Here is a 72,089-nt window from a genome sequence, read left to right as displayed (position 1 = left end):
ATGTGCAAATGTATGTTGAGAGTAGGCATAATTTGGTGGACATTGTCACGGTCCTCTCAGCCTGTTGGCAATGGTAACTGGGTCTCGCCTAGCCTGTCTACACAGAAGTCATATTTCTCTATTTGTTAGATCTGCCCGACCTGGGACGCTGGTTAACAAGCCCGGTTGGATTCCACGCTTCATTTACCAAGAAATAACAGAATGTCATACAATCTTGTACCATTCCAGAAGCTTGTCATCTTTCAACATTTGCAAATTTGCAACACACATTTTGAAATATACAGTATGAGTACGTTTATGATTTACCCGCCATTCACGCGCAAACACTGCAAATCTTAGCGCTACTTATCAGTGAGATGAACATTATCTTCGTAAAAGAAACATCAAACCTGAACTGACAGTAGCGTTTCCTGTAGTCGCCAGTTTGATGTATAATGTTTATGGACTTGACAGATGTATGAAGTTCGCTGTTGGCTTCCTCATCCTCGTGTAGGATTTTTAATAGCAAGCAGTACCAGTTAATAGTATTGCCCTTCTTTTTTAATTATGTATATGAGAACGTGCAAATCATAATGTAAGGTTAAATAAAAAAAACTTCCTGTTTTCAACAACCCTACTGACTATTAACTTTTTCATGGAATTTTCGAAGAAGCCTTATTAAAGTCAACCGTCATTCTCCTGTATAGAATTTGTTAAATTCTTTACCAGCCTTCCCTAAAGTTTTCAAAAGTGTTAAAACATCTTTCTTTCCTGGCTTTAGAATGCTTACCAAATTAACATTGATATTATATGAACTTTTAAGATGAATGAAATTTTATCATGATTTTTATCCTTGTGTGTGTTTTTTTTCACTCTTTACTGCGAATATACTGATCGCAATTCAAGCATGCTTATCTGAACTACATGGCGTTGCGATATTGACTCCCGGCAACATAGCCACGTTAAGTTCATCACCTCAATGTTACACCTGTACAATGGTAGAAGCGGCTTACTGGCCTAAATTTGTGTCTATGTTATCAGACTGGGTATTATCCTCAGACAAGCCAATGGCTATTACACTCGGAAAATACTGATTGTTCTGACATCTTAGGAAACGGTTGGTTACAAGAGACCTCTAATCCTGACCACAACACCCGTTAACATTTTAATATATAAAACTAATTTATTCAAATAAAAATGTCAAAGGTGTTATCGGTGTCACCCCTCCTGTTTACATCCCGAAAACCAAAGGCACGGACTTGGAAAATGACGGACGTCAACAAGAATCCCTTATATCACAAGACAGAATGTTTTACCAACTTTATTGTGACCTCTTCCCAAATACAGTGTATATACTGAATTAAAATAACTACAGTCACGTGATTACACAACAGAAATATTTTTTCTTGTATTAGACTACATACTATGGAAGCGTATTAATACAACTTTAAATTTTTTTCATTTTATGTTTTACACAAACAAATCTAAAAATGTTTACACGTTAATCCATAAATTTGACACCTTGATCTATCAATTTTATACGCTAATCTTTTAAATTTTACAACTAAATCTGAAAAATGGCTTTTATCTGTAAAATGTATATATTAATGCTTGACTTGTTTTCCGAGCGGTTGACAGGCAGTTGGCCGAGATTATTTGATAGGGTAGTGTAAAATTCACAGATTAAAGTGTAAAATTCACAGATTAAAGTGTAAAATTCACAGATTAAAGTGTAAAATTCACTGATTAATGTGCAAAATTTACATATTAATTGGTAAATTTTACACATTACAGTGAAAACTTTGGAGATTAATGTGTAAAATTCACAGATTAAAGTATACGATTTACAGATTAATGTGTAAAATTGGTTTTGCATATGGTGGTTGTTTGTTATCTGTCTACGACGATTATAATTCGTCATAGTGTTTATGATTAATGATAGTTAATTCTTGAGCGGAACTTTTGAGAGAAACGGATTAATAAGCTTCAGCCTCGTTTACAAACCTTCCGCCAGTCTATGTTTCGTTATGGATATCAATGATTTTATTTAAGTATTGTTTAAACATATTTGTCATGACGTTTATGTACAGTGAAAAAAGACGCAACGAAAACAACTTTTCAGTATAATTATTACGGAGTCGATTTTTTTTTTCTCAGAAAGTGTATGTACATTTTAATTGACCCAGTATAACTATATTCCTCCATATTATCACAGTATTCAAAATGAGGACTTGATTTCAGCCGCGCAATCCAAGACACGGTTACAGCCTTGTTATAATTACTGTCTCGACATGGCTTTATTTGGCGCCGAATCTAGCGAAAAGAAAGATAAATATTGACTGTTTTCAATTCTGTGTTAACTGTCTGACCTACTTCAGTATCGAGGCTGAATCCTTGTGTATTTCTATGGATCTAAAAGAAACTGATGATTAAATGACGAACTACCGCATCAATACAACGAGTTATGCAATACCGAAATGTTTAATCGCTATGACATGGAGGTGTCTTTTACTGAAAGTCAGGTAGATTCGACTAAATTTGAAAGACTTCCTGTCCTTGTTGTAATTAGTTATAATAATAATCTTGTCCGGAGATCGTCTCTATAATTTTTCAACCGATTGCTATTAAATTATGTAGGATTTGTAACCATTAAATGAAGTTGTGTTTTCCTGCACAACAATTTGATTAAACCGTTTCTAAACGAGTTACCGCCCCTTGCTATATCGTGTTGAATAGTTCGGTGTATAAAGGTGCTTAAACATCTGTTTTTATTAATTGTCAATGAAACTGAAAATAAGTTAAGAATATTTTTTTTAAATCTTCAAAATATTTTTTATTCATGTTTTCGATGGATATAAGACTTTTTAATCATAAAGATTAGCTTTTCTGATATAAAACGAGAAATTACAAAAACAACCCAAACAAAACAAAAACACGTTGAGAACAACAAAATTCTAGGGGAATAACGAAAATATCATGTCCAGGAATGATGAATGTTTATAAAGTAGAAAGTTGTATTTCAACGTGTAATAGATATGTAAACTTGCCACGAGAGAGGAATTCCATTAGTTAGTGATGTACATATATAATAGTTTGTGCTCTAGGCGGCAAACTTTTCATGACTACTTACATTTAATTGTAGTACGTAATCGGGGTACAAAGTAGAGTCATCTTAAGAGTGCAAATATTTAATTTTTTTTTTTTTTAAAAAAACGTCCCCACATTGAAAAGAAACTGACCAATGTCCGTTATGACATCAAGTCTGTGATCCTATCAGACACCGTGAATGGCTTCCACTACTCTATATCAGATGTCTTTTTGTAGGTAGCCATGACTATGTTTCGTTTGTGTAGGAGTTTAAATTCATTAATTACTCACACATTATGTATCTTCTTTGAATGTGATAACTCTGCGTTGCTTTGACAAATATTGAATTTGTTGATATTGATTAAATTTTTTATTTTCAATTTCTTTTCATAACCCCCCCCCCCCCCAAAAAAAAAAAAAAAAAAAAAAACAAAACAAACAAAAAAACAAAACAAACAAAAACAAACAACAAATAAACAACCTGACAAACAATTTGTGCGAAAGTATATAGGAATCACCTTGTCTGTCTTCTGTCCATCTGTCCAACACATTCCTTCTACATCGTTTGATTAAGGATTTCGTTAAAACTCGTTACATGATAGTACCGGCAAAACTATCATTTTTCAAAAGATAAAACAGCATCTATCGATTTATGTTCTTGCATGTTGTGATATTCAGCATGATATACAACACAATTTTACACACGTGTGACGCTTCTACACACCTGACACGTGGGTATAAAGCGTTACTTAATACATATGTGAAAAGAAACGTAAAAAATTAACAAATATTTTCAAATAAATAAATATAGACCCAATTTGTCAAACAGAAAAGGAAACAGGAAAGAGATATTTTTCCGTTGAAGAATTACTAAATAGAATCTATATAGATCACAATCGGAGATCATACAGTAGACATACCTGCATATATTTTTCATTTCAAATTTATAATTCCAAAGATTTAAAACATTTAGCTGTCGTTAGTGATGCTATGGGCCAAACAACGCCGGTGAATGGGATTTCCAGGGTAGAAATGAACCAAATGTGACCAAAGAAATTAAATGTAAAATTTGTTCGATATATTTGATACTTACATATACCATCTCGGTTGTCAGTTGCCATGGTTTTGCATGTTTTAGACAAATCCTGCGAGGATGGTGTTGAACTAGTTCCGTTATTTTTGTTCTTTCCACCTGTTTCTGCTGCTGCCTGACCCGGAAGTACAACCTCGTCTTTCGCACATGCTGATGTTTTATCCTTTTCAGTGAAATGAACAATTAAGCCGACGCCGATTGCTATGGCAACAGCCACCGACACGAAAATGACACCTGTAGTAATCTTCACAAAACAGCCTCTACGCGATTTGTACGAGGACGTCGCGCTGGCTGTTTCAGAAAATGTGAAGGATTCGTATTTTCCCATTATGATGGAGTGAATCCCTTGTACAACGAAAAATGTCTAGAAATACTGATAAACGATTTCTAGCTCCGTTTCGTCACATGTTGAACAGAGGTCAAAGGTTATGAGTTATTCTACGTATCAGAGATTTTGGTTGATTAAAATTACGAACTTAGAATATTTGTTTAGGTTTTCCTGGAACGTTTTTAACGATACCTAGGAGAGTATACTTCGGACAAACTGACCGCTGTCCACTACGCGATGTGACGGCTACTGGGGATCGGTACTCCGTCGACTCAAAGTGTGGTTACACTCTCAGAAGATGTATCCCATAAACCGCGGTGTTGTCGAACGGAAGTCATCAATAGCGTCTAAAATTATGTCAAACATTGGACATTTTATATACATAGGTAAAGATAACGTCACTCTATGGGACCTGGTCTGCCCTGTAGGCAATTTGTACGAGTAGATAAGATTGTTGACCATTGCTGCATTGCAATCACACTGTGGGACATTGTCTCATACCGAAAAAATAAACGTGTAAGAGTATTTCAAACTGCTTAGGGGGTGGGGTAGGGAACTGATTGATAAGCTGTGAGTGAGCCTTGTATTGAAGAGGTTAAGCAAGGGTGTCCTTTTTCAGCTCTACTATTCTCCGACTACTCTGTGTACCTGAAAACTGGTTTCATGATGTAGCACTTTGAAGTAAACAAGGAAATTGACTTTTGCAAAATGGGGCAGTGATTCAATATTTGCAGAAGAAAGGTCTATCACCTTAGGATACCAACACTGATATGGTAGCAACACTAGGAGATTATGCCCTTCATATGCGACAGTGAAAAGGCGGAGTGCGAATTAAGCGTGCAGACAGAGCCTTGGGGATGACGACCGTCCTTGAACCTGGCACTGTTGCAACCTCAGTAATGGTCAATAAAGTCCGTGATACTGTTATGACTGACAGGTGAGTTACAGAGAGATATATAGCCAGTACAGTTGGGATTTCACAGGAAAGAGTACATTCCCTTCTTATAGAAGATCTTGCAATGAAAAAATTCTCAGCCTGTTGGGTACCAAGACTTCTGACAGTTGATCAGAAGCACACCAGGCGGACTTTGTCGCGTGCTAATCTGAACCTTTTAAAGACAGATCCTACTAACTTTCTGCAGAGGTTTGTGACTATGGATGAAACATGGGTCTACCATTTCACCCCAGAGGCCAAACAGTCTAAACCATAGAAGCACCCTGGTTCACCCCAGCGAAATAAGACAAAGACTGTTCCATCAACTGGAAAGGTCATGACCTCAGAATTCCAGGATACTGATTTGGTATTCTGATGGTAGATTATTTGCAAAATGGCTGTCATTAACGATTGTGGCATTGAATAGATTGAGCATCGGTCTCTTTCGCTTGATCTCGCTCTATCGGACTTTCATGTATTTCCAACATTCAAAAAGGTCATTTCCGGTATCCATTTTTTTGAGTTAGTAAGTCGAAATTTCGAGTTGTTATCTCGAAATTTCGGGTGCGACTTACTAACTCAAAATTTCGGATTACTAACTCGAAATTTCGAGTTGCTATCTCGAAATTTCGGGTTAATTTCTCAAAATTGTCGGTTTAGTTATTTATACGAGTGGAATGGATTGTTGGCTCATTCTTCGTTATTATCACAGTCCAGGATAAGCCCTCAAAGCGAAAAATTTGCAGACAGACATTTCCAGGTTTATAAAGGTACTGGCCCCACTTGTATAAAACATCTCAACTTGAGATTTCCTCAAGTTGAGATTTTCCTCAGCTGATATCTCCTTGAAAATATCTTGTATGAAAATTCCTCAAGGAATTTCAGGACATCCTAGCCGATGACTTCCTCCTGTTCCTTGAGAAAATTTTATACAAGCCGTTTTTGAGGAGATATCAGCTGAGGAAAATTTCGACTTGAGGAAATCTCAAGTTGAGATGTTTTATACAAGTGAGGCCTGGTGTGATATGTTGTACAATCACATCCTGTGCTCCAAAATTTAGCGCCCTTGTAATCACTGACGAGTCCTAGAAAGAAGAAGTAGTGATACGATGCATTTTAAGAAAGGCACTTAACTTGTATTTTTTGTCATCGTTTCGAATTCGAATTTTTCGAATTAAACATATTTTATTGTAAATTATTTACCAAAGGATCGGGCACAAGTTATTTCAATTTATAGTTGGCTTTTCCTCAATACTTTACAAAACAAAAACATCACAATATCAAGTCATCAATAATTTACATAAATATTGGCTAAATATATTCATCGTTTGTTGATGAAATAGAACAAAATGTATTATAAACAATGCACAAAACACGTTACACAACAGCGCGATAACACGTGGGTATTGTTAGATTTCTACTAGAATCTATTTAGAGAGGAAAGTTTTAGTTTCATTGACAGTGACTGTAACAGCCGTATGAGACAATGGATCAAATTTATCGTTACAGCCGCGTGGGAAACGTTTTGGTAGTATAAGTAACTACTATATTGGCAAGTTGTTTGGTAGTTACCGTAACATCCGTATGGTACACGTTGTCTGTTAGTTACCGTAACTACCGTATGGTACACGTTGTTTGGTAGTTACCGTAACTAGCGTATGGTACACGTTGTTTGGTAGTTACCGTAACTACCGTATGGTACACGCTGTTTGGTAGTTACCGTAACTACCGTATGGTACACGTTGTTTGTTAGTTACCGTAACTACCGTATGGTACACGTTGTTTGTTAGTTACCGTAACTACCGTATGGTACACGCTGTTTGGTAGTTACCGTAACTAGCGTATGGTACACGTTGTTTGGTAGTTACCGTAATTACCGTATGGTACACGTTGTTTGGTAGTTACCGTAATTACCGTATGGTACACGTTGTTTGTTAGTTACCGTAACTACCGTATGGTACACGTTGTTTGTTAGTTACCGTAACTACCGTATGGTACACGTTGTTTGTTAGTTACCGTAACTACCGTATGGTACACGCTGTTTGGTAGTTACCGTAACTTGCGTATGGTACTCGTTGTTTGGTAGTTACCGTAATTACCGTATGGTACACGTTGTTTGGTAGTTACCGTAATTACCGTATGGTACACGTTGTTTGTTAGTTACCGTAACTACCGTATGGTACACGGTGTTTGTTAGTTACCGTAACTACCGTATGGTACACGCTGTTTGGTAGTTACCGTAACTACCGTATGGTACACGTTGTTTGTTAGTTACCGTAACTACCGTATGGTACACGTTGTTTGTTAGTTACCGTGACTACCGTATGGTACACGCTGTTTGGTAGTTACCGTAACTAGCGTATGGTACTCGTTGTTTGGTGGTTACCGTAACTAGCGTATGGTACACGTTGTTTGGTAGTTACCGTAATTACCGTATGGTACACGTTGTTTGGTAGTTACCGTAACTACCGTATGGTACACGGTGTTTGTTAGTTACCATAACTACCGTATGGTACACGTTGTTTGGTAGTTACCGTAACTACCGTATGGTACACGTTGTTTGTTAGTTACCGGAACTTCCGTATTGTACACGTTGTTTGTTAGTTACCGTAACTACCGTATGGTACACGTTGTTTGGTAGTTACCGTAACTACCGTATGATACACGTTGTTTGGTAGTTACCGTAACTTCCGTATGGTACACGTTGTTTTTTAGTTACCGTAACTACCGTATGGTACACGTTGTTTGTTAGTTACCGTAACTACCGTATGGTACACGTTGTTTGGTAGTTACCGTAACTACCGTATGATACACGTTGTTTGGTAGTTACCGTAACTTCCGTATGGTACACGTTGTTTTTTAGTTACCGTAACTACCGTATGGTACACGTTGTTTGTTAGTTACCGTAACTACCGTATGGTACACGTTGTTTGGTAGTTACCGTAACTACCGTATGATACACGTTGTTTGGTAGTTACCGTAACTTCCGTATGGTACACGTTGTTTGTTAGTTACCGTAACTTCCGTATGGTACACGTTGTTTGTTAGTTACCGTAACTACCGTATGGTACACGTTGTTTGGTAGTTACCGTAACTACCGTATGGTACACGGTGTTTGTTAGTTACCGTAACTACCGTATGGTACACGTTGTTTGGTAGTTACCGTAACTACCGTATGGTACACGTTGTTTGGTAGTTACCGTATGGTACGCGTTGTTTGTTACTTACCGTAACTACCGTCATATATGTTAAACACACCACCTTTTCTATATTTAGACACGCTGACTCCGAATGTACGTTCGTCATTACTCGCGTGTTTATTTTGACCAAGGCATGAACTGAACTGAACCATACCCCTTTCTGACGGACAATATCTTCATCGAGTTTGGTGGCGACATAAACTCACAATACAGAGTTTTGACATATGTAAGTTCATGAAAATTAATAGAGACGTTTCAGGGTCGTCAGAGTGATCTTATTAAGAAATGTTTTATTCCTCTGTGCGTTTAGAAACTGCACGTTTCTGATGCTTATTTGTTTGTCTGTTGGTTCCATTATTGTGTACCTTGCTCTCGATTAAAAACGTGACATAATTTACATGGTGAGTGTCCTCCATGAAGTAGAAGGCGCTTACTCTTCCGGAACACATGGTCTTATTCTTCTTGTAATTCTTTTGTTCGTATTCTGGCTCTGTTTTGTTTAATTGGGTTTGGATTATGATTTTGTTGGCGTTTGATATTAAAATTAGGCATATATCTCTTTACTGTAACAGGCACTGTGAAATTGTGTTAAATCCCTGAATTCAACTTGTTTACATATACTTGTTAGGCTACCATTTGTTGCATAAGTCTTATAATAGTCGCTGTTGTACACTTTAAAAAGATAAATAGGTGAATTGTTTAGTAAAGGACGTCTACTAGTGAAGTAGCTAATCTCCTGTTCTTTTTATTATCACAAAATTTATCCAAAAACAGACACATAAAAATGGAGTTCATATTTGTTCATACTAAAATATTTACGTAATAAAACGTAATTGTCGACATGAATATTTACAATTGATACTATCTCTGTATGTGTTCCGAGAGTGTCTTGGAGTTCGATGCGTCGTATTTCGGTCAAAATTGAGATACCTGCAAAACAAATGGGTTTACTAAGTACAAAATATAATATAAGTACCTATCAACAGATATGGTTGTTAGAAGATGGCCTCCCTGTGGTTGGGAGGTTACGATATGTGATGGAAGACAACTGTCCTCGATAAGACACAAGTGAAAAGTTGTGATCATTGGCTCGAAGCATTCATTTATGCTTTGTAAAATAATTAAGTACTTAAAAGCGATATTTGAATTTGATCACCACATATTTGTTTTCTTCTTCTCTCACACATCTAAGAAATAAATAGGTAAACAACAAATTATCCCTACACATCGCTCGGAAAGCGGTGAGTTCAACTGAACTGCCATATTATACCGGAAGCAGTAGATGGCGTCACTTGCGCGTCATTGACGACGCCATGAAAACGAAATAGTTTAGGAGCAAATTATGAAAGTGATGTTATCATTTACTACGTGTCATAGCAAATACATGGGTCAGGATCATGAATTTAGGGATGTAAGCAAAAATCCCGTATTTACAACTTGTAAAGGTAATAACTAGACGGTTCACTCTTGGGCAAAACTAACAATCATGCTCCAAGTTAAATTCCTAAAATAAAAAAAAAATGGGACAGATTGATTATGTATAAGTTTATTCTTCCAACTGTACCACAACATATTCACATTTTTATGCGAAAAGACAAATACACGTACACCTCTTCCTACTGCTGTACAGAGCAGTTCTGAGTTTTAAACCAAATTTTCACCGCTGCCAGTTTCTGAAGGCATGCAGGTTGGGAATCTCAAAGCGAGGATGTGAATGAGATTGTCCTAACGTCAGTAAATTCTGCCTCATAAATCAGCTAATATTGTCTAATACTTTCAGAAGACCCTGAGCTCTAGTGACCTTTATATTAGATGCCTGGACGTTAGAGACACTGATAACGAGGTTGCCGGGCATTGTCAACTTGACCTGGTTGTTCTTCAATGACCACTGTGATACTACATCCTGGTACCAGACAACGAATATTTATCTCCAACAAATTACAATGCATCTAGAAACATATCAAATGATAGACGAAATAATAATGATATACGGAAACCTGTTCGTCACGTTCTCGTTAATTCAAACTGTGGCTCAAATCAGAATATACGTTCTGTTGAAATTGCTGATCATCACGAAATTTATTGAATTATGGAGCTAACATCATCAACATTTTGCTTCTAAGTTTTAGAATTTATGTTCTCGTCATAGCTGACGAGTTCTCGAAGGAGGAAACAGCTGTATGATACAGTTAAGTTCATTCGTAAGCTGCATTGCATCCATGAATTTCTGTTTTAGAATTGAAAGGTGTTGTTCACTTGTGTGCTCTGTACCATCTTATAGAGCTCGTCAGTGATGGACCAGAAATGCTGAAATCAAGCAGGTCACTGAAGAAATTAAAAAACGAATGTAGTAAATGACGATATTGCGATCGTTTTTAAAGTGTCATCATACTGAAATATCATAACGTAGACTGATAGTATGACACTCGGTCACATTTTACTGGAAACGGTCCGAAATCAAACGATTTCTGACCTACTTTACAACCTTATATGAGAAAGAAGCCGTTTGTGATACTACAGCCGTTTTATGTGAAGATGACAAGGTCGTTTCACACCAGGATTGAGTTTGTAATATTTCTATTATTTTGTTATTGTGGTTTAGTCATATCCTACAGTAAAGTTAAGTCTGTGATAAGTCATACACCTTGCCTAAATTATTGATTTGTTGTTTAACTGCTATTTTAGTCGTGTTTTGGTTCATTTAACATAATTCTTAAATTGTTCAATTACAAGCTTTACAAAAGTTGTGTTGTATGTTTGAAATATTCGACATTAAATAAATATTGTTGTATTGTATCGTGTCGTATCGTTGTGTTTTACCATGATTTGTTGTACCGTAATTGTGTTTTATTGTATTGTGTAGTGATGTGTCGTGTCGTGTCATATCGTGACGTGTTGTGTCGTGTCGTATTGTATCAGGTCGTGTCGTGTTATTCAATGTTGTGATGTCGTATTGTATTGTCTGGTGTTGTGTTGTATCGCATCGCATCGTATTGTATAGTGTCGTGTCGTGTCATGTAGTTTTGTATTGTATCGTGTTGTGTTGAACTGTATCGTGTTGTGTCGTGTTGTGTTGTATTTATCGTGTTGTGTTGTATTGTATATATCGTGTTGTGTTGTGGTGTATTTATAATGTTGTATTATATAGATTGTGTTGTGTCGTGTTGTATTTATCGCGTTGTGTTGTATTGTATTATATTTATCGTGTTGTGTCGTGTTGTATTGTATTGATCGTGTTGTGTTGTGTTGTATTGGGATGAACGACAGACATTAAGCACAACGTACCACTTGAACTACTCTCCTCGCTTGGTGGATGTTCTTTTTGTCTTGCCCACAGCTTGCTTAGTGTGAAACAGTAATTAAAGGCAATTTTATAAACATGAATAAACAAAAATGTTTATCATTCCACAGTTGTTTGTTTGTAGTGACTAATTAGATTGATATTTCTCAGCAGCAATTTTTTCTTCTGAATTCCTGTTTTTTTTTTTTTTTTGGCAATAATTGAGGTGGTGTTTCACTAACCTTGCGTTAGCTCTAACCACACTTAGAACAATGAGGCCAGACTCAGAGAGAGTGGAGAGGAGGTACAGTATGTGTGATTCTCTTACAGTAAGCAGAGACGTATATATCGTGTAATATATGTCTTTGCAGTAAGTAAATTACATCTTGGTTACTTAAGGACAAGGACAATGTCTGGAGTCTCGAGCAAAGTGCATTATTTTTTTTGCAGAGATTTCATGATAATATATTTGATTTAGAAATTCTGTGGTCTCCTCGCTTGTAATGGCGTTCCTTTATATCCCTCTTAATATGGTTGTTTATCGTATTTGTTCATACATGTAAATCAATCTAAAGTGTTATCATTTACATAAGTCTCTGATATAACACGCTAAATGAGTGCACGTTGAAGTACCCCGAACTTTGTCAACACTGTAATTGTCTGTGACCTCAGTCACACCAACTACCAAGTTATTTAGGGAAACCAGATAATGTTGCTAGGTATAAAATGTTTACCGGTAATTTATATTACGAAATAGTACACCAATCAGTTGCAGAAGTAGTGAACTGCACCTATCACGTGACTACCGAGAGCACGTGGGTCACCAAGCAACGTAATAACCATGATGTTTGTTCTGGTGTTCTCGATAATTCGGATGATCATGTTTCTATGTAACAAAAAGAGTGGAAGCAGAGACTGGCCTTTCTTTTTTAAAATGAACTTTAAATCTTCACCTTTTTTAGTTTCAAATTAATTCCCTTATATGAAATATTATACAGTTATTGACTGGGGTTTAGTGCAATAAATGATCTGTTGAAGCCGAAGGCAAACTGTTGCCCAAGGACCGAGGGCAAAAGTTTGCTGGGGGTCCAACAGATCATCTGTTGCCTGAAACCCCATTTAATAACTGTTTCGTTATAACCTTCACAAAGATGACGTAAAAGTACTACAACACAAACCATATTTCAAATCTGTAACAATTTATTCAACTATGTTAATAAAAACAAAACATCGTTATCACTCGGGCGTACCCGTATGTTTCCGTAAAGCGGTCAACAGTCGATTTTAACAGTGAACAAAACAGTTAAACTTTTTGACATTTCTCTCTATATATGAATATATAGGAACTGAATCTACAGCGCATAACAAATTATTTTACAAAACGATTACTGTTTGGTTGTTATTTTGTTACGTTCAGTAATTCAATAATTGATGGCTCGGTGATAAATGAAGACAATGTTAGGGCCAGACAAACAAGGTATTCTCTCTACACGCGCTAGAATTAACACATATCTTTTACCTACTTATGGCTGATAATGAAATTATTTAGTATTTATCCAGACAACAGTTCTGTCAACTACGAGTAAATTTACATCTTATCGCACGGTATATAGCGGCGAGTTATCTTATAAGACACACCTTCCAATGCTTCGCGGGACATCATCAGTGCTCTATGTCATTGATATCATCAAATCAACAGTTCTTTAGAGGGGGACGGGGGAAGGGGCTGGAGGTATGAAGCATATATCATCAAATGAAATCTCGTATATTAACAAATCAACAGTTATTTGGCTGGAGGATCAAATTGGTTCGTGGGTCAAATTCTGTTTTTTTCAGTTGAAAGTCCTCTCGACGGCCAGTGTTGTATGAAGAGATATGTCAAGAGGAACGGTAAGCCGAGACTGGAGTATAAAGCATAGAGAGAAAGTGAAGAATAAAGCATAAAGAGAAAGCCCGGAATATAAAACATAGAGAGAAAGAACGGAATATAAAACATAGAGAGAAAGAACGGAATATAAAACATAGAGAGAAAGAACGGAATATAACACATAGAGAGAAAGAACGGAATATAAAACAGAGAGAGAAAGAACGGAATATAAAACAGAGAGAGAAAGAACGGAATATAAAACATAAAGAGAAAGAACGGAATATAAAACATAGAGAGAAAGAACGGAATATAACACATAGAGAGAAAGAACGGAATATAAAACATAGAGAGAAAGAACGGAATATAAAGCATAGAGAGAAAGAACGGAATATAAAACATAGAGAGAAAGAACGGAATATAAAGCATAGAGAGAAAGAACGGAATATAAAGCATAGAGAGAAAGAACGGAATATAAAACATAGAGAGAAAGAACGAAATATAAAGCATAGAGAGAGAGAACGGAATATAAAACATAGAGAGAAAGAACGGAATATAAAACATAGATAAAAAGAACGGAATATAAAACATAGAGAGAAAGAACGGGATATAAAACATAGAGAGAAAGAACGGAATATAAAACATAGAGAGAAAGAACGGAATACAAAACATAGATAGAAAGAACGGAATATAAAACATAGAGAGAAAGAACGGATTATAAAGCATAGAGAGAAAGAACGGAATATAAAACATAGAGAGAAAGAACGGAATATAAAACATAGATAGAAAGAACGGAATATAAAACATAGATAGAAAGAACGGAATATAAAACATAGAGAGAAAGAACGGAATATAAAACATAGATAGAAAGAACGGAATATAAAACATAGATAGAAAGAACGGAATATAAAGCATAGATAGAAAGAACGGAGTATAAAACATAGAGAAAGAACGGAGTATAAAACAGAGAGAGAAAGAACGGAATATAAAACATAGATAGAAAGAACGGAATATAAAACATAGAGAGAAAAAACGGAATATAAAACAGAGAGAGAAAGAACGGAATATAAAACATAGATAGAAAGAACGGAATATAAAACATAAAGAGAAAGAACGGAATATAAAACATAAAGAGAAAGAACGGAATATAAAGCATAGAGAGCGGACAGGATAGAAAGGAAAATGTTTAGACCCGATGTGTTAAAATGGAGACAGGAAATCTGCACTAAACCTGTATGTTTAAATCTCATCGTGTTCTACACTTGATCAGATTCTGGCCCATATCTACCCTATAGTACCATAACATCATGTTCTACACCTGATCAGATTCTGGTTCACACTTACCCTATAGTATCATAACATCATGTTCTACACCTGATCAGATTCTAGTCATATCTACCCTATAGTGCCATAACATCGTGTTCTACACTTGATTAGATTCTGGTTCACACTTACTCTATAGTACCAGAACATCATGTCCTACACCTGATCAGATTCTGGTTCACACTTACCCTATAGAATCATAACATTATGTCCTACACCTGATCAGATTCTGGTTCACACTTACCCTATAGTATCATAACATCATGTTCTACACCTGATCAGATTCTGGTTCATACTTACCCTATAGTATCATAACATCATGTTCTACACCTGATCAGATTCTGGTTCACACTTACCCTATAGTATCATAAAATCGTGTTCTACACCTGATCAGATTCTGGTTCACACTTACCCTATAGTATCATAACATCATGTTCTACACCTGATCAGATTCTGGTTCATACTTACCCTATAGTATCATAACATCATGTTCTACACCTGATCAGATTCTGGTTCACACTTACCCTATAGTATCATAAAATCGTGTTCTACACCTGATCAGATTCTGGTTCACACTTACCCCATAGTATCATAACATCATGTTCTACACCTGATCAGATTCTGATCCATATCTACCCTATTGTATCATAAAATCGTGTTCTACACTTGATCAGATTCTGGTTCACACTTACCCTATAGTATCATAAAATCGTGTTCTACACCTGATCAGATTCTGATCCATATCTACCCTATTGTATCATAAAATCGTGTTCTACACTTGATCAGATTCTAGTCATATCTACCCTATAGTATCATAACATCATGTTCTACACCTGATCAGATTCTGATCCATATCTACCCTATTGTATCATAAAATCGTGTTCTACACCTGATCAGATTCTGGATCACACTTACCCCATAGTATCATAACATCATGTTCTACACTTGATCAAATTCTGGTTACAATGGTTATTCCTCGTCTATACTCACATTCTGTTACACTTCACTCGTCGTATTATATATGGATCTATTCATATATATTGGGTCTGGTTAAGAATAATTTGCATATTGCCTTTAACTATTAAAATGTTAAATTGACAGGTAATATTCTATGTAATGAAAACGGGGATGTAGCTCAGTGGTAGAGCGTTCGCTTTGCATGTGAAAGGCCCGGGGTTCGATCCCCCGCATCTCCAAAGACTTCATTTTAATCCTGTTTTGCTTTAATATGTTTGTTTTATTTCTTTGTGTTATCATCATATACAAAATAGTTTCGGACAGGTGCGACCTGATCCTTCAATCTACACGTGCCAAATATTCCGCAGTCCAGTCTTGGTCCCGATCTATATTGGGCGTTTTTCTTGCAGGTTCAACCGATCCAACGGTTTCAACTGCTTGCGTGAGAGCGCCCTAAACTCACCAAGTTTTTTCTCAGTTGAACCGCTGCCCGGTACATGTTGATATCTTTCAGTAAGACATCTCTAATAAACCAACAACACGGTAAAGAAGATCAGCAAGATAGATTTAACTTTTTAATTTCTAGTCATCAATCCATACATCCACTCATACAGATTAACACAAAATACACGTCAGTGATCAATGTAGAATCCAGGAGAGTTCCAAGCATTCTGATCTACCAGAGTTACTTCCCTTGGCCTCATCTTCTCAGTATAAAGATAACCAGATTTACTTCCCTTGGCCTCATTTTCTCAATATAATGACTACCAGATTTACTTCCCTTGGCCTCATTTTCTCAGTATAATGATAACCAGATTTACTTCCCTTGGCCTCATTTTCTCAGTATAATGATTACCAGATTTACTTCCCTTGGCCTCATTTTCTCAGTATAATGATTACCAGAGTTACTTCCCTTGGCCTCATTTTCTCAGTATAATGATTACCAGATTTACTTCCCTTGGCCTCATTTTCTCAGTATAATGATAACCAGATTTACTTCCCTTGGCCTCATTTTCTCAGTATAATGATTACCAGATTTACTTCCCTTGGCCTCATTTTCTCAGTATAATGATTACCAGAGTTACTTCCCTTGGCCTCACTATCTCAGTATAATGATTACCAGAGTTACTTCCCTTGGCCTCATTTTCTCAGTATAATGATAACCAGAGTTACTTCCCTTGGCCTCATTTTCTCAGTATAATGATTACCAGATTTACTTCCCTCGGCCTCATTTTCTCAGTATAATGATAAATATAAGTGGATAAACAATTCATAAGGTAAGGGAGATAACTCTGTTGAAGGGAATAAAAACCATATCTGATTCAGTATATACTATTTCATAACATGATTAATGATAATTATAACATCAAGAAATTCTTTTACTTCAAAATTCCCGGAGTAAAGATATTTGAAATAAATTGAAAATGAATTTTTTCATTTCTATTTTCTGTTTCACAAAATACCAACAATTGTAATATCATTGTCACGCAATAAGCGCCCCCTTCTCCTTAACCCCAAGAAATGGTCCACATATATAGTCACATGATAAATATTAAGGAAGGAATTAATATAAGCTCTATACTTGTTGTCCCATCCCATAGGTAAGATATGTATGCATAATTATGTTGAATATTTAATTAAAATATTGTTAAATCTGAATACTGATGCATGTTGAAATAAACTCGACAAATAACGACACTTTTATTATGCATTGAAACAACGCATCACTATTTCAAATAAGATAACTCACTGATCATTTTACTTCTCAGAAATTGGAGCACAAGCACAAATAAATAATAAAATATTATTTTAAGGGAGATAACTCTCAACATTTCACTGGTCAGGAATCAAAATGTTGACAGAAATTAATTTCAAACTTTTGAATCTTATTTTTAAAGGGAGGCAACTCTCTGAACATTTCACTGGTCAGGGTTCTGATCTGCATTTAGCCAAGTACACTCATTACTTTTACAAGCCTATATTCAGTGACATACCCATAAGCCAATCTTTAATATTACAATTTCAGTAAAAATAATTGTCCTGTATTAAGCCCCCCCCTCACTCTGACAGTGGTTCTACGTTATATGCCCCTATTCAGGGTTGATAAATTAATCACTTCACACAGATTTTCTCACCATAGGTTACAAAAAACCTTCCACAGCTATGATGCTCACCTTTGAAATTATGTTTTTAACTCCCAAAAATCTATTTTGACTCTTGATTTGGAAGAGATATGTCTATTTCACTAAAGCTTTGAACTTTTTGTGATCTGACCTCTGATTTAACATTTTCTGTGGGGACAGTGCATAGATTGAAAATCACATTAATATCTTGTTTTTGAGGGCTGCCTGGATTCTCCATTGACAATCAATGTGTTGTAACAGTTAACAAATACCTCCCTGTCAGAAGTATGTATGGCCTTTCTAACAACGGGCAAATATTCTAAACATCCAATAAAATCAACCATTACACTTGTACAACTTAGGACAATTTTTATTGGTTGGTAGATAACCAATGAAACAAAGTGTAACATCAGGATAATTTCTATTAAATAATGACCATTGAAATGTTACATACAACTTTAAAGAATAACTTTTTTTTCTAAATGACCAATGAAATGAAGTGTTACATAAGAAGAATATTTTTCAATCTTTTCTAAATGACCAATGAGACACTGTGTCACATCAGGATAATTTTCATTTTTCTAAATGACCAATGAGACACTGTGTCACATCAGGATAATTTTCATTTTTCTAAATGACCAATGAGATGAAGTGTTACATAAATAAAACTTTTCACTCATGAGTTGGTGCACCTGTAATCATCAATGCTTTATATATATTTAGCAACATGTTTACATAATGATTCACAGTGACCAATGAAAACACTGGTTACATATACAACTCAAAGATTTTTCAGCATTATTAACTATAACTGGCCAATGAAACAAACACATTTCTTACAAGTCTAAATTACTAACAAATCTATCTGTTAAAGGTTTTTAAATTCTAATTGACCAATCAAAAATCATCTCAAAAAATTCTAGTTGACCAACTACATAGATTTGATCTACATAAAATCTTATTAGAATGAAATGTTTCTAGATTGACTAAAACTACCTCACTAGGGTACACACACCTGATACTTGACAAGGGACCAGTACTGTAGTCTTTATAACGATGTGTCCTTGTTAAATGATTGAATGGGTGGTGTAGTAGAAATTGTATACATATACATTACTATGGTGACCTCGGTTTGATTTCTTGATCGGACATGTGTGAGGGTCACATGCCTGACCTTAAGGTTCCTCTGGTTAGATCTGTGACTGGTTTGTGTATCTTCATCATGGCTAGCACAAGTGATTTATGTAAATTTGAATACTTCTTTCTAGTGCAATAAATACAGTACAGGATTTTGTTTTTTTTTAAACGGTTTAAATTTTTTGCAAAAAGTCTAAAACAAGTATTTTTTTTAGAAACCTTCATTGATGAAGGTTTTAATATCAGATTTTCTTGATTTTATTCCAGCCTCACAACTGATCATCTTTCTGTAAAAATATGATTTAACAAATTAAAATCGCCCCCAAAATTTGGAGTTGAGAAATCAAACATTCTCTAGAGGTTGTTATTTTTGTAGGGTCTACACTTTTCTTATCCGATGATAAAACAAAATCGTGAAAAATTGACACTTTGAAAATGACATTAACACACCAAGCCATTGTCTTCTACCGAATGGATGTGAAAAGCACATCTTCATGCTTTTTGTAAAACTGCAAAAATATGAACCATGAAAAAAAAACATTTTGCAGTAAGTATGATAAGAATTGCTATCATAAATTAACACTTTCATTAAATTATCGAACTAGGCCATAACCATTACTAATGTAAATCAATGTATTATTCCTACAGATCAGAAATATCATAGAACCATTCCCATAGTGTAAGTGTACAGCTATCTGTGTATGCTTTAATCAATAATAAGAGTCAAAAATGGTTGATTAGAGTCTGTAAAGTTTGGTGAAGTTGCATGCTTTCATTCATTCATTTGTATAAAATTATTGAAACTTTACATCCGCATTTTTAAAAAATTAGCCGATATTGGAAAATCATCAAATTAACCGATTTCTTTGGCTATTGCACCTCCCCGCCCATATTTGGGCATGCCATTCTTCCCTTTTTGAGTTTCCTCAGTCAACTCTTTTGGGGGTAGCATGGATTGAGTCAGTAGGTCACTTATCTTTACTAAATTTACCTTAAGAAAATATTTTGTTCATTAAATAGGAGAAAGTAAATGCATTCATAGTCTTATGAATGCAATATTTTATGATAATCTCTAAATCAGATCCTAAAGTGGAGATGTACAAATTATGATAAAAAATGAAAAAAAGTTTTGTTTACAAATCACCAAAAACCTTTTTCGTTTTATATCAACAATACAAAAAGACTTCCTACAATGACATAAAGAGTAAACTGTTTATTTTTTATGTCATTGCATTATTTTGTCTCTTGTAAAAAGTTCCTTGTAATTCAAACTGACATTTCTTAGTAGTCTCAAAATTGAGTTACCTCCCTTCAATCCGTGATTAAATTAACATAAGGGCTTTCAAAGCAAATTTGACATCGAAAACTATATTGTCTGTATGAACAAATCTAATGCAATGAAATGACAAACATTTCATTTAACATGGACATACTTTCTTAAATATTTACCTCTGATTAAATCCAAACACTAGTTACCCAGACAACTGACACTTGAAGTTCATTCAAGGAACTTGTATCTGTACAGTCATTGTCTCAATTAATGTCATCAGATGACTTAACGAAAAACAGAAAAAAATAGTTTATTTACATGGCAAGTTCCGAACAATAATTATAATTTTAATTATAAATCAGTCATAAAAACATGATTATCAAATCAATCAGGTTAATTTTCAGCTCATTATGCATATTAATTATTGTTATTTTTAGAAATTATTATAGGATATGGGCTGATTAACTTAACATATATGAAAACATTTTGGTATGAACACGACTCTATATAACAGGCTAGAATCATATCGATAAGTCTCTAATAGAAAACATATAGAAATACTCTGTTCCTTCAGGACTTGACTGAAGGAAGTAAAAACTACATCAGCAATATTTTACATTACAACAGTAAATTATATCACAGAAAAAATGTTCTAAATCAGAAAAAACTTATTATAAATAATTTCAACTTACGAAGCTTCAATATTAAGTGCCAGCATGTTGAAAAGAAGATAAATGATAAACCAACATTACATTTCAATTACAATCATCAATACCCCAGTTCCTAAATACAGTTTAGCAAGAGTTACTTGCCCTTGGTTATCAGCATCCAAATTTTTTGTGCGTGAGCATCACTACAGACACCACTGATAGTGTTGACTGGCAAAATAACACTACAAGAGGCATAACAACCTGGGACTACACCAGTGCCATCTTGCAAAACAACAAGAAAGAAAATTCTATCATTTACCAGTGTGGAGAACGGGGCCATAAATTTGAGATTGGTTACTAAGGGAAACACAGAAAAAATAATACTTAGTGAATATTTCAATCCCAAGGTAAATTGAGGATATGGTAAAAAAAAAAAAAAACAACAAAAAACAATAACATCATAATTCGAACAATTCGTCATTAACTTGTTCCTGTTTTTCAAGCGATGTTTGAACTTGTCGAGTTTTGTTTCGTGACTTTATCAGAAGTACTGGAGAAGATTCACAATCCATACTGTTCGTTTTCCGTTTTTCAACTTCAGAGTTATGTTTTCCTGCGTCAAGTTGTCGAACTGTTACTGCTGAACCCGAATGTCGTCTAGCACCATTTTTAGTTTTCCGTGGAAGAAAAGTCAGCGGGTTGTCCGACTCTCCTTTGTTTAATAGTCTGTAAATATATAAAGATTTTTTGTAAATGATAAACAAGACAAATTATTAAATTGAAATCTTTACTTAGAAAACAAAAAGAGGAAATTTTCACCTGATGAAGACATGAAATCCTGCAATTCATATTATTTAAGCAAATACTTTTGTATACGTTTATTCATGTATATTTTTTTCTTCTATCTCAGATTTTGAATCAGTTTTTATCTTATTTATGCATTTACTGGTACACTGATCTTTATTCAGCCAGAATAAAATCCTCGAAAGAAATGTAAAACAAAACAAACAAAAAATTCTGTTGGAGTGTGAAATATGTAGTGAATCATAAGACCACCAAGAAGTATGTTAGATCACAAAAACAAAAACATGCTCTGTTACAAAAGACATGCAGTTCTTCAGTAGACAATCAATGCGGCCAACCAGTGTTGAAAACAATAACAGATCTTCAATGTCAGAGGTGAAAGGTCAACCAGTAGTAAAAATAACTGGTCCCAGATCTTCAATGTGAGAGGTGAAAGGTCAAACTTTTTGAAGGTCACAAAATAAAAATTTTCAATACCACATTATCGTCTCACTATATACAAACTGTAGTATGTATATAGTGTTTTTATACCTTTTACATAAATTTCTAAATATAGTTAACTTCAACAATGCTAACTTTAAATCTGTCTTTTAGGTGAAACTTCATTATTCTACTGTATCTATGGTTATCAGAGTTTAAAATACATGTAGTAGGGGAGATAACCTATGTTTCACCATATTTAAACTTGCCAAGTTCAGTGTAATTTTGGAAGTCTAAACCTTGGTTATTGCTGTAAGTTCATATATACTTATGACATGTTCATGATATAGCTTAAAACCTTGCCTTACCACATAAATTACTTATTATACTGTCTACACTACATTAGTATATCACCAAAATGGCTCTGGATATTGTCTCTATTGTCTTGCCGGCAGGTGTTTTTTTATTAAAAAAATTCTTATTGGTTTAGATCTGATTGATTATGGAAAAATTACTTTAACTTAGTTAAACGTGAACAAAATGAAGAACAATCCAGAGAACAGCTCCCATACACATGTACAATATAATGTGTACCACATTCAACATTTTTTTTCAAATTGCATTCATGTGCATATGAATGCAAACAGGATAAAAGGTCAATTCAGTGAGGAATGTTAAGTGCATGCTTCATTTATCTATGAATGCCAACTAAAAGCAGTTCAATACTTATATACATGTATATCATTTTCAATATTCATCTAGTTTAAGAGGGAGGCAACCTCCATCCTTTCATTTCACCACTACCCTGTACTTGTAACATTCCTAGGCTGTTGGCAGTTCATGAGCCTGTAATACACAACTAGATATGGCAATGTCAATACAATGTTTATATGATGTGCTTTTATCAGTTAAACATGTCTATAACTGTTTAACACTATACCAAGGTAAAACTAAAGCTAATAAGCAGGAAGGGAATTGAAAGCCAGCTTATACTTTACCTTTGACAAAATCTCACTATCACCCTCACCAATTCATTTTACAGAGATATGACATTAGCTAGTTTTTTTTTTTTTGTTAATCTCATTTTCAACCGTTCAATTTTTTGCAACTTTATTCCAACTTTGAATAAAGTAAAAAAAAATAGAAGCCTTGAAAATAACAGCTTTCAGACAGAAGCAGTGCATAACAACTTAATACTAAATTAATGTTTAATCAAATACTTTGTTGTGTTAGTTATCCCTTCATACCAACCCTCCTTATCTTAGTTCTGAACTTGATTTTTCACTGAAAATTTAAAAGATGAAATTTAATTGCAATGGTGACCACAGATAATACACGGAACAGGTGGAGCAGATTTACCCTAAGTTTACTGGTCATACTTCCTGATTTCATATTATATACCTCATAGTTTAAATCTGGTCTGAATTTAAATCTCTGTGTATCACATTTTACTGTGAACAACACAACATTCCACCATTAAATCCATATAATATCTCATTATTTTTCATGTTTAAATAAAATTTCAAACTTACATGTATACTTAGATCACAGTAAGAGAAAAAAGATAAAAAATATAATGTATGATTGCATTATTATTTACTTCAAGTCAGTGTAAACTATCATGAGTAACCCTGCTATATATTGGTTGAAGGAAGCCAGAGGTCCCAGGTTTGTTCTCTAGTGAAGACACTGATAGAGTCTTTGATACAATGGTATTACAATGGTAATTCAAGGATGAGTATTCTTTCCCAGAGAGAGGGTAAATAACCCTGATAACCTGGAGGGGGAGTATGTAACCCTGGTAACCTGGAGGGAGTGTATGTAACCCTGGTAACCTGGAGGGAGGGTACATAACCCTGGTGATTTGGAGGGAGAGTATGTAACCCTGGTGACTTGGAGGGAGAGTATGTAACCCTGGTAACCTGGAGGGAGAGTATTTACCCTGGTGACTTGGAGGGAGAGTATGTAACCCTGGTGACCTGGAGGGAGAGTATGTAACCTTGGTTACTTGGAGAGGGAGAGTATTAACCCTGGTGACTTGGAGGGAGAGTATGTAACCCTGGTGACTTGGAGGGAGAGTATGTAACCCTGGTAACCTGGAGGGAGAGTATTTACCCTGGTGACTTTACATAACCCTGGTGACCTGGAGGGAGAAAATGTAACCCTAGTGACCTGGAGGGAGAGTATTTACCCTGGTGACTTGGAGGGAGAGTATGTAACCCTGGTAACCTGGAGGGGGAGTATGTAACCCTGGTAACCTGGAGGGAGTGTATGTAACCCTGGTAACCTGGAGGGAGGGTATGTAACCCTGGTATCCTGGAGGGAGAGTATTTACCCTGGTGACTTGGAGGGAGAGTATGTAACCCTGGTGACCTGGAGGGAGAGTATGTAACCTTGGTGACTTGGAGGGGGAGAGTATTAACCCTGGTGACTTGGAGGGAGAGTATGTAACCCTGGTGACTTGGAGGGAGAGTATGTAACCCTGGTGACTTGGAGGAAGAGTGTGTAACCCTGGTAACCTGGAAGGAAGGTATGTAACCCTGGTAACCTGGAGGGAGATTACATAACCCTGGTGACCTGGAGGGAGATTACATAACCCTGGTGACCTGGAGGGAGAAAATGTAACCCTAGTGACCTGGAGGGAGAGTATTTACCCTGGTGACTTGGAGGGAGAGTATGTAACCCTGGTAACCTGGAGGGAGAGTATTAATCCTGGTGACATGGAGGGAGAGTATGTAACCCTGGTAACCTGGAAGGAAGGTATGTAACCCTGGCAACCTGGAGGGAGATTACATAACCCTGGTGACCTGGAGGGAGATTACATAACCCTGGTGATCTGGAGGGAGAAAATGTAACCCTTTTGACCTGGAGGGAGAGTATTTACCCTGGTAACCTGGAGGGAGAGTATTAACTCTGGTGACCTGGAGGGAGAGTATGTAACCCTGGTAACCTGGAAGGAAGGTATGTAACCCTGGTAACCTGGAGGGAGATTACATAACCCTGGTGACCTGATTACATAACCCTGGTGACCTGGAGGGAGAGTATTAACCCTGGTGACCTAGAGGGAGAGTATGTAACCCTGGTGACTTGGAGGGAGAGTATGTAACCCTGGTGACTTGGAGGGAGAGTATGTAACCCTTGTGATCTGGAGGGAGAGTATGTAACCCTGGTGACTTGGAGGGAGAGTATGTAACCCTGGTGACTTGGAGGGAGAGTATGTAACCCTGGTGACCTGGAGGGGGAGAGTATTAACCCTGGTGACTTGGAGGGAGAGTATGTAACCCTGGTGACTTGGAGGGAGAGTATGTAACCCCGGTGACCTGAAGGGAGAGTATGTAACCCTGGTGACCTGGAGGGAGAGTATGTAACCCTTGTGATCTGGAGGGAGAGTATGTAACCCTGGTGACTTGGAGGGAGAGTATGTAACCCTGACTTGGAGGGAGAGTATGTAACCCTGGTGACTTGGAGGGAGAGTATGTAACCCTGGTGACTTGGAGGGAGAGTATGTAACCCTGGTGACTTGGAGGGAGAGTATGTAACCCTAACAGCCTGGAGAGAGAATAATTACCATGTAACCTGGAGTAAGATTAAGTAACCCTGGTAACCTTGAAGGAGCATATGCAACCCTGGTAACCAACGCTAGTAACCAAGGGGTTCTAGGTTCCCTAGTGAAATTAATCATTTAAATAATGTGCTCTGTTACAAAAGTAAATGTCGTGCAACATGCAATTTATGTTTTTGGATTAAAAAAGTCAAACAGTTTTTAATACAAAATGAATTTGGTTAATCAAAGAGATAATGGCAGTTTGTCATTTTGAGCAATGTTTAGACTAAAACAGAACATGGTGGGGTCAATATTTTTCAGAGCCTCTTTGGTCCCTTCAAGGTTATCCTTGAAAACCAAAGGAAGTTCTTGAGCAGGCAGTGAAGCGTTGGTAATCTGATTGAACAGAAGCAAAAAGTCTGAGAAACTCATTTCACATTTCAATAATAACCGATTCTTTACTAAACATTGAAAGAACATTAAAAATTTTCATAAATTTTATAAATATAGATTTCAAATCATCAATTATGATATTCACATTAATGTCTTTTAAATGAAAATCAAAAACAATCATTGGTTAGCAAACTGAGTTATATACATAATATATGCAATTGTCCAAATATCAGTACTTCTACTTAAAACATATGAATTTCAGAATTTTAATACTCACACCAGTGCAATTACATGGTGTGACTCAAAACTTTGAAGATTAACATGGTCACTACAGAATTACATTTTCTGTGTTTGTAATTTTAGTTACCAGTATTACATGGTGTCCCTAGAAAATACATGGTGTCCCCTAAAAGCCAAGATTACATGGTGTCCCCTACAGTTTATAAGTATCTATAAGAACTATTGACATGGTGTCCCCTACAAATTACATGGTGTCCCCTCCAAATTACATGGTGTCCCCTACAGATTATATGGTGTCCCCTACAAATTATATGGTGTCAACTACAAATTACATTGCGTCCCCTACAGATTACATGGTGTCCCCTCCAAATTACATGGTGTCCCCTACAGATTACATGGTGTCCCCTACAGATTACATGGTGTCCCCTACAGATTACATGGTGTCCCCTACAGATTACATGGAGTCCCCTAGAGATTACATGGTGTCCCCTACAGATTACATGGTGTCCCCTCCAAATTACATGGTGTCCCCTACAAATTACATGGTGTCCCCTACAGATTACATGGTGTCCCCTACAAATCATATGGTGTCACCTATAAATTACATTGCTTCCCCTACAGATTACATGGTGTCCCCTACAAATTACATGGTGTTCCCTATGTATTACATGGTGTCCCCTACAGATTACATGGTGTCCCCTACAGATTACATGGTGTCCCCTACAAATTACATGGTGTCCCCTACAGATTACATGGTGTCCCCTACAGATTACATGGCGTCCCCTACAGATTACATGGTGTCCCCTACAAATTACATGCTGTCCCCTACAGATTACATGGTGTTCCCTATGTATTACATGCTGTCCCCTACAGATTACATGGTGTCCCCTACAGATTACATGGTGTCCCCTACAGATTACATGGTGTCCCCTACAGATTACATGGTGTCCCCTACAGATTACATGGTGTCCCCTACAGATTACATGGTGTCCCCTACAGATTACATGGTGTCCCCTCCAAATTACATGGTGTCCCCTACAAATCATATGGTGTCCCCTACAAATTACATGGCGTCCCCTACAGATTACATGGTGTCCCCTACAAATTACATGGTGTTCCCTATGTATTACATGGTGTCCCCTACAGATTACATGGTGTCCCCTACAGATTATATGGTGTCCCCTACAAATTATATGGTGTCAACTACAAATTACATTGCGTCCCCTACAGATTACATGGTGTCCCCTACAGATTACATGGTGTCCCCTACAGATTACATGGTGTTCCCTATGTATTACATGGTGTCCCCTACAGATTACATGGTGTCCCCTACAGATTACATGGTGTCCCCTACAGATTACATGGTGTCCCCTACAAATTACATGGTGTCCCCTACAGATTACATGGTGTCCCCTACAAATTACATGGTGTCCCCTACAGATTACATGGTGTCCCCTACAGATTACATGGTGTCCCCTACAGATTACATGGTGTCCCCTACAGATTACATGGTGTCCCCTACAGATTACATGGTGTCCCCTACAAATTACATGGTGTCCCCTACAGATTACATGGTGTCCCCTACAGATTACATGGTGTCCCCTACAGATTACATGGTGTCCCCTACAGATTACATGGTGTCCCCTACAGTATACCCCATTACATGGTGTCCCCTATTACATGGTGTCCCCTACAGATTACATGGTGTCCCCTACAGATTACATGGTGTCCCCTACAGATTATATGGTGTCCCCTACAGATTACATGGTGTCCCCTACAGATTACATGGTGTCCCCTCCAAATTACATGGTGTCCCCTACAGATTACATGGTGTCCCCTACAGATTACATGGTGTCCCCTACAGATTACATGGTGTCCCCTACAGATTACATGGTGTCCCCTACAGATTACATGGTGTCCCCTACAGATTACATGGTGTCCCCTACAGATTACATGGTGTCCCCTACAGATTACATGGTGTCCCCTATTACATACAGATTACATGGTGTCCCCTACAGATTACATGGTGTCCCCTACAGATTACATGGTGTCCCCTACAGATTACATGGTGTCCCCTACAGATTACATGGTGTCCCCTACAGATTACATGGTGTCCCCTACAGATTACATGGTGTCCCCTACAGATTATATGGTGTCCCCTACAGATTACATGGTGTCCCCCACAGATTACATGGTGTCCCCTACAGATTACATGGTGTCCCCTACAGATTACATGGTGTCCTCCACAGATTACATGGTGTCCCCTACAGATTACATGGTGTCCCCTACAGATTATATGGTGTCCCCTACAGATTACATGGTGTCCCCTACAGATTATATGGTGTCCCCTACAGATTATATGGTGTCCCCTACAGATTACATGGTGTCCCCTACAGAGTGTGTGTAGTAACAGTAATGATGGTATTTCATGTAAAAGCCTAGAGTCTTACACCAAATCTGCAGATGACCTCCCAACACAGTATTGGTCAGTGCAGTATCAGGCTGAGATAATAAGCCATTGTTTTAAAAGAGTAATGAAAAACTCAAAAGTCCTACTGATATTGTGTAACATTTAACTCAATTAAAGAATAAAAAAACATGAAATCCACAAAACATTAAAAAATAAGCAACAAAACAAGCTACAGTTATAACATGTATTTACCCGTCAATAAGCCCATTTATTGTAATAAGCTCACCAATTATGACATTCATAGCTGTACAATCGAACATATAATACAAAAATTCTCCACTGTTCAGTAATAAGCCCACCCATATTGATATTTAATAGCTGTACAGTTGAACATGTTACAAAAGTTATTCCGCTGTCCTGAAATAAGCCCATCTCCTGACTTTGAATTCATGGGCTTACTGAAGGATAATTACGGTAATAAATAACCTGCAAACTAAAACAATGAATAATGAAAAGTGATCATGAGGAGGTTACAAACCAATGTGTTACTATGCCAGACCCTGCGCCTGTCCATGACTGCTGATGGGTAAGCATGCAGACAAAGTTATTATATTAAATGTCATGCATTCAAATTATCATTAATAAAACATAAGAAGATTTCCAACATAAAGGGGGATAATCCAACAAATCAGTGGAGATTGATAGTGAATGGAAGCTGGTTAAATCTAACAATGACTTGGGGAATATTTTCCTAAAAATTTGGAGAGAATTCTGAGCTTAGTATCAGGTGCAGTCTACATAAAAGCACTATTCACTACTTCCATTTAAGACACTACATTTGTATCAGGCCTGCCATACATATGTACAAGTTGGTGCCAGAGTTATCTCCCTTACACTTTAAACCCATGAGTATTACTCATATTGGTGTTCTCCTACTAGTCTTTGAATTTATAGACATTTCCTCTGTCCTTTCAATATGTGATGTGCATAGTTGGTGTAGGAATTCCTAGCAAAGATGATTTCTCATTACATAGAAAACAGTTTATCAAACTTATATCAATCTTCATTTATATCTGTTTTACATAATGGAATAACCTACCTTGTAAATTATACTTTTAGCTGTGTGAGAGTTAAGGCTATATGCTATACCTTACACAATTCAATTAGAGTTATCTCCCTTAAACATAATGCAATAGCATATTTAGGTTACTTTAGCAAGGCCTTACTTCATATGAATCAAATGAGACATCAACCACTGCATGTCTGGCTAGGTCCCAAAGAGTTCAACAACAACAACATAGTTGTAAAGTCAGTTCACCACAAGGTCAAGTGTACAATGCAGGAAATATCAACAGCTGATATCATCACTATAGACTGACAATCTGTACATGTTATATCCTATCAAGTACAGTAAACATATATACTGCTATTTAGAACTACATATACAAAACTTTGAGTTAACAAGATGTTAAACAGGAAACATTCAATTTCTGAAAAATTTTCATCATGACACAAACATAAAAACAAAAAACAAGATATTAAACATTTAAATTAATCTTAAATGCCATATTTTTCCCTCCATTTCATGGAATTTGAGAAATTCATTGAAGATGCTGAATATCAAATTTCTATATTTATCATCCTATTGGAAGAGTTAATGTAATCAATCACAGGCAATATCTAATACCATATTTATCTAGTAATAATTATTATAAGCCAACAGTATTTCAACATCACCTCTATATAAACTGTATGGCTGAAGGGAAATGATCATGGGAAAAGTTGAATTCCGCTGAAACTCCTATACATTGGGATGGGCTTATTATTAAGATTTATCTCAGATAAATATATTTTAAGTTCTGTAAACATCCAAGAATTCAAAGCAGTATTAAGTCCAAGCTATGTATCACATCTAATTTCTTCATAAAAGGGTATACCAATAGCAGTGTTTTTTCTCTCTAGATTTTATATAACTGTCTGAAAAATTTGGAAAATATTCTTGAATTCTGCTTCATTTCTGGAAAATAACAATTATTTAGGCTTGTGGAATTATAAACCTGATTTGATTTATAACACACATCAACTTCAATCTGCAGAGGTCACTATTTCACACTAATTGTCACAAAATGCTTTCAATTTTGTAAGAAAGTGCCCTTTATTTTCATTACCTGTTAAAAACTATTATATTCTTCCAAATTTTATACTGGAAAAGTCATATAGTGTCAAGCATAAATTCTTTGTACATTTGTATGTTCATTTATCACACCTCTCAATGGACATATTTATCAAAATTACGGACACCAATCAATTAATGAACATATTTATCAAAATTACGGACATCAATCAATTAATGAACATATTTATCAAAATTACTGACATCAATCCATTAAATAAAGAAGCTTACCTTGCATTATTTTCCATTTTTTCCATGTTTGACTTTAGTTGTGCTATATTAGAGTCGTATTTATTAAGAAAGTCCAGTGGTGACGTTTTCGGTTCGACAGAAACACCATTGTTGGTAGAATCACCATGTTCTCCACTCTCTGTACTTTTTCGACTAGAATTGGAAATTTGACTTCCTGACCTTGATCTACTTCTAGGGTCAACATCAACCACTTCCAGGTCATCCGGCAGTGTGGCTATATCCTCCCTAGCAACAGGTACCAATAAATGTTCTCTCAGAAACAAGCTGTCATTAGTCCACAGTTTGTTCTCACGCTTCAGCTGTTCCACCTGTCAAATATTCAAATCAGAAGCTAAGTGAAATATATTTAGAATGAGAAAATTGATAAAGTTATAAGCCACTGCTAACTACTGCAATCAGTGGATGTCAGGTACCATGGTTTCAATCTGATCTATCTGGTCCCTAACATTTCAATATCAACAGTGAAAATGAAAACTGGATTACAGATCTGGATTAGTGGTGACAGGATTACAGATCTGGATTAGTGGTGACTGGAATATATATCTGAATTAGTGGTGACTGAATTACAGATCTGGATTGGTGGTGACTGGAATATATATCTGAATTAGTGGTGACTGGAATCTAGATCTAGATTAGTGGTGACTGGATTAGTGGTGACTGGATTATCAATCTGGATTAGTGGTGACTGGAATGTAGATCTAGATTAGTGGTGACTGGATTACAGATCTGGATTAGTGGTGACTGAAATACAGATCTGGATTAGTGGTTACTGGAATATATATCTGAATTAGTGGTGACTCGAATGTAGATCTAGATTTGGATGATTAGATTCCTGATTTTGATAATGGTGACTGAATCATAAATACATGATATACAGAGCTTGATTATCTATGGGTTGATTGCTTTTAGGTTAAAACATTCAAGGTAAAATAACTTTCCCTCCATGTTATCTCCTGTACATATCTGCCTCTCTAAGATGTATGACAATGTCAGCTGTGCTTCGTACAGCTATTCACAACACAGATTGACATTGGTGACCTAAATAAACATGCATGTAGGTCTACAATGCATGTACATTTTTTTTCAGTTGCCTTATCAGGTTAAAAATCAAGAAATATTATTTTTCAGAGCTCCTATATCTCAAATACAGAATCAACAAAATAATGTCAAAAAGATCATTTATTTTATTAGATTATTTATTTTATAAATTGCTATTATTAGCCTATCATTATTAGTCATGTTACTATAAGATCATTTTATAAATTAGTCAGAGTTATTATGTTTTCTCAATGACTCCTGCCTATATATCATTTCTAACATTTTGTTGAGTCCCAGCTATGATATATGTATAGCAGGCTTTCAAAATGGGAAAGTCTAACAGTTCAATCAGATGTTGGTAAAGTCAAGTATAAGCATGTGCCACACGTTATGCAGTATTTAAAAAACGTGAATTAATAATAATTTAGTTCAACTTTTAATTTGGCTAAAAATCAACAACCTCAATGTTTAAAATCAAAATCAAACTAAGAAATAAAGCTTGAACACTTTCATTAAAGAATAAACTTTTCTTTAAAGTAACATTATTGTAATAGTCGAACTTCCTTTTCTGAATCATAGACTTAAAATAGAAGACTGCAGTGATAAAGCAATTTAATGATTGATATATATATATATGTATCTTAAGATTTATTTTTTCATTTTTTTTTTCATAAAAAAAAATAAATGTCCTATTTCTAAACATCACTTCCAACAAATCAGCAGTAAAAAATATTACGGGTTACACTACCTACTTTTCAAGATCAACTTCTTACATGTATTTTTTTTTATTATTATTATTATTTTTTTTTTCTGTACATTACACCACATCAAACAATTTGAGCCACAGTATTGACTTTCAATTGATACTAACTGCAATGTTACATTGGAGTTGATCTAATTCACAATTCTATCAATATATCCACTAACCTACCTCCCCATACATCTTATATGTAACCCACATTAAATGCCAATATACATATACATTCATATTTATTTAGTTGTATATTTAACATACATCTAGCTATGACTTTACATATCATACCCAACACTACAACTATGCCTTATCTGATTATAATCTTAAACACTATCAGTTTATATAACCTCAGCTACATATATCAATTTATTTGTTTATATCAATGTAAACAACTTATACAAAAACTACACCTGTAGAGATGTAATAACAGAAAGTACTACACGGTGAAAACATCTGACTACAGGCTATTTACAGTAATCAGTATGTGTAACTTAACCCATGCAATATACTGGGAAGTATTTATTCCACCTCTGGCATCAAATGTACAGTTCTACTGTTAATGTCAAATATATATATATATATAAGGTTACATTGCACTGAATAATTGTTAACTGTCATTTTTATCCAAATACATTTAACCGTTCGGTCCATCTTAACTGACAAGTTATGACAGATGCATGCTTAGTCTTATATCGTCTTATCAAAACACCCGGAAACAGACTGCGCCCGCAGGCACAGATTTTACCTAAGATTTTTGAAAGCAAAGAAGTAATATCTAGCATTGTCAACAAATAAACTCACCGTTATTCCATATTTAAGGGCTATACCCATCATGGTATCCGTTTCCGATATCTTGTGTTTAATGTATGTCGTACTTTTTGGAGCCAGTTTTGTTGTAGTTCCGTACTTCGTCTGCTTCTGTACATATTTGCCCAGGAACTGCTTCTCGTTCCCACCACCTTCGGCCATTTTGGCCAAATACACAGAAATCACGTGATTTGTTTCTGATACAGTGTCAAATAAACGCTTGATTGTCAAAAATAATGTTCATTCGTGTTATTATCTTTGTCGTATCGCACAAATTTTATTCATACAGGCCTTTTAATTTTAGTATAAAACATCACATAACGCCTTCGCGTTACAACATATCACATTTCTACTCATTTCGGGATAACCGGAAGTAGTGAAAAGTCATCATCAACAGTGCGTTTGGAAGCAAGGAACTTAGCACACACTTGTCAAGTGATATATGGTTTCATTCGATTGTGTATTCAGCGAAAATCCAACATGAGTTATCAACTTTACCGAAACACCACACTGGGGCATACACTACAGGAGAGTTTAGACGAACTCATACAGGTATATCCCTCGAAGTCACTTCGCTTTGCCGTTTTAAAATGAAAGAAACCAAAATTTTGTTTTGATGACTGGAGACATTGTCTGGAAAGTATGCTCATGCCATAGGCATAGTCCTGGACTGATGTAGACCAAAATTGTTGTCATAAATTTATCATTTCAGAGACAGAATTGTTTGGTCTAGGAATCGTCGATTTCGATCTTGCCTCAGAAAAATGATAATCATTCACTCTTGCAAAAATATAATCATCAATTTTGATACAACAGATCTGGATCAGTATGATGATGAAGAGTCGATGACGTAAATAAACAGATTGGTGTATTCGAAAAAAATACTGTAAAATCGCCCATTCACATTTTCAATTCAATATTTCGATATGCACTTTTATAAATCTAACTATAGTCGACATATATTCCACTCGGCTAGAGAGAATTAACCGTTAGTTTGATCGGATGAATATAAAATAGTAAGCCCGAGACCTTTGGGTGGAATCCTAGAAGTGTCCCGATAATAAATGATGACTATGGTTACAAATATTTTGATGTCTTTCTTTATATCTGTTTACATCAAATCATAGTGAAGCTTGTCTAATTGATTACCTGTATTGTGCAATCCATTTGGAGGTTGTGTCTGTGTGTATCTGTTTGTGTGTGTGCGTTTGTCGGGGGTGGGGGGGTGTTATACATACATAACTCATCTACAATGTCAACAAGCCCTGTGATCAAAGGAAAACAGTCTCTAAAGGAAGGCAATTTGATTGACAGTTTATTGTGGACCTTACGTCTACCTGTATTCGTCATCGGACGATGAAGTCATAGGACTAAAACTGAAAGTTTTAAAGAAATAAAAATGAAGATAAACAGTGGATAAATATGACCTGATTGACCCCTTATGTACATATGCTGTTACCTTAATAATCAGAGAATGTCACTTAAATTGTAAAGGAGCTGAAAAATGACAGCCAGACTGGGGTTGGAACTCAGGATCCTCTGAAATCTAACTGACTCTCAATCCAATAGAGCTAGCTGGTCATCAATGGTTGATCCAGTCCAGTCCCACTACAGAATTAAGTTCTTCTATTCACTGCCTTATTTTAGTGTGTTACACTTTATGTAGATTTCATAATTACTAATTGAAATAACTAAATATATATTTATTTACTTTGAATCTAGTTATTAAACATCCAAAACATGGAACATATGCAGGCTTCTGTCATTTCTAGTCATTATTGCAATTGTCATTGAGATTATTCTTACAATTTCTGAAACAAACAAAATTTCAATTTTCAAGTTTTTTCCTGTGCATGATCTTCATTGAAATTGAAAAGGATGTTTTTTTTTTTATAAGATTTAAGAACTGATAAATTGTAAATCATGAATAAATTTAACATACCTTGTTCAGCCATGTTGATGTTGGTAATTGTAAAATTTTCCTTGATACAGTCATCACTTATTGTCTGGTCAAACAGAACATTGCTGAAAGTCTGTAGTGCAATCATTATGAGACCTTTTTCTTAAGATAGAGTGCAAGTAACAAATGACAAATCTGAATTGTTTTTTTTTTTCAAATTTTGGCTTGAATTCTATGACTTGTAATCAGGTTTTAATCTACTTTCACATTTAAATCCCTTTAATTACAGTTGATGACACTGTCTGTTGACTTATTCTCCAATACCTGTAAGCTACAAAGTTTGAATTTTACATCCAGTGATCACAAACAGAAACACAAGAAAGGTCAAAGGTGCTGTGTCCTTCTGAAAACTGACACAATATCATATCATAAGGCATCATTAAGGATATAGCTCATTAATACTAGTTACAGTTTTAATTCTGAGGCTTGAAAAGGAATCAAATATTGGAGTTGTCTCCTCCTGTCACAGTTAATCCTGTACAATATTTTCTTTATTTTACAGTACGGGCAGATATCACCCCAGCTAGCCTTGAAGGTCCTGATCCAGTTTGACAAGGCGATCAACACTGCTCTAGCCAACCGTGTGAAGAACAGGATCACGGTGAAGGTGTGTGTTGGGTGTGTTGTGTAATAATGACAAATTCACCTGAAGGATAATTTATCTATGAGATATGTCATGATCAGTATCAGTAAGTTGTCCAGTCATTGATATATAAGGAAGTATTCTGAGGTCATTATGTTCCACATGAGTGGGTTGGTTTTACAACAATTCTTGTTGTAGTTTAGTATAACTGATATTTTCACTTTTTAAAAATTTTGCCATGATGTTGGAGTTTTTATATTACACATCAACAGGACAATTAAGAGTACTGTATCTCAATTTTGCACTGACTCTTTGTCTTTGTTTTTTATGCCCCCACCATTTATGGCTGGGGGCATATAGCGTTGCCCATGTCCGTCCGTCCCGTCCCGTCGTGTCCCAAATCAGTATATATCACCTAACAACTTCATTCGGACCTTTCACTATTATTTCACATGGGGGGTCGGGGGCATTCATGTCTTACAGACATTTTTTAGTTATATCAAAAACAAAACTAAAGCAATTTTGAAAATGGTTTCACCATTTTGCATTATCACTTGTTATAGAAGAATATATCAAAACCTTATTTGAGAAAATGTAGCAGAAATTGTGTTATATGAGTTGAAAATGAAAACTATTTTTTCACATTCAAACTGTTTTTAAAAATGGCTTTATTGTAATGTCATTATTTTTATATACAGCCATGTTGTTGTTGAATGGTCTCAAGTATAGGTATATGTTTGAGTTGAAAGTTGATTCTGAACATGTGGATTTGTATGAAAAAAATACATGGAACAATGTGAATGATAAGGTAAACTTGTCACAGTACTATGTCATGTTTTATAGTAAAAAGAACTGTTTGTGGAAAGTTATAGCCTGTAGCAAAGTTAGTTTAACTTACGGCCATACTCAGGTCAGTTCACTTGTTTATTTACAAGGGTCATAACTTAGTCATGCATGAGTGATCAGGGTACAGCGTTACTTCCTATTATGATTTTTTTTCTATCACACGTTTTAAGATTTGATTTAATAGTTGTGAAATTTTAAGTATTATTTTAGTATTAAATAATAAAATTCAAAATAGAAGCAATTTTTTTTTATAAAACTGTAAATAATAACAATGGAATAGTTTATACTCATACTGTAAAATTCACTATTTGTGTACAGCTGTAAAGTCATTTGATTTGGTACGGGATTTATACTCATTCATTCCATGGGTACTCATCATCCACAAATTGATTTGTCTACAAAGTGTTCACATTAGTATCATATTTATTCACAAAATCAAGTGTCCAGGAAACCCATCCACTCCCCCCCCCCCCATTTTTTTTTTTTTTTTAAAGCCCATGAAATTTGAACCCCACAAATAAATATGATTTTACAGAATACAAAGCCCTAAATATGGATGTCACTTAATTATATAAACCCAGTTTCACAATATTTTTCTGATAATATAAGTTCTGCAAGCAATAGAATCTTAGATTTGTGTCCATTTCAGGAGTTAATTATTTCTTAGACACGGGCATACCCATCAATAACATGAAAACTAAAAATATCTAGCTCGATAGTGTAATTCCATTATGTTATTATTTAAGTATCACATTACTACATGATGTACTCTATTTTTGATAAATCTCCAATTTGCCACCAAACTTTTTCACTTGATATTTTTAAGTTTATATTGAAATAAACTGGAGGCTCCAGCCCAAATCTGGAGACCTAACAGATTATGATATATCTATTTCATTTACTTAAAGTCATATATTATGGAATGGAATTTGATATGATATATAGATTGTCAGGTACAAACTTCTGTTGTTGTATTATCTGTAATAATATATTGTGTCAGCATAGTGTTAACAAAAATGATTTTTTTACAGGGAAAATTGAACACATACAGATTCTGTGACAATGTGTGGACCTTTGTACTGAATAACGTGGACTTCCGAGAAGTTCACGAATTCGCCAAAGTTGACAAAGTCAAAATTGTTGCCTGTGATGGAAAGAGTAAGTTTTTGGAAATTTTTAATTCTACCACCATCGAAGAACATTAAATTAAACAATAATGAAAAACAAAAACAAAAAAAAAGGAAGTCAGAACTTTTGTTTTCACTGACTTAATGGTCTATGATTGACTACAGTCTCCATAATAATAATTCTTTCACGTAAGAAAATTTTATTTGAAATTTTTCTAATACGTGCTGATAGGGATTTATGGATGTTATCCATGAAAATTACATTATTGTTATCTTGTCAGGATTTTATGGAAAATTGCCAGGAAAAATGGCAAAACCTGTCATTATCACAAACATTAAAATTTTTTTTTTATGTATGTATGACTAACACTTTGTAAACTTTCGTAATGTTGACTTTATTGAATACAAAATAGGTGTATTCAAAACCAACAAAGGGAGCTAACTCTTAAGTGACTTATCAACTTGGAACATGGTATATAGCCAAAGAGTTTTATTGAATATTATCCTATTTTCAGGTGCTGCTGGAGAACACTGAATGACTGCTGTGGAAATCTGTACAAGTGGATGGAAAGCTAGTGTAATAGTTGTGACTGAATCAAGTGTGTTAAATGGAAACAGAGCTATGAGTATGCAGAAGGGAGGCTACTCTTGGTGTGAGTGAAGGGAGATTATTTTAATGGTAAGAGTATGAATGATTATTATGACATCTAGGAGAAATGTGAGGACATGTGAATGGAGATCTGTGGGGATAAGTGAAGGGAGGCCACTCAAAGTGCAAGTAAAAAAACTACTCTTGATAGAGAGAAATCAAGATCAATTGGTGCAAGATGTTGTGATGAAGTCAAATTAGCGGAGTGAAAGCAGAAATGATTATTTTCAATTGTTTTCTAAACTTTCGAAGGCAAAATGAAAACTGCACTCGGATGTGTCGTGTTCATTATAGGCTGTAACAATAGATAGTACAATACACTGAAGGAATTGCTTTTGTTTGGTTTAACCCTTTAGGAACAAGATAGGATTCAAATTTTCAAAATCACAAGTTTATATTGTTGTAAGATCCATATCTGGGTTTTACATATCTGGGTTTTATATATCTGTGTTTTATATATACTTGGCTCACAATCAAGTATCCACATAATTTGTGTTTGAGACCAGCCTGTTGAAATAGTTTTCAATTCATTCAACATTACTTGAGATTGACCCTACATCATTGTGACCTGGTTGTTGAATTTTTTTAAGATGTGGTTCGTGAAAAAAATCAAGATATTGTAGTTTAACAATAGCTGTCATGTTATCAAAATATAATCCTGGTAAATGCTAATTTTTTATGTTGCTCGCAATTGGTTAGAGAGAACTTCTCTATAGCATATCTCATTGAGCGTAACACTTTTAAACCAGAGATCCAGGGTTCAAATCATAGCAGAAGCATTGTAGTGAATTCTGATCTCTGTTACCAGAAGCAAATCCTTAGAATTGATCTATTTGAGTCTGTATTTACTAAGGCCTTGTTAGGAAATGATGATGTTCTTGATCTCGTTTTAATCATGTTTGAAGTTTTCATCGGCCTCTGATTAACTCAGAACTTTTATCATTGATGTACTTTATCATTGCTGGACTTCAAACAGGGGAAAAAATGCTTTCTCTTAGAATAGCAATCGTTTCCTGGATTCCAGATATGGTTTTTAAGTTACAAGTTTTTTCTAAATGTTTCATAGCTTTAAAGGAAAAGAAAAAATGACAGTATGTTAAAAAATAATGATACAACGTACATCCCAGAAATGGCCACGAAATTGGAACAAATTTCTGAAAGAATTTACATGTGTTTGCCATAATTTGCAAATATTGTCAATTCAAGAAATTTTCTTGTAATGTCTTTTTTTTCAAATCTTCCAATGAATGAATGTCCAATCTTAATCCATTTGATTCGGTATAAGATATGGCACCAGATGGATGGATGAAAGCTTCTGTCAGTTTTATGTGTCAAGACCGTTACAGAAGATATCACTGATCATGTGTTTTAAGTGACTTCAGTAAAACAAAGGATGTTTAGGTGATTGTTGATGTTATTGTATGTATTCAGGGGTAAAGTTGTTCTCACTAAAAATCATGATGTCGTTAATTACAGTTCTGTAACATATATTAATGGGCTCATTTTTCACGGTTTTTATAAAAAAATTACTATTTCAAGAACACTTGATTCTTTGAATAGATGTGGTTCAATAAATCTATTTATACTAATTTAACAGTTCCTGGACTTCTGGATTATAAGTAGCAACAAATTCTACACATATAAATCCCCTCTGATAATAATTGATTTTACTATATTTATACAATGTTTTATGTTAAGTTTATCTTGGGTTTGTCAATTCATAAAGCACTTGTAAGTATGGACATTAGAACTCCATGATATACTGTATATATCTGGTACCTGATAATAAGCCAATGTCTGGTAATAAGCCCATGTCTGGTAAAATGTCAATGTCTGGTAATAAGCCCATGTCTGGTAATAAGCCTGTATCTTGTAATAAGTTCATGTCTTGTATAAAGGCAGTGTCTAGTAATCAGATCAATATTGTCTTGTAATAAGCCCATGTCTGGTAATAAGCCCATTCATTATAATAGGAAACTTGTTTTAATTAGATACTTGTGGTATTTAATGAGGAAAAAGGAAGTAAAAAAGTCTGAAATGTGAATCTTTGATGCTATGTGAAACGTTTTGTGACATTTATGTAGTACTGTATAACTGTAAAGTTTTGCTTTGTGGTATTAAAGATCTTTTTGGTGAAATTTGATCTAACATTTAGGTCAGTTTTCTGACCTATCACATTGATGTTGTATCAATAAAGTAATTTAATGTAATTACTATTTTTGTTATCAATTTACCATAATGTTGCAGTCATGGATTCTATATCTTTTGCATGGAGTGAAAGCAATGTATGTCTGTGTGATCACATATTTTAAAAAAAAAAATGTGTTATTAAGCAACAATAAGTGTTCTTGTAAAATTTTCAAATTACATTGAATCTGGAAAACATTGACATGGCATAAATTACCAACCCACAGTTGGTGTATTTGTATTGTAGTAACACAGGGACTTGGCATAAATTACCAACCCACAGTTCATGTATTTGTATTGTAGTGACACAGGGACTTGGCATAAATTACCAACCCACAGTTCATGTATTTGTATTGTAGTGACACAGGGACTTGGCATAAATTACCAACCCACAGTTCGTGTATTTGTATTGTAGTGACACAGGGACTTGGCATAAATTACCAACCCACAGTTCATGTATTTGTATTGTAGTGACACAGGGACTTGGCATAAATTACCAACCCACAGTTCATGTATTTGTATTGTAGTAACACAGGGACTTGGCATAAATTACCAACCCACAGTTCATGTATTTGTATTGTGACACAGGGACTTGGCATAAATTACAAACCCACAGTTCATGTATTTGTATTGTAGTGACACAGGGACTTGGCATAAATTACCAACCCACAGTTCATGTATTTGTATTGTAGTGACACAGGGACTTGGCATAAATTACCAACCCACAGTTCATGTATTTGTATTGTAGTGACACAGGGACTTGGCATAAATTACCAACCCACAGTTCATGTATTTGTATTGTAGTGACACAGGGACTTGGCATAAATTACCAACCCACAGTTCTATTGTAGTGACACAGGGACTTGTAAATTACCAACCCACAGTTTGTATTTGTATTGTCACAGGGACTTGGCTTTACCAACCCACAGTTCATTATTGGTATTGTCATCCCAGGGACTGACAAACGTTTGTGTATTTGTATTGTAGTGACAGTGTTCTGACAACCAGCATCCCCCTCTGAAGGGATGTAGCCCTATGTTGCAGAATAATTTCTATTAATCTATCTATTATATCTGGTCCATGTATATATGAATTTCAGTGACACAGGGACTTTGCATGACTTCCCAACCCAGGGTCAATAGACATGTATTACAGTGCCTGAAAAGATAGGAAAATGTAACTAGTGCAATAAAGCTCATATTGCTTTCATTCTATTACCAGGTTTGAGTTGGGATGGATTTGTAAGATCAGTTCAAACAATCCTGGTGCAAATTTTTTCTTTAACATTGTGTATACAGGTATTTTTTTTTTTCTGGAATAATTTATGTGCTCAGGAGAACACCTCTTATAACATTCACATCAAGTATGCAATACACAGTAAATAGAATGTTAAACTCAAATTGAATCTAGGCCAAAACATTAACGAAGTAAGGAGAACAAGACCAGGTGTTCTGAAAGAGTAAGAACATTTTCCTTCGTCAGCGACACCAGCCATGGAAGTCTTGATCATTCCAGTCAAAATAAGTAATGTCACGTTGCAGATTCAGAACGAGGTAAACAACAACTGAACTATTAAGCAAACTAACGAGCATCAAGCACATCATACTTCTTATCCTGAAGAAAATAGCATATTTCCTAACGAGATTATGACGTCAGTAAAACTTACACGTGATCTTCGTCAAGTTCACACTACACCAGTAAAATTGCTGATGACGTCAAATGACCTTCCGTGAATGATAAAATAGGTTTTCAGTCAATGTATTTGCAAGGTTTCTCGGTCGATAAACATCCAAGGTCATTTTGGACCGGGGGTCTTCTTGTAGTAGCTGGTCTTAACCTCACTGAACAACATATGTTAGGCCCACCGCATGCCATCCAGAGCAATAAGGTTAAGTGATTTACCGAAAGACACAGTCACGACAGTCCAGACAGGTCCATTTCTCATCCCACTGCGGAAGGGGGTGTCGAAACATACACATTCATCTTCACCTGAGGTGAGCATCAAGGCCTAGCTATGGCGGCCCCTAACACATCATTAACACATATATAACTTTCAACACATTTCTTTAATTTACTTAAGTTTCCGTGTATCAAATATTAAAGTATATAAATATTGTGTGGATATTGAACGTTTAGCTGTAAAATTTTATCTTAATGTATATTATAAAGTAATACTTCCGATATAAAGCCGTTTATGTTATATAACACAATGAGTCTCGGCGATTGGTTTTCTATATAAAATTAATATTGTAAATGTCTTTTGAAGTTATGATAACAATTAATCACGATGAAAATTTAAATGTGAGCTGTGTTTCTGCCATTCTTTCGTTGTAGACTTTGTCAAATTTTTCACTATCTGCCACTGTGAACCAGTTCTTCCAGTCCCCGACTTCTCCTGTTAACACGAAATACAGTATTATGTGTAAAGATTGTCTAGCTGGTACAATTCCAGCACCACATCGCCTTTACTGTGGAAAATAGATATACGGGCATACAATCACGGACCGATAGAATGACTCAAAAACAAAAACATAAAGTCAGCTGGCTTTCCGTATAACAGAGACAGACCGGGAAAAGAACCACGCCCACTTGTATCATCACCAGCACTTATATGACAATAGGACCAGACGAAAATCACCGCTCTTTGTACACTACAAAGACTGGGAATATGCATTTCTAAAACACAAATATTTCGTTATATCCTTTATTTACAAATATTTCGTTATTTCCTTTATTTACAAATATTTCGTTATATCCTTTATTTACAAATATTTCGTTATTTCCTTTATTTACAAATATTTCGTTATATCCTTTATTTACAAATATTTTGCTATATCCTTTATTTACGGCTGGTTTTTGTTATAGATTTATGATGGTGACCATGTGATGTTTTCCTTACAAAATTTGTGACATGAGATACACAAGTATTCACCTTTTCTATATAATATCTGAGATCCATCTCTACAAATATTTCGTTACATACTTTATTTACAAATATTTCGTTATATCCTTTATTTACAAATATTTCGCTATATCCTTTATTTACAAATATTTCGTTATATCCTTTATTTACAAATATTTCGTTACATCCTTTATTTACAAATATTTCGTTACATCCTTTATTTACAAATATTTCGTTACATCCTTTATTTACAAATATTTCGTTACATCCTTTATTTAAGGCTGGTTTTTGTTATAGATTTATGATGGTGACCATGTGATGTTTTCCTTACACAAGTATTCACCTTTTCTATATAATATCTGAGATCCATCTCTGGCGAAGGTTCTGAACCGTGGGTCGGGGTTCCTCCGCTTGTCTTCTACAGTCTGTGTAAACGAACATTTATCTGCAATCTTATCCAAAACATCCCTGTCAACTTTCTTTCCGAGAAAAATAGCAACTTTCTCAACTTCCCGACGAAGATTCTGAACAAAAGAAACAAGAAAAAAAAACCCGAAATGTCAAATAAAGTCTTAATTCACGCGCATATGACGAAACTAGGGTAACATATGAAATAAATATTGATTTACACACAGACCCCCGAAAATGTACAACGATAATAAAACGAGATGTTCCAGGCCGTAACCTTGTAGTTGGGGGACAATAATTCCCCAAGATTGGCCGTAACCTTGTAACTTGTGGACTCTCTATACTGGTGGACTATCAGTCCCCGAGGTTGGTCGTAACCTTGTACCTGGTAGACTATCAGTCCCCGAGGTTGGTCGTAACCTTGTACCTGGTAGACTATCAGTCCCCGAGGTTGGTCGTAACCTTGTACCTGGTAGACTATTAGTCCCCGAGGTTGAACGTAACCTTGTACCTGGTAGACTATCAGTCCCCGAGGTTGGTCGTAACCTTGTAACTTGTGGACTCTCTATACTGGTGGACTATCAGTCCCCGAGGTTGGTCGTAACCTTGTATCTTGTGGACTCTCTATACTGGTAGACTATCAGTTCCCGAGGTTGGTCGTAACCTTGTACCTGGTAGACTATCAGTCCCCGAGGTTGGTCGTAACCTTGTATCTGGTAGACTATCAGTTCCCAAGGTTGGTCGTAACCTTGTAAGTCCCCGAGGTTGGTCGTAACCTTGTATCTTGTGGACTCTCTATACTGGTGCACTATCAGTCCCTGAGGTTGGTCGTAACCTTGTACCTGGTAGACTATCAGTCCCCGAGGTTGGTCGTAACCTTGTACCTGGTAGACTATCAGTCCCCGAGGTTGGTCGTAACCTTGTACCTGGTAGACTATCAGTCCCCGAGGTTGGTCGTAACCTTGTACCTGGTAGACTATCAGTCCCCGAGGTTGACCGTAACCTTGTACCTGGTAGACTATCAGTCCCCGAGGTTGACCGTAACCTTGTACCTGGTAGACTATCAGTCCCCGAGGTTGACTTCGAGTTCTTCCTGCCTATGTGTAAACTGATGAATTAATCAATGGAAAGTCATGTCTAGTAAGAAATTCACTACATAACGAACACCTTGTATAAATAATTGAGATAAAGAGAACGACATGGGAATCTAAAATTTTAATGTTTATACTTTAATGTTATACTTTTAATGTTGATAAAAATAATTCATACTTACTGATTTCATATCTTCAAAATTTATCCATAAAAATGGTACTTCCGGTTTTGTCTTTGGAAATTGTTCCCAGGTTAAAACGCTACGGAACCAGGAATCGTAGGGCACTGTGTGATGAGAATCTACACGGATATCAGGGGGCAACAAATGCAATGGAAAGGTTATATTAAAAGATACAGAAAATAAATTAACTGATGTATCACTCTGGAAAATTTTACTGTCAGTGTGTCACTGATGGAACAATGGAAAAAGAACATGGCTTTAGCGAAACCCTTAACAATAGATACATTATCACGTGGACTTCTATAAGAATATATTTCATTATTGAAGTATTTGAAAATGTTATCATTTTCTGTAATTTCCTTTTTAAATATAGCGTTGAAAAGTAATGTAAGGTGTATTTCATTATACCTTACGTAATTATTTTGTTATGATCAAGACGAAAAAACAATTTATGATAAATTTGCCTCTATATCTAAATAGGTTCTGCCCTACCGTTCCCATTAAGGAACCTGTTCACGTAGGAATAACTGAACTCGCCATCGAACGCCGTTCCGGCTAGCTTCTTGACGAAACAGAAATGAGAAACTACAACATCCTTAGGGTTCCTGCTCATGTATATGACCTTGACCCGACCTTGATTTAGTTGCCATGGTAACCGGTCTATCGGTATATGTGTGATAAGTATCCTTGGTGACGGGGCGTTGTTTATGACGTCAATACTTTCTACATCCAGCCAGTATTGTTTGCGACAGTAAGATGTGTGGTCGTGTAATAACATGTATACAACTTCGTAAATCCAGTGTGTACCTGTAACCATAGCAACCGGATAATTAAACTGTCAAGAAAAAAATTTCAGATATGTGTACCATAATAAATATAAGCTTTATTTATTTTACGACAATTTCGAAACAATTTATTTCAACTAATCACCCGTGTTGGCCCGGATGCACGCGATTATTGTGGAAGGAAACCGGAGTACCCGGGAAAACCCGCAAATGGTTTGGCAGATGACCCCTAAGCTTTGCAAGTTCTTACCGGGAATCGAACCCCGGACACTGAGCTATGGGAAAGGCGAGTGCGATACTATTGCACCACCCGACCATCCATTGTACACCCACTCAATCAAAAATTAAAAGGTCTATAGCAAAAAAAATAAATGGAACAAGATCTGTCGTTTCTCTCCCATTCCATCAGACTATTGGTCTAAGTTAAAGTTATATACACCATGTGATCTGTTCTGGGTGCCGTGACCAGGACATCCGGGCCCCCGTAATGTAGGATTCTTCATTTGTTACGGTTATCATCATTGATAAGTTATATCTAAAATGTGAAAGTTTTAGGTAACTGTTAAATCTTAATGATTTGAAAAATAAAACATAGTATTAAGTGACTGTGACCGACTTTATCAGTTTATTGACAAGTGTGTTCAACTAATATATATATATACTTCGTTATATTGAATTCCGTTTTTCACTCAGAGAATGTGTTAGCAAGAGCTTTTGACATAAACATTTCAACTTTACCACTCCAATTCCTCACAGTGTACCCATCCCCCAACCCCCCGACTCTCCCTACAAAAAAAATGAAAAAAATAAAACAAGAAATCTTCCTGTTAAATATTACCTTATCATTAATGGTATGAATGACCCAAATTGACACATTTCTCTACCTGATTTTGGATATGACGTGATCAAAATATCATCGTCCCTCAGTTCCATGTCCCGGATGTGACGTAGATGATCAGGAACTTCATCCGTAAATTCATACGGATAATTAAAGCCGTCATACGGTTTCATTTTTAGCTCGAGTTCAGCCTTTCCTCTGTCCTGATTTTCATGTTGACCTTCCCGGTCCATCATGGCCGGTGTATTCTGAGACTGTAGCTATATATAAGCAAACAAATCGTTCGTGATTACAAAGTTTACAAGAATATTTTGGTTAAAAGTACCACCAAGACCATAGATATGAGATTTGAAAAGTGAGTGGTACAGGCCCTATCGACCACTTACTTTAAATTTAGGGATCCTTACACTCGCTTATAATCACTTTCAAGTCTAACATTTCCTTAGAAACCCCATCTGTAACAACAACACAATTTGATGATGTAGATCACATAATGTTTACCTGTTATCCGTGTTTACGTCCTCGTTCCGACTTTAACCCTCATGAACCCTGATGTATAACTAGCAGCACATCATCTACACGTTTATACCTTGTAAAGCTGTGTGTACTGATTGTCCTCGTTCTCACTGTTGATATATATATATAAATATACTGTACGGCTGTGTGTGCTGATTGTCCTCGTTCTCACTGTTGATATATATATATAAATATACTGTACGGCTGTGTGTACTGATCGTCCTCGTTCTCACTGTTGATATATATATATATATATAAATAAATACTGTACGGCTGTGTGTACTGATTGTCCTCGTTCTCACCGTTGATATATATATATATATATATATATACTGTACGGCTGTGTGTACTGATTGTCCTCGTTCTCACCGTTGATATATATATACTGTACGGCTGTGTGTACTGATTGTCCTCGTTCTCACCGTTGATATATATATATACTGTACGGCTGTGTGTACTGATTGTCCTCGTTCTATATATTATATATATATATATATATATATATATATATATATATATATACTGTACGGCTGTGTGTACTGATTGTCCTCGTTCTTACCGTTGATATATATATATATATATATATATATATATATACTATATGTGTGTACTGATTGTCCTCGTTCTGTGTATATATATATATATATATATGTATACTTGTGTGTACTGATTGTCCTCGTTCTCACTGTTGATATATATATATATATATATATATATATATATATATATATATACTGTACGGCTGTGTGTACTGATTGTCCTCGTTCTCACTGTTGATATATATATATAAATATACTGTACGGCTGTGTGTACTGATCGTCCTCGTTCTCACTGTTGATATATATATATATATATATATATATATATATATATATATATACTGTACGGCTGTGTGTACTGATTGTCCTCGTTCTCACTGTTGATATATATATATATATATATATATATATACTATGTGTGTATATTGTCCTCGTTCTCACTGTTGATATATATATATGTACGGCTGTGTGTGCTGATTGTCCTCGTTCTCACTGTTGATATATATATATATATATATATACTGTACGGCTGTGTGTACTGATTGTCCTCGTTCTCACTGTTGATATATATATATATATATGTACTGATTGTCCTCGTATCACTGTATATATATACTGTACGGCTGTGTGTACTGATTGTCCTCGTTCTCACCGTTGATATATATACTGTACGGCTGTGTGTACTGATTGTCCTCGTTCTCACTGTTGATATATATATATATGTGTGTACTGATTGTCCTCGTTCTCACTGTTGATATATATACTGTACGGCTGTGTGTACTGATTGTCCTCGTTCTCACTGTAGATATATATACTGTACGGCTGTGTGTACTGATTGTCCTCGTTCTCACTGTTGATATATATATATATATATATATATACTGTACGGCTGTGTGTACTGATTGTCCTCGTTCTCACCGTTGATATATATACTGTACGGCTGTGTGTACTGATTGTCCTCGTTCTCACTGTTGATATATATACTGTACGGCTGTGTGTACTGATTGTCCTCGTTCTCACTGTATATATACTGTACGGCTGTGTGTACTGATTGTCCTCGTTCTCACTGTTGATATATATACTGTACGGCTGTGTGTACTGATTGTCCTCGTTCTCACTGTTGATATATATACTGTACGGCTGTGTGTACTGGTTGTGTGTGTACCCTCGTTCTCACTGTATATATATATATATATATACTGTACTGTGTGTGTACTGATTGTCCTCGTTCTCACTGTAGATATATATACTACTGTTGTCCTCGTTCTGTATATATACTGTCTGTGTGTACTGATTGTCCTCGTTCTCACTGTAGATATATATACTGTACGGCTGTGTGTACTGGTTGTCCTCGTTCTCACTGTAGATATATATACTGTACGGCTGTGTGTACTGATTGTCCTCGTTCTCACCGTTGATATATATACTGTACGGCTGTGTGTACTGATTGTCCTCGTTCTCACTGTAGATATATATACTGTACGGCTGTGTGTACTGATTGTCCTCGTTCTCACTGTTGATATATATACTGTACGGCTGTGTGTACTGATTGTCCTCGTTCTCACTGTAGATATATATACTGTACGGCTGTGTGTACTGATTGTCCTCGTTCTCACCGTTGATATATATACTGTACGGCTGTGTGTACTGATTGTCCTCGTTCTCACCTTTGATATATGTACTGTACGGCTGTGTGTACTGATTGTCCTCGTTCTCACTGTAGATATATGACTGTACGGCTGTGTGTACTGATTGTCCTCGTTCTCACTGTAGATATATATACTGTACGGCTGTGTGTACTGATTGTCCTCGTTCTCACCGTTGATATATATACTGTGCGGCTGTGTGTACTGATTGTCCTCGTTCTCACTGTTGATATATATATAAACTGTACGACTGAGTGCTCTGATCTGATTCTCGTCGTTAACGTTTCATATTGTCATTACATACTATCTGACTCGCACCACGCCTCTCTTTCCGACAGTCTAAAAGTATCAAACAGTGGTTTTCTAACCTTGTAAAAGGTTATTTTTTTGAAATGTTGATAAATTTAAAATCATTCCCCCGCTTATAAGCGACTTCACAATTTCGTTATCTCGCGTTGGGTTATGTCGTCATTTCGTTACGTCGCTGTGAAATGACGATTATTAGCTTGGGCGAAAAGACGAAGGTTCTGTTTGGGCGACAAAACGAAACAACAAAATGACACAAATCAGCCACAGTAATGATCCCACATATAAGCTTGACCTTCGTCTATATTCTACCATTTCATTTTTCTGTTCTATCGCCCCGACCAGGGACGCCCCTGCCCCGACAGAACGACGACCGTCATCCCGCAGCGGCATAACGGAAAGACAGCATAATCAACGCGAGATATCGAAAACATACCGTCACTTATTTGCGGGGCGAATTAATTCGTACGATGAAATCCTGGCCAAAGCCCGTGGAATCATCAGCAGAAGTCAGTTTCAAATTGACTGAAAATTCAGGTATACATGGATCTATATCTATTCAACCTGTCGGACGATTTGGTCAATTTTCAGGGACCTGATAATTTGATACAGTCACAATGTATTAGGATCTGTCCTGGTCTGTGGGTTTGGGGTGTCTGATCAATATCCGGGCAAATGGCACCCATGTAAGATACATATAAGTGTCGAATATTGATCTTACCTCCTCTCCTCCCCCAGTTCAATAAAAAAGGAAGGGGCAGACTAGGGAGGGCCAATTGTCCAATCGTCAGGTCCAATTTGTGGCGCCTGTGACTTTATATAGAATCGAAGTGTGACATTTATGTATTACGTCTTGTTGTCAAGGAGGAAAGGTAATCTTTGGATACGTCACCAGATAACAATAAAACATGAACTGTTCTGTATGTAACTCAGCTGTCGTAGCATTCTTCTTTGGCTCAATTGTTAGATCCGTGGACTGCCACAACGGAGACCCAGGTTCGATTCCTGTTGGCTCTATTCAGTTTTTAAACGTTACCTGTAAAATTGCATTTATTAAAACACAACAGGGACACTAGTTCTTTTACACATCATTTCTGATCAATACATGCGAGCTATGGAAATATTAGATTGGAGGGTTTCCTGAAGTTTAAAAACCCCAAAAGGCCCAAAACCAAACCAAATAGGGTACTGTGTTGTGTTGGATTTTCGCTACACTTTTACTCCTCACAATCCTTTTGTTAGCCATTAAGAAAATAAGCGAGGAGTTCCGATAGTTCTGCAGCGGACCTTCCGAAGTAAGAAAATGGCTGCCACCGGTCGAGGCAGAGGTAGGGGACGAGGATTGCTTCAGCAAACTCCGACTGCTCCTGGGCACCAAAAAGAATCAACGGTAATTGACGTCACGAGGAATATCCTTAAGGTTTAGTCAAAGGTTTCAGTAAATATTGATGCTCTGTTTTTGAATGCACACGCATTATGCAGCTTCTCTGCTGAAAGCACCTGTTCGAAACGTCACACGCGTGTTTCGGGTGTAAGTACGGATGTTGGTGATTTGATAGCATCTGTCAGTGTAATGGTATGGGATCCCACAGAAAGCTGAAACTTTTTTTGGTGTTTTACAATTGGGTGTATAGTACATAATAAAACATCAAAATATTGGAAATTAGACTTGTATCTATCATATCTAAGAGAAAGGTCCTAGAGGCTAGAATCGTGTTCGTTAATGACATGTTGGTTTGCATGTCAAAAATAGTGGGTTAATTCCACTAAGAAACATTTTTATTAGATTTTTTTTTTTAAATTCGACTCACAACTGTCGTATTTGAATTACCGAAATGATAGAAAACGGACCTGATGTCAACATTTTTATGGGAATGGACCCATTAGAGCATTATTTGATGTAAGTTATGATCATTTGTAAAATATTGAGGGATTATTTTACTTTCATCTATCGTAAATTAATTTTCAGAAAATTTCGTGATTCACAGTTGAATTTTGCCAAAGCTGATCTACAGAAATAGAGATAAATGAACTAAAAATCAACATTTTTACAGGAGAGTGGACTGCATTCTTTGTTATTTATTTTGGTCGTATGTAGAAAGAATTAGTGTTTATTTTCAGGGAGCATAAAAAATAAGTTTCAAGCAATGCCACCAAAAGCCTATTCAATGTCATATGTTTTGTCCAAGATTTACCACTGAAATGGAGAGAAATGAACCTGAATTTGGCCTTTTATCAAGAAAATTGAAGCAATAGAGTGATCTATGACATTCAATTAGGTTATATTTAGAAAATTTGGGCTGTATAAAACTGACAAGTATTTCAAATTGATATTTCAAATAACCACAACTCATGATTTGATTTTTGACTTCCCTTAATGGCTCTAGGTGTAAGTAAAGAAGGAGTCGAAAACGGGAAATCCGGAATAGTTCTTGTACTTACTAATCTTCTTGAAAATTTGCGAAATAAATTGACAGCATTATTTCATTTTTCTATTATTGGCTGTAAGTAATTATGGACTCAAAATATGCATAAATATCACATCATTTCTCCACAAATACAATGAGCATAGCTGCATGTGGGCAGTGCTTAAAATCACTTCATTTTAGCGACTATCACCAAAAAAACACAGGAAAACCACAGTTAAGTGAGGAGAGAAACTATGGATTCATGCCTGAAGGGTCATACAGGTTTGTTTTTTTAATCGGCTAGTGCATTCCAAGTGTTAAAAAATAAAAATACTTATTGTAGAAAATACCTCATGATTTTTGAGAAATAAACTAATATGTCAATAAAGAAGGTAATGCCAGGTCCATTCTCTCCAAACACAGCCATTGTAAGTCTCAATTTCCTCCATTTTGGTAAATTAAAAAGGTCATCGCTTTGTCCGTCCGTCCGTCATAATTTTGTCCAGATCATAACACATAAACTATAAGAGCTATCAACATAAAATTTCATAGGTAGAAAGATCACAGCAAGGAGAAGTGTAGTGTGCAAGAACCATCACTCCTTTTTGCATAATTTAGGAGTTATTGCCCTTTGATATTTTTCCTACTTAAATTTTGTCCCAATTGGGGTGCATAACCTGTCTGTGACGACCCTTGTTTCTTTTGATAGACCAATTAAGCTTAGAGCAAATAAGTCCAAGATCATGGAATAGTCTGATCCCTAGCAGAGGCATTGAAATCTTATAGCTAATGATCATGATCATGACTGCTGTTACAATGGCACCCAGGCAAAATTTTTAAAATATGCCTCCCACTGTCTTTTATTGAAAACACAAAGTAAACACTGATATAGTGTATAAAAGGAGTCAATACAAGTTTGCTCCTAAAGATGTTGTGTTGTAAATACTGTTAAACCAATTGTCTATGTTCTAATTTAAATTTCTGTTGGTCAGAGCGAGAATGGACTTGATGAGCTCAGCATGATGATCAACAATCTTACACTAAACATTGATGAAGATGATTTAACTCAAATTCATCAGAAAACAGAAAAAGCTGTAAAGAGTTCTGACGACCTTAAACGTATTGCGGAGATGATTTATCAGAAGTGCCTGAAGGACATGGAATTTGCTAAATGTGGTGCTTGTATCTGTGACAGAATGCAGGATGTGGAAGTTCAGGGTTCAAAGTTCAGGACAACAATGTTGGCTCTCGTTCAGAAAGATTTCAAAGGTAGGTATAGTATTACTCCATTACTCCTACTGGTCAGCAGATTTATTATCTGATGTTATTGTGACAACTGTGACTTAAGTTTGTAAACTTCTAACATTGTCCAAGTAGGCAACAGTACAAGTAAAAAGAAGAGACATACAGACCAAAAAAATGTATCAAAACCAACAGGCAAACTTTTCACAAGGTCAAAGTCACACCTGTTAAATTCAGTGAAATTCACTTTTAAAAACCTTATTTTATAAAAAAAAATATGAGGGAAGCATAACAGGTTAAAATGAAATCTGTTTAAAAAAAATATGTGTAGTATTAATGGGTACCAAGGTACATGTTATATTAATGGGTACCAAGGTACATGTTATATTAATGGGTACCAAGGTACATGTTATATTAATGGGTACCCAGGTACATGTTATATTAATGGGTACCCAGGTACATGTTATATTAATGGGTACCCAGGTACATGTTATATTAATGGGTACCCAGGTACATGTTATATTAATGAGTACCAAGGTACATGTTATATTAATGGGTACCTAGGTACATGTTATATTAATGGGTACCCAGGTACATGTTATATACACGGGTACCCAGGTACATGTTATATTAACGGGTACCCAGGTACATGTTATATTAATGGGTACGGGTACCCAGTACTTGTTGTATTAACAGGTACCCATGTACTTATATGAGTCCATCATTATGATGTAATTTATTCTAATTATGAAAAATTACAAATATAGATAATAATATATATGATGAGAAGCCACAACATGCTTTTATTTCTTGCTCAATAATCATTTGCAAATGTAACCACTTTGAACAAATGCTTCACTTGGTTAGAATACAGAAATTGATGTGCTGCTGAAATTGTGATATCTAGTTTTTGCCACTCTTTCCTTTGTTTTAAATCATAGATATTCTTTATAAGTATTTTTCAAATGTATTTTATTATTACAAAGAATGATTTGATTAAATTGATTTAACTTTCTATTTTAACAGATAAAGATATAACAAGGAAGAACAATTTGAAGAAATATTTGGGATTTTTCACATTTTTGTGTCAAATATTTAGTAATATGCGCCTAAAACAAGGTCAGTGTCTGGAGCCGCTGGTCGCACCGATTTATGACTGCCTTGAGATGAGTGTTGATGACCAGCAATGTAAAGATGATGAGCTGGAGACTTTTTCTCTACAAGTAAGGTCGTTGTATATATCTGTTTCCTGGGATGAGGAAGTTAAAAGATTTTTCCACCATAAGTAATGTCCCATTTTTAGGATGTGGAGATCATGTCCTCATCATTCACATCCTTTAAAATTGTTCCTGTTATTTATGACCAAAATTGGAGATGTTTGTGCATTTTGCCCACGAAAAAGTAATTATGATTCTTTCTTTGAATACATGACATTAAAATTGATATTTCTTTCCAGTTACAAGTGATTGGAAAGGAGTTGGATTCTACCAACCAAAGCCGAATGAATGCACTCATGGAAAAAATAAGAATGAGGATTATACAAGATGGGTAAGGACAGTAGAATAACTTTAGTTGACATTTTCACAAAACAGATATACATATATATGTAGTATAATTGCTGCAAAAGTAACCATTATTGTAATAATCATCTCTTCCAGCATATGTCACTCTTTCTCAAAATCATCAGATCAGCAGAATTATTTGTCATTGATTCCAAAAAAAAAGTCTGGTTTTCTGAAGTTGACAATACATTGTTACTCAAATATTTAGTGAACATGCAGTTGAACTGGTGAAACTTGAGAACAGTGTAATACATAGGTTTCCAACCACAGAGATAGTGTTTTTAGAAGGGGGGAATTTGTGCTGTATACTATAGTTATTACTTATGATATTCTATAGTAAGCCCCTCCCCTAGAAACATTTTTAAAGGTAGGTAACACAGGCCCTATGGGCCCCTTGTTACCTACTCTTGTGTCTCCAACAGCTTTCATTTCTTCCTTGTAGAAATATTATTGGCATTCTAATGTTAATTGTTTCAGGTTAACAGCACGAGGGAGATGTACACTACTGGAACTTGTTGAATGTTACGCTCGATCGTGGAAGACGATGCCAAATGACATCACTCGATTTTATTGTGACGCCATGGCTGATGTCTTAGCTGGAATGGTGATATGAGACAGAAAATGGTCACTAGTGGTTGAGATACCTTTTGTTTCTGACAGGTTGGGTTGATCCAGAATGAGATAGACAACACAACAACTGGTTGCCATAGTTACTGTAGAGTGAAAGTTAAATAAGGACTGATTCTGAGTAAAATAGACAGTATTATCACAAATAGCAATCTCAAGTACCTTAGATACCTCTGTATTGGAATGATCCAAAATCTAACCATGTCCTAGATATTCCATTCTCTGTCTTTGGGGAGGTCAGGTATACCATCAAGAGATACTTTATCAGTAAACTGTATGTCAAGGTGAATTTGTGTTGAAGTTTGAAAATGTTTGACATGTCACGGGTAACATTCCTAGCTAGGAAAACTGATTAGCCTTTTAGTCAGATTGTCAATGATAGAATTTATACTCTAGGTAATAGATGGAGATTTCTGAAGATGTGTCTCCATCTTTTGTTTATTTGATATTCCTGTAAAACAGTAAATACGCCATTTTATACTTGTTTTACAATGACCTTGACCTTTTATTTAGGGGCGTATACTATCACTTTTGTCCCTCTGTCCTGTTATGAATCATTGTCAATACTTGAGAACTTGAGAACAGATTTAATCTATATTTACAGTATAGTATACTAACATCCTTTCCCTGATCAGGTTATTTTGCATATGAACACAGGAGCTGGGGCAATTTTCACTTAAGACATTTTCTACTTTTTTTCACCTTTGCATAAGATGGAATCTTCCATTCAGTGTAAATAAGAAAATGGTAAACTGTTTTGTTAATGCCAATTATTAACATGTTTACAACAATAGTACTTTTTTTTTAATATGTTCATATTTTTTTTTAAATCTTGCTTTTGAATATGACAAGTATTTTAACATATACAGGTAACATGACATTATGATAAAAAATTATTTCAAGAATATTTTTTCGACATAAAACATGTTTATTTACATCAGACGTATCAAAACTGTCTAGAAAAAAAGCACATACCATAGGTATTTCTCTGTTACTGATATTAAATTATTGTGAAGAAGTTTTAGATATTCAAATGAACTGCCTCCCTAGATTAATCTTATCTACATTCTGTTATTAAAATAGTGGTCCAGGAGTGAAGACAACCCTGCTTATTTGTTATATATCAGGGTTTATTCCATCATATATCTTCTACAGCTGGTTGTCGATATGTTTTAGCATTAAGTTAGGCCATCATCAGGGCTTACATGATAAACAGTAACAGTGACAATAGAGGTTGTGTGATTACAATAGATTATGACGTCATCAGTAACACAAACTCCACTGCAGATCCTGGACAAATTCGACTGAATTAAGCATTTGAGGATGGAGAGAGCCTGATTCATCAGTGTCTTTACATACTGAGGTTCTCTGGTAAAACCTAATCATTCTAGAATGAAAACCATTTGTATACTGTATTCATTTGACTTCATTTAATTGTAGTGAAATATTTAAAGATTAGGGAGCTCTCCTCTGGGAGTTATGGCAAGGATTTTATGGTTGGAGTGCTCTCCCCTGATTGCTATACCAAGGAATGTTGTGACATCCAAGAATTACTTCCTTATTTGGTTTGGTTCCAGTTTTTAGTTTGTGTAATATAGAAAAAGTGGCCTGAAGATATTGTACTCCCTTTTGTCAAACACAGCACTTTTATCACAAACATAGGTTATAGTCATTTTCAGATTTTGTTTTGTTTCCTCCAATTTTGAATTTTGCATTTGACTGGTGATGGCTGTGATAAATCTATTGACAATCACTACAACACTCAGTTTACAAATCCTATAGAGGACAGTGATATTTGTTCATTAACCTGACACAGGCATATCACTAATTACAGAAATATGCTTGGAATGAGGATCCTGTGCCTTTTAATTAATCATAAAGAGTAATTAAATTCGTAAATCAATGAAAAAATAGACTGGCTCAGCTTGTACCTAGTAGATTTTATCTCCACTACAATCATGAATTTTATTTTATCTAAACGAATGTATTTATATACATCATTGAAACATGTATATAGTTCTATCCATCACTCCTTCTGAACTGGTAAATCTATACCCTCACGTCCGTCCTACAAACTTATAGTCCATATATCATGACTTATGTATCTGGGGTATATATACAGGTAAAATTACAAAATACAACCTACAATTTTGTAAATTCAGAATTTACACTAACAATTTACCAATATGTTTTGATGAAATTATAGTATATGTAGGTAATGTGTTTAGTTCCTCCTCAACATTTGTGTGGTGTTAATAGAATGTCATTTATTGTTTCTAATTGATGTGTCGCACATTGTTGACAAATATTTTTAAGTTTTGGATTTTTTGTCATTGGTCTGACCTGTACCCTCAACTTCTACATATTTATGTCTTTGGTGAGAATTTCAGGCATGAATGAAACTAAAATGAGATTGATTCATTTTTACATATACATCTGTTCACATGTTTACACTGAAAATGTTTACACTGAAAAATTTGACAACACTAAGTGCAATGTTATTGTGTTGTTTATATGGTACGTATGGAGTTACTGTGATGGGAAAATTCTTCATTGAACTAATATACAAAAAAAAGGTAACATTTTAAAAATTATTGTTTTCAATTGATGTTGTTTACAATATATGAGACACGTCAAATTTGTGTTTCTGAGCATCACCTTGACTTTAAAAGTCATCATTTTCTGAGAACAATTGAAATGTTTTCATTCACCTCCTTGTTTTCAGTGTTGACACCTTGGTCAGAGGCAAATCAGGGTTATGGAGCTTCATTAAACTTCATTCCCACAGTGATACCCACTGCTCTTTACAGTAGTAATCATTTTATGAGAACAAATGCAATATTTGCTTGTCGTGCAATTTTTCCTTATGCTGGAGAAATAATTTAAAGTTTGATTTCTTCCAGGCTGGGAAAAAAGTGTTGACAAAAATGTAATAAATTCTTAATAAAGTAGAATTTGTTTGTTTTTGTATTCTGTTAATGATACACTTTTAGTCTAAAAATATACCCATCCAATACTTCTTTGGAGATAACTTACAAAGTGTGATCGTCAAAAACCAAGATGGCCGCCTCTCGGCCATCTTTTTTTGTCTGATCAGTGTTAAAATATGTTATGCACAACTAGGGACCATGGTGAACCTGTATATGAAATATGAGAATGATCCAGCCAAATGTTTTCATGAAATAGCAATAACAATTTATTACTGTCAAAATCCAAGATGTTGGCCATTTTGCTTTGTGTTTCTGATTAGTTCCTAAATGAGACAATGCACAACTATGGACAAAGTTTAACATATACATGAAATTTGAAAATGGTCATTCTTCTAGTTCTCAAGAAATTGCGGTAACGAAAATGGTTTTGAGGATGGACGGCGGAAGAAATTGATTTGAAGCCACCAGCTGTCTTATCGAGAGTGTTTAACACATTTTATAACTCCATATCAAGCAATGATGATGACAGCAGATCTATAACATCTGTATGAACTCAACACAGGCTCGACTGTATAGTTCCTATTTTACAAAATATCAGCTATCCGTTAAATGCATTCGAAACAATTAAGTAACCTCAGACAAGTTCTTGAAATCTTCTAGTCTGCGGCTTAAGATAAAGAATTCTGACAGAGGACTATTTGTGCCGTTTTCTCCAGGAGTAGAAAAACAAGATGGAGAGAATATATCTACATGATGTATCGTACAAGTTCCCAACTCCGATGGTCCCATACGGATATTGCATATATCTATAAACATACAGGCAGTTGAGTTTGGAATTGGTAACTCTGCGGTCTTATACTTGCGAGGCATGTACCACAGGGACTTGACACAAGTCTCAGCTCCACAACCCTATATTTTAACATCAGAATCTTGGATTTAGACACAAGTTCCTATGTGATACACCAATACCTTAACCAAATTAAGGACTCCAAAGTTTGGTTGATTCTTCTTGATGACAACAGGAAATTGTAAACGAAATTGATGTTTATAGTTTTCTTTATGTCTTTTTGACACAATTATCATGCAACCCTGTTCATGCCAAATTTAACAAAACACAGAAGGCGTGCTGAAGGTATATCAGATTTCTATATTGAACTAAAAACAAAAAAAAAAAAAAAAAAATGGAAAAAAAATTCATGGATTTGTAAGTGTACTTGTTGTCCCACTCTCTTGGTACATCATAGTAGTCTACTTATTACACTAAACTTAAGTCTCATACTTATTACACCAAACTTAAGTCTCATACTTATTACACCAAACTTAAGTCTCATACTTATTACACCAAACTTAAGTCTCATACTTATTATACCAAACTTAAGTCTCATACTTATTACACCAAACTTAAGTCTCATACTTATTACTCTAAACTTAAGTCTCATACTTATTATACCAAACTTAAGTCTCATACTTATAACACCAAACTTAAGTCTCATACTTATTATACCAAACTTAAGTCTCATACTTATAACACCAAACTTAAGTCTCATACTTATTATACCAAACTTAAGTCTCATACTTATTACACCAAACTTAAGTCTCATACTTATTACACTAAACTTAAGTCTCATACTTATAACACCAAACTTAAGTCTCATACTTATTACACCAAACTTAAGTCTCATACTTATTACACCCAACTTAAGTCTCATACTTATTACACCAAACTTAAGTCTCATACTTATTATACCAAACTTAAGTCTCATACTTATTATACCAAACTTAAGTCTCATACTTATTATACCAAACTTAAGTCTCATACTTATTAAACCAAACTGAAGTCTCATACTTATTATACCAAACTTAAGTCTCATACTTATTGTACCAAACTTAAGTCTCATACTTATTACACCAAACTTAAGTCTCATACTTATTACACCAAACTGAAGTCTCATACTTATTACACCAAACTTGAGTCTCATACTTACTATACCAAACATAAGTCTCATACTTATTATACCAAACTTAAGTCTCATACTTATTACACCAAACTTAAGTCTCATACTTATTACACCAAACTTAAGTCTCATACTTACTATACCAAACATAAGTCTCATACTTATACCAAACTTAAGTCTCATACTTATGATACCAAACTTAAGTCTCATACTTATTGTACCAAACTTAAGTCTCATACTTATTCTACCAAACTTAAATCTCATAATACATTTCCTTCCTGAATTCAGTCACATACTAAATGTTTTAAATGTCTAGACAGGCCAAGCTCAAACAATAACATATATCATAGACTATTTTATGATGAGCACCTTACTAAATGAATCAGTACTATATTCCCAGATCACTTATAGAACGTTTAATGTGCAGTATATGACAACAGCTTACCTATAAAGACCACATGGTCAGACAGGTGCCCCTCTCCTCATTCATCCCTCCCCTTGATAGTCTAAGTACATATATGCCAATGCAGGTCTGATTGAGGAAAAAAATCCCCAATAAACTTTATTTTAGGTCAGGATCGGGATGACTAGCTTTAGCCATCGTGTTTCGTCCGTCGTCTTTTCACTTTTGAAATTTCCGCAGAGTATTGCTTGAAATTTGGCTGAAACTATTGCATCAGGGATGTTCAGAATCTAACATACTGCCATCTTTGAAATCACATTATAAGACTTTTACAGCTCTGCCAGTGATATTGAGCTGAAACTTGATGACATGGTTGAAAAATTGAAGTCTATTAGATAATCATACCCCAATGGTCAAGGTAACCTATAGCTAACATGCTGTAATCGTCCTTGTCTGTTGTATGTCACCAGTCATCTGTTGTTCATAACTTTAAACTTTTGTGGTAAATTTGTTTCAGCCAGAAATTTGTGACGGCCGGCATGTTGAGAAATAACATGCATATTCTATTACATGTCCTTTGTCTTTCCAAAACATATTCAGCTGGACAATCAGCTTTGTTCACAAATTCGATTTCAATCGAGTTCTGGTGTAATATTTCTATTAACGTCGATTATTTTAATGGAGATAATACGTAATAGTAGGTCCACCTTAATCAAAAACTGTCGGTTTGGAAGACTGGAACGTTATGTGCCTCATTTTCGTGGTTTTGAATTTGGCGCCAAATTTTGGCCCAGGTAACAACATTCGCATAGCATTGTGGGACCTGTATGCACATGTCAAGGCCGCCATTATCTCAGCAGAAACTTCGCGGGAAAGTCAACAAAAAGTTATAAAAACAGGTTTGTGTACTAAATAATGATTGAAAACTTGTGTAAAAATTTCCAAACTCTTTTATTTAGATGCTTTGGCTATACAACTGACTGGTGTTCGCGCTAAATATATGCCATTCTTAGTCGTAAGTGACAAAGGTGCGAGCTTACCTCCTTGTTCTGGCACGAAAATTTGGGAATTTGGATGTCATCAAGGTTACTATCCACATGACAAGCATTTTACGTGGGTAAGAAACAGTAATTAAGTGTTGAATTGCTTATTTCGTTCATAGGCAAATTGTCTTGTTTCTTTTTAAAGCCGTAAAAACGGTGTTTTCCAAGTACATACAATGACATACGGTTGAATACACACGGACACATGAGCAAATGGCACCTGTGACCTGTGTATTGGCAAACCGCCTGTTGAATCGCGTCGACTTTGCAGGAACAGACAAGTTAGAAGGAAATTACTTTTAACGTTCTTACTTGCCTTTAGAGAAAAGTTTGCAGCTGTTAACGGGACATTATTTTACACATTTCAATCTTGGAAACACGTGCGTCGTTATTTTGGTATTGCCACTATTGGGGTTAAAATTTAGAAATTTTTGTAAATGAGTAAAATAAAACGAATTTCTCGCTAATGTTAACTCTTTGAATTCTAATAATCCATAATATCTCTTGATTTTAATTGGATATTTGCTTTCTTCTGTTGAAACACATTTTTCCCGAAATAATTAGGATTTAAATAACTGTATTTAAACATAATTAATAAATCTTTAGTAGTCAAGAAATGTTTGCTGATCTTTTGAAAATAAAAATAAGTTGATTGATGCATGAAGAAATTGCATGTGAAGCTGATTTCAAATAATTTGGAAAGGACCACAAATTTTAAAACAAACATGTAAGTTGTCTCCCTTCCGCCAGGTGTCCAACTTGTGCACCTACTAATTATGTGTAAACTTATGTATGATATTATCGATGTTGGAAGTACTAATTAATTCCATATTATGTATTGTTAAGTATGGGAAAGTAACATATCACATCCAACAAAATTTTGAGATTCTTAGTGTTACTTAATAGAAATAGATCCAGGTAAGCTTATAATAACATGGGCTGGTAATTACTTGGTATGGTCTCAGTGGCAGGTGGCTATACATCATAATTAAACCTGAGAATATTTTCCATTTTTGTCAAAATAGTCACAGGTGAAATAAGATATTATCCATAAGAAAAAGAAAAAAACAAAAAAAAAAAAGGTATTTTTCCAAAAGCAAATACATTTCCCTTCAAAAATTTGAACCAAATTTAAGAGGTTGTGCAAAAATTTGGGTAGGGAAAAGAATCTGAATTAATGAATTGGGGCATTTGTATTGGAACCAACCAGCAATGTTATGGGCTATTGCAGAAGATATTATAAAATACGGTATGTAGAAGCATTGTTGTATTGATAAAGCTGATAAGTGTACAGATTACAAAATCAACACGACAGCAGTGAATAATTCATAGGTCTCTGTATTGGATTACATTTACTGGCATATTTCATGGTGATAGATTTATTTTATTTCTCAGATTTAACTGTGAGATAATTAGCTAAACTGTTACGACCCCTTACCCTTTGATCAAATTAATCTTTTCAAGATGAATGCTGTCTTTCATAAACAGACAAATTCTTGTGTTTAATAGAAGTTAAGATTACTTGATTAAAGTTGTATGTCAGTTGAGGGTCAAAAGGGGATTTACAAAATAACAAATAATACAATATAGATGTAACATTCTATTCAGAACTTTTTCTCATTGGTTCAGGATGGGGCATTTTCAGAATAAAATTGATGAATGGGGAAAGATATTTTTAGTAAAAAAAAACAAAATTTCAGAATTTGGCTTCAGTATGAAATGATTTCAGTCGTGAATCGGGGCCCATTATTGGCCTTGCAAAAAAGCCCTACATATCCACGTTAAAATTTTAGTGTTGATCATTCCTTATTCATATCTAAGAATCAGTACCTAGTGTTCCCCATTACTCCTGAATGAGGGAACCAAGCTGTCATATTTGTGAATTCAAGACATGTTCCCCATTTTTGAAAAGGGGATGGGTAGTAGAAGGGGGAAAGGGGTTGTTCTTATATTGTTTTGCCTTGCATCTAGGTACAAGGCTAAGTGATCCAGGCTCTGTTATACATGATAACATCACTCCGTATTAAGATATGATTACTTTATAAATATAAAAGTTACACCAGGGTTCACTTTTTAACACATTGTCGTGATGAATTGCAAGGACAGTTTTTGTGGGACAGAATTTTAGAACAAACTAGATTATGAGGATTCTATTTCCTTTGGGTACGGTTTTGTACGTGCTGGTGAGATCGATTTTTAGTGAGCAGGTTAAACCTTGGGATAGAGTTTGGCCCATACTTGCCAGATGTAAATTGCAAGAACAATTTCCCTAAAGTGAGTGTGGTACCTGGTTAACTGCAATGAAATTTTCCCTGGGTAGCCTCCTGTTATTGGCTCTGTTTTAACACCAGACAGCATGCAGATAAGCTGGACATTGAACATTAATGTATTATAATGTAACAGATTTGTCTTTGTCCCTATCTGATTTAAATTGGGTTTTATTAAAATGAAACATTTAAACTATTTCTGACTACCAGGTCTACTCGAGTAAATTTATGAAGCTTATCTCATTTTTAAAGTTCTGTTTTTTATGGTAATCTGATAAATGTAGAAAATAGGAACATTATTTCTTCTCAATCCACCTCTCCATTATCTGGTCAAATTTTAAAGGTCTTTATTCAAAATTATATTTCCAAAGAATCTTTAGTAAAACACCAATAATTAAGACCATAATCAATAAATACAAAAAGGATTTAAAGGTGAACGATTAGGAATTGGTGACAAATTTATAAATTAAACAAATACAAATATATATATATTCAATTGGACCTTGTTATCTTGAACTTGTGTAACTCAGACTTTTCTTTAATTCAAAGCATTTCATTGGTCTCTGCCTAACTTGAAACATTAAAAATTCCGTAAATCATAATCTCGTTTATCCCGGGGAGGGGGAGGTTGGGTTAATTTTTTTTTTGCTGTCGGCTTTAAACCTGCTCATTGCTATTGAACCATAGGATGTAGGGGTTTTCATGTGGCATGTGTGTTCCTTATGATAATACCTTTCTGATGGTACCAAAATGTTTTATCATGTGACATTAACTGACACCTTTTTAAGTACATTTGAAAGTAAATAGAAATTAGTACCACAATGAAGATATAAATGTTTCACAAAGAGTGCTTGCAATTAGCACATGCCTTGTATAATACTTTTTTAATGTCCTACTTCAGAATTTTGTTGCAACCAAGGGCATAGTGTTTAATAGACACATCTGATTTCTGTAGATTTTGGGGCCCCTTTCACATTGGCAATAGCATAACTTTTGTTTTCATATCAAAGACTAATTAGGGGAAATCAACAAAAAAAAATTGTCAAAATGTTTGTGTTGTTCCTGCGTGCATTTGGTTTTCAATCAGGCCTTAGTTTCTGTATTTAGTATAAATATGAGCTACACATGAGAGACCTTTTAAGTATGATTAAATATCTTAATATCTTTGTATATTGATATTTTTCTCAATTTCAGATTTTCTGGTATTCCTTTTTAAAATAGAAGCCCTAGTACTGAGGTAGTGCAAAAAGCTCAGGTAGAAATTGTCTGTGATAGGATTTTAGGGATTGCTGTGGATTTTTTTTCACTCCAAATTACTTGATCCTGGAATAAGGTACAGAACACATTTCTCCTTTCTTGGCTAAGGGTTGGGATTATTACTATTACAGGACAATGAAATGGTGTTGCTAGTCAGTAATTTTAGACGCTTGGATATTTTAAGTCTCACATTCTTGCTTTTTCAAATTTTGCTGCTTCATCTGCCAGGAATAGAAGTGAAAAAAAAACTAAAATTGAAAATAGTGATCTGGGTTTGCCTGAAAAAAACTTCCACAGAAACTACTGTGTCATACAATTTCACTGAATAGAAGTGTAATATTAGCATTATTAGTGGTCTTACCATCAGCCAGGGGGTTATTACCTAATAAAGGTGGATGTGTTTGTCTTGTTAGCTTAGATAAATGTCTTGTGTTCATATCTAGAGGAAAGAAAAATGTTAGCCATTATGGCAATTTTGATAAACATACATTGCACCTGACTATTAAAAAATTTCTTAATCTGTAAAACCCTTTGACAGTTTTTGTCACTGCTTTGAAGAAATATATGATGTCTGAAGAAAAAGAATTGAACTCCGATGAATTTGAGATAATCCTGTAATGAAGTGAAATAGTCTAACGTAATATGATATTTCATCTTTTGAGAGTTGTAAACCATCAATTGAGTGATTTCTTAAGGCTTAAAATGATTGGTAAATGTGTGGTATTTACATTTTTTTTCATCGTAGGTATTCATAAATCGGTAATCACTCAAGAAATATTAAGTTGTTGACATCCAATAAAATTATGAAAATTCTAATATGACAACGACATCCTACCTTCATTACAGGTACTGATATGAGAAAAATATCATTGAAAATTCAAAATATCAACAAAATATGGATTTGATGTGAAGGTTTAAACTCTGACAGCTTTGATTAATTAAATAGCTACAATGACTTGACATGAATGCACAGATACAGTGCACATGACTGGTTATATAAGATAGGCGATTAATACGTCCCTCTATTGTATAATTTGGCATGACATAATATATTAAAAAAAAATTTTTTTTTAGATCTTCTGAATAAAGTTGCTGACAAATCAATCAATTACATTGTATTCCTGGGATTTAATTGCGATCTTACCAGATAATTTCAAGATTTTTTGATGTTTTTTGACACTTTAACATTCTCATGGTGACCGATTCTAATACGTTCATCTGGCGTCATGCGATGTAAACAATTTAACACTTTTAACTTCTCAAAATCCCCTGATCCAATTTCAGTGAAATTTTGCAGGAACCTTCTATGGCCTTATATGAACCAAAATTGTGAATTATACCATACCCACTTCCAAGGGGCCTGATGGGTGGGGCCAAAAGGAGTCAAATTGACTCAGATTTCGAACATCATCTTCTCAAGATATTGTAGAATCAAACAACTCTTCATGAATGGAAGCATCTTATGGTGCTTTACCAAAATTGTAAAATTTGTCTAAGGGAGACAACTCAGAGTGAAAAATAAGAGTGAAACAGGAGTGGAATTTTCCTGCTATTCACAGCTGTAATTTTTTTTTTTCCTATTGGATGTTTGCAATAAACACAAATATGAAAAACAAGAAAGTCTGAAAGTCTGTTTAAATTTCTTAAAACTGATATTTACAGAAGGAGTAGTTTATTTTCATAATAATATATTCCCTATTGTTTAAAAGGTTAATTAATATCCTATTTGTGTTCCTGTATGACAAAGAATTTAAGTCAAAAGAAATTTTGTCATAGTTGTATCGTTGCACTTGTTACTGAATTAGAATTGATTTGTATGTCATAAAGTTTAGCTGTCAAAATACTTGGGTGAGATGGAGGGAGGGGGGGGGGAGTTCAGTTGTTTACTCATTTCAAAACATTTTTAAAGGACCAGTATGAGACTTTACACTGATTGCACATGTTGACGTTAGTTTACATAAAAAAAAAACAGCTATGGAGAGCGGGAGGGTTTGGTGGTGGAAAATTTGACATTTCTTTTATTGTTGTGGTAGAGTTTACTTTCAATTTCACAACTTCAAAGAAGAAAAAATACAACATTTAAATCATGTTACACAACAAATTGATAATAAATGAATTATTTATTTGTATTGAATGAGAACTGGAGATTGGATCATTCGGTCACTGGGTAGCCTTTCACCGTAGATAAAGACAAATTGCTGTTCTGCACAAATGTACTTTGAATTAATTCTGAAAGCTCCAGTACACCCTAAGCTTGCGTTGCAGAAAAATTTGTTGATAAGGTCATAAAAACAAACTATTTCTCTCGCTCACTGGTTGTCCTGGGTGTCAAATTTTTACCCCTTTAAGCTTGCACTGCAGAAGAAATGTTAACTCAAAGATTATTGGTCAATTTAAATACAAAACTTTGTCCATTAAATCTTTTAATTTGCGATAATAATCTATCTTGACCTCTAGATTCTAGTAACAAAATTTACTGGTCAAAACCGATTGATTGTGAATGGTGCAGATAAAACATAGTTACTTTGTGTCAATTTTAAAACACAGGAGAAATTTCAGAGGTGATTTAAAATTCTCAAGCATGCCAAGACTTGTTGATTGTCAGATAAGTTGTTGGTGGCTTAATGTCGATGATTTTTACACCTGATTATATACAAGTAACACCTCTCAGACTCATGAAATGGAACATATAAATGTGTAATGTTTTCTATATCTGTTTTTAATAGATTTTTTGTGAGTGATTGAAAATAGAATTACTTTTTATTTCTTGGGATCATTGATTAAATCAGTGTCAAACCTTCAGATAAAAGTCAATATCTTGTGTTGATACATAACCTCTGTTTCGCTGCGGTTCAAGGTTTATATAAAGTTTTCAAGATAGTACTGGTAATGGTGGGCTTTTTCATTTTTGAGTATTTGGGTTTTGATAAATGGACCCCATTCCCATTTAATATTCATGTTAAAATTAATTTTTCACTCCTGAAAATATTCTTCCCAGTTCACCTATTTTTGTACCAGTCAAAAATTCCCCACACAAACCAGTTAAAAGCTCTCATAATGACATGAACTGTTGTGTAAGAAATTACAGCGTTGACACATATCTTAACATTAACTCTTTAAATAATCTTTTTGTTAAATAGTGAATAACCAAACATCTTACAGCCTTGATTGATTTAATAATTAATTGGAAACGGTACTAATATATAACAAATAGAGCTGCTATCATATATGGACAGGACAATGTCGCGGGAAATTCTAGATCAGCGATATTGCTGCTGCTAAATATAGTAAGAGAGAACAGTTTAAAATATGCAGTTTTCCCACCACAATATCAGCTCTGATAACCAACAATCTCCGAATAGGTGAAGAATTTTAAAAATGGATTTTCAGTTTTCCAGTTTCAACTCCTTAATAGGTGTTCTATTCTTCATGGAATTATTGGTTCATATTCTGGTACATTATTAAATTAGCAGAAGTTTCGGTCATGAATCTTGTCTGCTGAACGGCTGCAAGGCTGCAATAATGGACATATATCCTGTTAAATGAATAAGAAAACGCCTAAAAAGTCTGGATGTTGGCCATGAAGCTCCTTGACATTTCTAGGTGTACTATCTCTGTCGGACTGGCAAAGCCATATGTCCCCCTTAGCATATTTAACTCTGTTGCTCAAAATTATTTAATTTTCAGAAGACTTTGCAGCTTTAGTCATGTCCAGGAAGACTAATTTTTTTGTTGGAACTAAATATGACTTTCCCAGATCCTAGTGCTTCATATTTAACTCTACAAGTCAGATTTATTTAATTTTCAGAAGACTTGGTAGCTCCACCCTGGTGATAAAGATATACCTTTGTCCAGAAAGACTCAACATAGATCGTGATGTTGGAACCAAAATGACTTCCAGGATCTGCTATCACTGTCCCACTGGGAAAGCCATAATCCCCTATCTCCCCACCATGTGATGTCCATATTCAATCATTTAATTGGGACAAGCCTGTTGAGAAAATGATATTTTAATGGTAAGTTTCTTAATGATTTCCCATATCAAGTGTCTGCATGCATGATTTTGTTTAGGACTTTTTTGGTGTTGGACCCAATTCCTAATTAAGATTATTTCATATTTGAACCAAATGTGTCGAATTTGAAATGTACTCTTCAAAATTTCCAGCCATTTTACTAATTTTCTTCCCAGAATACCAAAAAAAATCCCTATTTAAATATTAATCCCCTGACAAAAGCTAAATTTTTAAAAAGTTGATCCCCTATCACAAAACTATTGTGTGTGTATTAATAGATCTAGTCTACGAACTGCTGTGAATAGCAAGCTTAGTCTTAGTGATCAATCTACAATTTATTTTCATTAGTCATTTTCAATTTTATTGCTTAAAAAATATGTCCCACAATATAAAATTGTAAGTGTCCAGAATTCTGTAAGTTCTACCAAATCCTAATGGTACAGAATGCGGTATTAGCATATAAATTTATCACTGTAGTCGATGGTCACACTGTCGTAGTGTGAAATATATCCATATTGTAGAAGCTTGACAGTGTAGACTGGTGAGAATTGTGACATACTGCTACCTGTTACCCCTGGGACAGACTGATATACAGCATTTTACCAGAAGAAAGTGAAATCACCTCATTATCTACAATCACAGCACAACTGTTGTAGCACTTTGTATACTGGGAGCAAATACCAATAGAGTTACATTGATCTGTATTTTATTTTACAGGCGTGAAGTAGTTTGTTAAAATGAGATTTATTGATGATCAAATCCTCAAAAATGTCTGATATCCTGGCAACAGAACAGTTCGGCTCTATGCCAAGCAACAGTAAAAGTATTTACTATCACATAAAAATCTAATTTTTATGACTGATGCTTCACCTGAAGATTTCATGAATTAAAAAGATCTACAACTTTGTTAAAAACTGGTCATATGTTCATTGTTTTCCATTTGATTGGGGTTTTGGGGTTGGGATGGGATGGACATTGAAGGTTAGAGTTTTGTTCATACATTCATCTGTCTGTTCATCCACTGTTTTGTCCTTGGCTCTATCTCCTTCACTACTTTTCACTAACACTTCATACTTGGATTATGGATTCTCCTTGGTGATGTGGTGTGCTGTGAATCAAAAGTAGGTTACTGTAACCTTCATTTTGACCTTTGACCTACATCAAAGAAAAACCTACTTTCCTTGTTAGAACTTTATACTTGGAAGATGGGTTTTCTTTTTACGAGTGAGGTGGTGTGCTGTGTAACAAAAGTAAGTCACTGTGACTTTAATTTTGACCTTTGACCTACATCTGAGAAAAAGTTTGATGTTCTTCCTTCAAGCATGGATGCACCTGAGTGTATTCTTTGCATAATCAATCTGTGAAAGGGGAATGTAATTCACCAGATTGTCTTGTATCCATAGAACTGGTTTTAACTGATTTAAGACCCATTACAAAAACACTGGGTTGTAGTGTTGTTCCCTTTTGCATTTTAAAGCTGGTAGAGTACAGCTATCAATGTATTACAATGAGGCATCTGATATTCTCTATTATTGGTCCTGTGTCTCCCTGGGCTGTGCTGTCTGAGAATTAATAAATCTTTGATAGTTACAATGTGGCAAAAAAATAAGAGCCAAGATTTTAGCCTTTACTGCAACAGAAGTTTTTTGTTCGACTGTAAACCTTAAAATGTCTGTCCATAAATTACTGTATCTTTTATTGTCCATATTTTAGTGCAGAAACATATCTTGTTGCCTGTACAATCCATTCCAGAAGAT

At 35.1% G+C, this 72,089-nt stretch overlaps 5 protein-coding genes and 1 non-coding gene across 8 annotated transcripts in view; 3 read left to right on the top strand and 3 right to left on the bottom strand.

Moving 5' to 3' along the window:
- Positions 1-4,487, bottom strand: part of LOC132556246 (uncharacterized) — a 139,812-nt gene extending 135,325 nt beyond the window's left edge. The window contains 1 exon segment of the mRNA XM_060220630.1: positions 4,160-4,487. Within this exon segment, the coding sequence (XP_060076613.1) occupies positions 4,160-4,487 (328 nt within the window).
- Positions 4,488-16,212: 11,725 nt separating this feature from the next.
- On the top strand, positions 16,213-16,284 carry Trnaa-ugc (transfer RNA alanine (anticodon UGC)). Its single transcript has one exon. It is a non-coding gene; the product is annotated as a tRNA-Ala (tRNA).
- Positions 16,285-21,069: 4,785 nt separating this feature from the next.
- Positions 21,070-34,237, bottom strand: LOC132556267 (lysM and putative peptidoglycan-binding domain-containing protein 1-like). The gene is made up of 3 exons (XM_060220650.1): positions 34,055-34,237; positions 31,441-31,769; positions 21,070-21,951 (listed from the first exon to the last, which is right to left on the bottom strand). Exons 1-3 carry the CDS (start codon positions 34,220-34,222, stop codon positions 21,684-21,686), a joined length of 765 nt encoding a protein of 254 aa, XP_060076633.1. The 5' UTR covers positions 34,223-34,237; the 3' UTR covers positions 21,070-21,683.
- A 257-nt stretch (positions 34,238-34,494) lies between these two features.
- Positions 34,495-41,435, top strand: LOC132556263 (transcription initiation factor IIA subunit 2-like). The gene is made up of 4 exons (XM_060220645.1): positions 34,495-34,612; positions 36,523-36,627; positions 38,481-38,607; positions 39,092-41,435. The coding sequence occupies exons 1-4, from the start codon at positions 34,541-34,543 to the stop codon at positions 39,109-39,111; spliced, it is 324 nt and encodes a 107-aa protein (XP_060076628.1). The 5' UTR covers positions 34,495-34,540; the 3' UTR covers positions 39,112-41,435.
- Positions 41,436-43,502: 2,067 nt separating this feature from the next.
- Positions 43,503-48,154, bottom strand: LOC132556269 (sulfotransferase 1B1-like). 3 transcript variants are annotated; one of them, XM_060220653.1, is made up of 6 exons: positions 48,120-48,154; positions 47,665-47,878; positions 46,488-46,802; positions 45,996-46,099; positions 44,658-44,838; positions 43,503-43,807 (listed from the first exon to the last, which is right to left on the bottom strand). In XM_060220653.1, the coding sequence occupies exons 2-6, from the start codon at positions 47,852-47,854 to the stop codon at positions 43,695-43,697; spliced, it is 903 nt and encodes a 300-aa protein (XP_060076636.1). In that variant the 5' UTR covers positions 47,855-47,878; positions 48,120-48,154; the 3' UTR covers positions 43,503-43,694. The 3 variants fall into 3 exon arrangements, with proteins under 3 accessions (XP_060076636.1, XP_060076638.1, XP_060076637.1); XM_060220655.1 differs by having other exon boundaries at positions 46,629-46,802; XM_060220654.1 differs by lacking the exon at positions 48,120-48,154 and adding an exon at positions 48,005-48,014.
- Positions 48,155-51,928: 3,774 nt separating this feature from the next.
- LOC132556262 (CBP80/20-dependent translation initiation factor-like) lies at positions 51,929-59,418 on the top strand. Its single transcript, XM_060220644.1, has 5 exons — positions 51,929-52,015; positions 54,026-54,302; positions 55,302-55,498; positions 55,732-55,823; positions 56,315-59,418. The coding sequence occupies exons 1-5, from the start codon at positions 51,929-51,931 to the stop codon at positions 56,448-56,450; spliced, it is 789 nt and encodes a 262-aa protein (XP_060076627.1). The 3' UTR covers positions 56,451-59,418.
- The last annotated feature ends 12,671 nt before the right edge of the window (positions 59,419-72,089 follow it).

Source organism: Ylistrum balloti, unplaced genomic scaffold (genome assembly GCF_031769215.1).
Source record: "Ylistrum balloti isolate Yb309-2 unplaced genomic scaffold, AGI_CSIRO_Ybal_v1 Utg370556, whole genome shotgun sequence".
Taxonomy (NCBI): domain Eukaryota; kingdom Metazoa; phylum Mollusca; class Bivalvia; order Pectinida; family Pectinidae; genus Ylistrum; species Ylistrum balloti.
This window is presented reverse-complemented; position numbering and strand designations above follow the sequence as displayed.

Bases quoted from the DNA above. Each gene is read 5' to 3' on its own strand.
- LOC132556267 (XM_060220650.1), bottom strand. From the start codon at position 34,222: ATGGCCGAAGGTGGTGGGAACGAGAAGCAGTTCCTGGGCAAATATGTA. The intron at 31,770-34,054 runs GTGAGTTTATTT...AATATTTGACAG, and splicing joins CCCTTAAATATGGAATAACG to GTGGAACAGCTGAAGCGTGA. The intron at 21,952-31,440 runs GTAAGCTTCTTT...ATATATTTACAG, and splicing joins AAAATGGAAAATAATGCAAG to ACTATTAAACAAAGGAGAGT.
- LOC132556263 (XM_060220645.1), top strand. From the start codon at position 34,541: ATGAGTTATCAACTTTACCGAAACACCACACTGGGGCATACACTACAG. The intron at 36,628-38,480 runs GTGTGTGTTGGG...ATTTTTTTACAG, and splicing joins AGAACAGGATCACGGTGAAG to GGAAAATTGAACACATACAG. The intron at 38,608-39,091 runs GTAAGTTTTTGG...TCCTATTTTCAG, and splicing joins TGTTGCCTGTGATGGAAAGA to GTGCTGCTGGAGAACACTGA.
- LOC132556269 (XM_060220653.1), bottom strand. From the start codon at position 47,854: ATGATGGACCGGGAAGGTCAACATGAAAATCAGGACAGAGGAAAGGCT. The intron at 46,803-47,664 runs GTAGAGAAATGT...CTATGGTTACAG, and splicing joins CACGTCATATCCAAAATCAG to GTACACACTGGATTTACGAA. The intron at 44,839-45,995 runs GTAAGTATGAAT...TCTTTTGTTCAG, and splicing joins ATTTTGAAGATATGAAATCA to AATCTTCGTCGGGAAGTTGA.
- LOC132556262 (XM_060220644.1), top strand. From the start codon at position 51,929: ATGGCTGCCACCGGTCGAGGCAGAGGTAGGGGACGAGGATTGCTTCAG. The intron at 54,303-55,301 runs GTAGGTATAGTA...CTATTTTAACAG, and splicing joins CGTTCAGAAAGATTTCAAAG to ATAAAGATATAACAAGGAAG. The intron at 55,499-55,731 runs GTAAGGTCGTTG...ATTTCTTTCCAG, and splicing joins TGGAGACTTTTTCTCTACAA to TTACAAGTGATTGGAAAGGA.